This window comes from Beta vulgaris, chromosome 7 (assembly GCF_026745355.1).
Source record: "Beta vulgaris subsp. vulgaris cultivar EL10 chromosome 7, EL10.2, whole genome shotgun sequence".
Taxonomy (NCBI): Eukaryota; Viridiplantae; Streptophyta; class Magnoliopsida; order Caryophyllales; family Amaranthaceae; genus Beta; species Beta vulgaris.
Genome location: NC_079208.1, coordinates 8982162 through 9054250, shown reverse-complemented (window position 1 = coordinate 9054250; position 72089 = coordinate 8982162). Strand labels below are relative to the sequence as shown.

The 72089-nt window shown below is 34.5% G+C and overlaps 3 protein-coding genes and 1 long non-coding RNA gene across 4 annotated transcripts; 3 read left to right on the top strand and 1 right to left on the bottom strand.

Annotated features, from left to right (window-relative positions):
- The first annotated feature begins 1641 nt into the window (after positions 1-1641).
- Positions 1642-22904, top strand: LOC104908842 (carbonic anhydrase Nec1). Its single transcript, XM_010698006.3, has 8 exons — positions 1642-1736; positions 14884-14963; positions 15069-15286; positions 17873-17979; positions 19076-19178; positions 19293-19466; positions 22411-22464; positions 22582-22904. The coding sequence occupies exons 1-8, from the start codon at positions 1642-1644 to the stop codon at positions 22699-22701; spliced, it is 951 nt and encodes a 316-aa protein (XP_010696308.2). The 3' UTR covers positions 22702-22904.
- Positions 22905-47152: 24248 nt separating this feature from the next.
- Positions 47153-47799, top strand: LOC109133564 (uncharacterized). The gene is made up of 2 exons (XR_002038686.3): positions 47153-47273; positions 47546-47799. It is a non-coding gene; the product is annotated as an uncharacterized LOC109133564 (long non-coding RNA).
- Positions 47800-48018: 219 nt separating this feature from the next.
- Positions 48019-48807, bottom strand: LOC125491712 (uncharacterized). Its single transcript, XM_048633805.1, has one exon. The coding sequence runs from the start codon at positions 48805-48807 to the stop codon at positions 48019-48021; it is 789 nt and encodes a 262-aa protein (XP_048489762.1).
- A 2657-nt stretch (positions 48808-51464) lies between these two features.
- On the top strand, positions 51465-69633 carry LOC125499628 (alpha carbonic anhydrase 7-like). Its single transcript, XM_057396311.1, has 5 exons — positions 51465-51656; positions 51749-51966; positions 65671-65777; positions 68805-68907; positions 69022-69633. The coding sequence occupies exons 1-5, from the start codon at positions 51557-51559 to the stop codon at positions 69259-69261; spliced, it is 768 nt and encodes a 255-aa protein (XP_057252294.1). The 5' UTR covers positions 51465-51556; the 3' UTR covers positions 69262-69633.
- Positions 69634-72089: the final 2456 nt, after the last annotated feature.

Here is a 72089-nt window from a genome sequence, read left to right as displayed (position 1 = left end):
TTATTTTATGAATTTAATGGCAAAATGCAAAAAAAAATAAAAAAATTTTGCATACACATGTACCTATTGCTGCGGTTTTGGCTAGGAACCGCAGCAATATACCTATTTTTTATTATTAAATACATTATATTGCTGTGGTTTTCTCTAGGAACCGCAGCAATATACTGTTTTTAATAATAAATAAATAGGTATATTGCTGCGGTTTTATTCAAAAACTGCAGCAATATATTCAAATATTGTTGCGGTTTAAAACCGCAGCAATATATTAATTACCTATTGCTGCCCCCTTAATTGCTGCGCGTCCAAAACCGCAGCAATAGACCACTTTTTTACCGCAGCAAATATCATTTATTCTACTAGTGTGAGTCACTATATAGCAACAAAAAGAGTTAAAAGATGAGTTGAATTAAAGAATTAGAAATTAAGAAATGAAAATATGAGATTAGAATATTAGATATAATAAGTTAATAATATGTAGAGTTGAAGACTAAAGTATGATCGTACGAAGATGGAGACATGAAGTGATGAAGTTATTATGTTGTCATTAATATCTTTTTAGGTTGACATCAGTGAAAACATCATAATTATAAATTTGTTCGACTTTCATCGTTCATGGAACAAGTAACAATGATCAACGTTAATCGGATATGAAGATGATAACTGTGATCAAGATGATACATAATCATATCAGTAGAGGATGAAAAAATGAAAGTAGATCATAGTTAATACCAATCATATCAGTGGAAGATCAAGATTGTTGATGTTTCAGTTGTTAATCTTAAAAGATAGTAACATACTAGCATAGGAGGCGATCTTATTAAACTGTCCATATTTGGAAAGCCACGTTACAGTTATTTATCTTACAAAATAGGGCTCGATGTCATTACACTATGAGCAGTAACCGAAGCATCATTAGATTAGATTGATCGACTTTCGTTAAGTTAAGGTTCACATAAATTAAATAATCATTTATTGTCTTTGACATTAATCAAAACCATCAAACCCTAGAGAGATTTGAGAGAAGAACCCTAGAGAGAGAAACCATAAATACCAATGGACTACTGTCCATCGCTGGAAAACCAAAAACCACCACAGCCAAGCATCACGAACATGTTTCGTCAACCATCTAGCCATCTCCATTACCATTCCAGACAGCCAAAATCTTTAGAATCCATGGCTCCATAGCCAACATCTTCATCCCGGTAACACAGAAGCACCGCAATCATAAGTTTGCTTTTGTGCAATAAATGTACTCATAATCTCTTGTTACATCCATTAGAGATGAGAATGGCAGAATGATTAGAAACTCCAGAATTTCCGTCTATCCAACGAAATATGATAAGGATCCAGTGCCATTCAATTCCCATAATATGACCCAACATCGTCTTCTCAGCCAACCTCGGAAAATAATCACCACCAAACCTGCTCCAAAGATAAACAATATTCGAAATAGCAGACCATACAAGGATGTTGCAAACCACAGAAGTAATGCTAAACCACCAAACACAAAAAAAAAAAAAACAACCTCAACATGTAATCACAGAAAGGGAAGCAGAAAAGGCGGCTCAAAATACAATACCCAATCATGAACCCATACCAAACAATAACCTATCTAAGCCAAACCCAACAAAGGAATGCATTATGAGCTCCAAGGTCCTTGAAGAAGACACAGAAAAAATCCAAAATGCTTTGAGCGAAATTGACATTGACAGTGATATTGCTGCAGCAATCACGGGGTATAAGTCTGAGGAGCAAAGATTGGGGTCCGAAACCGTCTAGGTTCAACAATTGTTGGCTCACATATCCAATGTGCTTAAAAACAGTTCGAGAAACATGATTGAAATTGATAAATCTTTTAGTAGTAGAAAAACTTCGAGAGGTCAAAATCAAGCTCAAAGAGTGGAATCGCAATGACTTCGGTAACATAGACACCAACATCAAACGTCTTAAAACTTTGATAGCAAACCTAGATGATTTAAAGAACTAGAGAGACCTTGATGATGACGAGCTTTACAGGAGGAAAAGCGCCCATGCTGATTTATGCATGTGGATGAAGAGAAAGGAAATCTACTGGGCCCAAAACTCTCAAATCACTTGGTTAAAAGAAGGTGATAGAAATCCAAAATTCTTTCACGGTGTCGCTACCAACAAAAGAAGAAAGAAGATAATAACAAGCATTGAAGTCGGTGGTCATGCTGTGAATGATCCTTATCAAATTAGAAATGAGGCCAAAACTTTCTTCAAGAAAATCTTTCGAGAAGAATATGCTAACAGGCCAATTCTGGAAAACCTGCAATTCAATCAATTGTCTCAAGCTCAAGAAGACAGTCTCATCATTCCTTTTTCCAAGGATGAAATTGATTCAGCTGTAGCCTCATGTGACTCAGACAAGGCCCTGGGGCCTGATAGGTTCAATTTCAAATTCATGAAGAATGCATGGGAGATCATAAAAAATGACATTTATGAGACCGTGAATGAATTTTGGGCCTCATCTCGCCTTCCTCGTGGTTGCAACACGCCATATATCACTCTTATTTCAAAGATTGATCACCCCCCACCATGCTTCAAAGATTATCGTCCCATCAGCATGGTAGGATGCTGAATCTATAAAATTGTTGCAAATTTGATGGCTAAGAGACTTCGAATGGTCATTAGCACTCTCATAGGCCCATTTCAATCTTCATATATTGAAGGAAGGAAAATTCTCAATGGGGCATTGTAGCTAGTGAAATCATTGAATCTTGTAAAAGATAAAATATTAAAGCAACTCTTCTCAAGTTGGATTTTCACACGGCATATGATAGTGTCTCATGGAGCTTTTTTCAGTGGATACTCCAATAAACGAACTTTCCTTCACAGTGGTTCGAATGGGTAATGACATGTGTTTCAATAGCCTCAACATCAATTCTCATCAACGGGTCTCCTAGCACACCTTTCAAATTGTAGCGTGGCTTAAGGCAAGGGGATCCATTACCCCCTTCCTCTTCGTTCTTATTGTTGAAGCATTCAATCAAATCATCAAAAGGGCAACTTTTATAAACTTATGGAAAGGTGTTGAAATTTCCAAAAATGGCTTAGAAATAACCCGTTTGCAATATATATGCAGATGACACTCTCATGTTTTATGATGCAAATATTGAGTCTCTCAAGAACATTCAAAAACCTCTCATTATTTTTCAACTATCTTCCGGCCGCTAAGTGAACTTTTAAGTGAACTTTCATAAAAGTTCACTAATTGGAATAAACACGCCATCTTCATGGCTTCATCAAGCGGCAAGTGCTCTTTCATGTAGAATAAGACGCATCCCATTCACCTACTTGGGCTTGTCCATCGGTGGAAATCCTTCTCGAATACATGTTTAGGACTCCGTCATTGAAAAATTATCAAAGAAGCTTGCATCGTGGAAAGGAAAAATGCTCTTGATATGGGGTAGATTGACTCTCATCAAGTCATCATTGTCGAATATCCCTCTTTAATTCATGTCTATCTTCCCTATTCTGAACGGTGTAATTGAAAAAATAAACAAAATCACTCGTGCCTTTTTATGGTGTGGCGGAATGGAAAAAAAGGGATTACCTTTAGTCTCATGGTGCACAAGTCTACTCCCTAAATCAATGGGGGGTCTAAGTATCGAGAATATTTTGCACAAAATCCTTGCTCTACTCTTCAAGTGGATATGGAGGTTTTTTTAGTGACCCCTCACTACTTTGGTGTAATTTCATACGAGCCAAATACAAATACTCTGCAACCCTAACCATTTCGGATCTCACATTTCCAAAAATTGGTGGGCCGTCGAAGATGATTTGTGCAACCATTTTCCATCACGCTGAAGTAAAGTCCTTCGTGATTAGTGGAGTTCAAAAGATGATTGAAAACGGTACAAATTTATTGTTCTGGTATGATCCTTGGCTATGCAACTCCCCTTTGAAGGCAATATATCCAAGACTATTCTTCATAGCAATTAACAAGATGCTCATGTTGCTTCCTACGACTTTTGGGAGGGTTTCAACTGGATATGGAGTTTTTCTTGGAAAAGAGAACTGCGACCCCAAGATGCTATTGAAAAATCAAGCCTAGATGTGCTGTTATAGCAGATATGCATAGACCATGATGCAACGGACATGCTCATCTGGTCCCATAACAAGTTGGGCTGATTATCCACCAAATCCTTCACTCAAGAGTTGGACAAACTCAGCCCGCCTGCCCATAGCGACGTAATCAGAGGCGTGTGGAAAGGCCTTGTACCCCACCTTATTGAGGTTATGTATGGATTGCCCTTCTTGGTAAGATAAATACAAGGAGCAAGCTTGCATCCATATGTATTATTCCAATTGATCAAGATATCGTCCTTCTTTGCCTTTAAAACTCCAAATCAAGTAATCATCTCTTACTCCATTGTGTCGAATCTAGGCAAATACGAGAGTGGTGGTTGAACTTATGGGATTACAAATGGGTATTTCCAAAAGGTCTAAATGAGGCTTTCACTCAATGGAAATTTATGAAAAGGAAGAGCCCGTTCTTTCACAAAGTATGGGTTGCGTCCTTCTTCATTATTGTCTGGACCATATGGAAGGAGAGAAATCTCAGAATTGTCGGTGACTCATCCTCAACCATTAAAGATCTTCATGATATGGTGCTTCTAAGAATCGGATGGTGGATTAGTGGCTGGAATGATGGCTTTCCTTACTCTCCAACTTATGTGCAAAGAAATCCCCAATGTTTGGATTCGAATGGTTGCACCGTCGCCTCAGGTAATACTTCGCTTAAACCATCATATATCCCATGGTCTCCTCCAAGCATGAATATCCTCAAGTGGAATGTCGATGCACCAGTCATTCCATTCAATTCATGTGCTGCAATTAATGGAGTTTTACGAAATCATCTTGGGGAATTTATGTGCCTATTCTCAACTCCCATCCCATTCATTGAGATCAATTGTGCCGAAATCCTTGCTATTTAGAGAGCAATTCAATCTCTCTCCATAGTGACATCACAAAAAGTGCTTGTCTCCTCTTAGAATCTAATTGGGCAAATGCAGTATTGTGGTGCAATAGTGAAAGTGGAAGGCCCTAGAATATGAACTATCATCTAAATTTCATATGAAATGCAAGGAAAAAACCATTGAGTATATCGACAACTCATAAGGGAAGAAGCTCCAATTTTGTGGCTGATTCGCTTGCAAAGCAAGGATTACGCCGCCAAGATGAATTCATTGCGTGGCTTTAGATGTTTAGATGGATGGATGTTTTGATGAACAATTCATGTTTTTTGTTTCTTAATAGGTAATCAGATTAGAATGAATGTAGGTGCCTACGTGCACTATTTACTTGGGCTGATTGTTTAATTGTGATGTGGGTCGTTAGACCTTGTAATTCTTGAGTCTGATAGCATCCTCATCTCTGGAGGGATACCTACTTTGGGTTGAGGTTATCTTACTCCATTGAGTCTAATGAAAATACAATTTATCAAAAAAAAAAAAATCAAAACCATCAAAATCGTCTTTCATACTTTATGTTACGGGGTTCTTTATACAAGATAAGGCTCGACTTTCATCGTTGATGTTTCATTAGATTGATTGACTTTCATCGTTGATGTTTCAGTTGTGGATCTTAAAAGATACTAAGATAGTAACATAGGACTTAGGAGTCACGAGTTATTTGATTCTCCGTCTCTTTAAGTTTTCGTACGTCCTATCGTATCGGTATTACGGGAATTATGCTATTTAAACAATTAAACTTCATTCATAATCATCTTTACATGAATCAACTTGTTTAAAATTAAAAATACTAATCAAACTTCTAAAGTTAATAATTTTTATTAATTTATACTATTAATAACAGTTTAGGAATTTAAGTAGATTACTAGTTAGTAAAGTCTAAACAAATCAATACTAGAGTAGAAGTCTAGAAGACTAGAATCATAAATTCAAAAATTAGAAAATAGAAAACTCAACTTACCTTAACCTTAACCTTAACCATTGATTTGAGAAAGACAAAAATTCAACCATTGATATTTTGAAATCCATGTGCTTGGTCACTTTTAGTGTTCGTTGGTAAAAAAAAAAAATCAAGGATCATGAATTGAGACCATTGATTAGCCAATATCAAATACAGCCCTTCAAAAAAATAGAACTCTCTCGAGTCTTCACTATAAAATCTCAACCATTCACTCTAAAACCAACTGTTGAAATTAAGTGATTAACCCTAAAATTCCATACTATATAAACTCCCTTTTTCTAAACCCCCCCCCCTCTCATTTTGCCACTTTTGAAACAGAACCATAATCACTCGTCTTTCATTCTCTCATTCTCTCTCAGTCTCACCTCACTCCTCACTAGTCACTCCTCAGATCTCTCTCATTTTCTGATCAAAATCCTAAAAAACCCTAAAATTCTCAACCCTTCTATTTTTTCGATCAAAACACTAAGATTCCCAGTCTATCTCTCAAATTTTCCGATCAAAACCCTAAAATTCTCGATTGCTCTCTCATTTTTACCATCTAAACGACAAAACCCTAGTATTTTCAGCCCATATTTCTCTTGAATTCTCACACTCTCTCAAAAACTTAAAATCTGAAGCAAATGTTAATTTTTTGAATCTCTCTCATTTGCGAGTTGTAGTGTTAGAATACGCTAGTATTTGTGAAAATCTGAAGAAAGTTGAGGTTTGTGGGGAAAATCTGAGAAAAAAGGCAAGAAACTGATGAAAGAGGCGACGCTCTAAAGAAAAAAGGCATGGATCTGGACAAAAAAAGGTAAAAAATTGAAGATCTGGGAAAAAAAGAAAAAAAACAAATTTTTAATTTTTAAAAACGCAACGTCACAACGAGGTAAGTCTTCTACTTTTTTTTTTAGAAATAGGTGAAGGTCTGGTTGATTGTGATTGTGGGTTATGTGTTGGTCCAAATTTGTAGATCAGATGGAATTTCATGTTTAAATTTTTAATTTTTTTGTCATAAGTCAGATCTGGAATTTGCATGTTTATGCTAAAAAATTTATGAATGAGTTATTTAATTTTTTGATTTTAATATATGTTTATTTTACGATATGAAATTACTTATTCGTTATAATTATGTTTATTTTGCAATTTGAAATTATGTGTTTATTTTTAATTATCTTGTATATAATTATTTTTTATATTAGGTTTTAATAATTTAATTATGAAACTAAGAAACTGAGGTAGACAATAATTATTAGTTCTGAAATTATGTCCTGATTATTTATGTTTATTTCGAGATCTAAATTATATCTTAATTATTAGGACTATATTGCTGTTTGTTCATGTTTGTGTTTAAGCTCATTTTGTGTCTAGGTTGGTATTTGGGTTCTGTGTCTGGGTTTTGTTTCTGGGTTTGTGCTCGGGTTATATTCGTTGTTAGGGTTTTATTTGTAGTATCAGGACTTGCATTTGGGTTTCCGTTTCTGGTTTTTGTTTATGGATTTGTGTTTTTGGGTTTGTATTTCTGGATTTGTTTTCTAGGCTTATGTTCTGGGTTTGTGTTTTGGGTTTGTGTTATGGGTTTCTGTGGATTTGTGTTTTGGGTCTAGGGCTTAAGGTTACTGTATAGGATTTTTGTTTAGGATTCAACCCTAAACCCTAAACCCTAAACCCTAAATCCTAAGCCTAAACCCTAAACCTTAAACCCTAAACCCTAAACTCTAAACCCTAACCCTAACCCTAACCCTAACCTTAAACCTGACCTTGACTCTAACCATGATTGTAACACATCCCGAATTTTCGCTCCTAAGTTTTTTGCGCTTATTTAATTTTCCCTTAAATTGATCTTTTTTTTTTGCTAAAACTTGAGTATTTTATTCTAAAACAATTATACCGTATAAAATATATTTTGTGAAGTTGTCAATAATTTTATCTATTTAGTACTCCCTCCATCCCATAATACTCTTGACACTTATATTATCAAGGCACGTAGTTTTGGATGATAAGTTGTTTGGTTATCAATTATTATTTTATTGAAAAGTAGATGTGCTAGGAGTTAATAGTTAATAAAAGTAGTATTATTTTATTTTAAGAAGAGAGAATATGAGTCATGGTTAGAGTTAGGGCCTGTTCTCCCCAACTTATTTTCAGTTCAGTTCAGTTCAGTTCAGTTCTGTTCAGCTCTAATAAGTTCAGTTCAGTTCAGTTCAGCTCCAATAAGTTCAGTTCAGTTCAGTTCAGCTCCAATAAGTTCAGTTCAGTTCAGATCAGTTCAGTTCAGTTCAGTTCAGCTCTATTCTTTTATAACCATTTTGTTAAATATTATTATTATTATGTTGGTATAATTTATTTACTAATTACTATTATTATTATTATTATTAAATATATATCATTACTATTAAGTATTATTATTATTATTATTATTATTATTATTGTTGTTGTTGTTGTTTCTATATATTTTTTTTATTATAGCTTTACTAATTATTATTACTATTATTATTAGGAGGAACATGGTTTAGATCAAAGCACAAATAAACCCACTTTTTTTAGCCCATAAACCAATCAAATCGCGTCAAGACGGTTTATGATGTAATTTTCGCGGTCCAACCCAATCATTATTTTTATTACTAAATATTTTTAAATTATTAAATCTAATTATTAAAATAGTAATATTAATTTACTTCTTAGATATTATTGTTATTATATATCATCGTCAAGTATTAATAATTAATACAAATAATATAAAATAATTATTATTAATTATCATTACTATCATTAATTATTATTATTATTATTAATTTATGATTATTAATATTATTTATTTATAACTATCATTTAAAGATATTCAAAATACTACTATTATTATTATTCATTATTATTACTTATCATTATAATTATTATTAATATTCATATTATTATTGTTTAAAATATTATTATATATTTATTACATTCAATTTATTTCAATGTAATATAATTCAATTCAATTTAACTCAATTCAGTTCAGTTCAGTTCAGTTCACTTCAGTTCAGTTCACTTCAGTTCAGTTCAGCTCTGATAAGTTCAGTTCAGCTCCGATAAGTTCAGTTCAGTTCAGTTCAGCTTTGATAAGTTCAGTTCAGTTCAGCTGTTTTATGTCGAAGAGAACAGACCCTTAGTAGATAATGAGAGTGGTATGATAAAAAATACATTTGTTTCATTTGAAAATATAATTAAAGAACTTCAAAACTACCAATTTTAACATTTTAATTAATGTTCGTTCAATATTTTTAGATTAGGTTACATTATTTTATGACTTTTTTTTTTTTGGAGATTGTAATGTGTTGTGGCTGAAGATTGAAGTTATCTTTGTAAGTTGGCTATTAAATTTGTGACTCTTGGTTATATGAGAAGATCAATGGTTGGCATATAAGTACATAAAATTAATGATCTATAACGAAATTGGGTGAGATTGCTTGGATTGTATAATTTCAAAAAGCAAAGGCAAATTATGGAAAAATGTGAAACTAAATTTAGAAACCAACAATTATATTTTGGGAGACCTAAAATGGAAACATGAACTATATTTTGGGACGGATGAAGTAGTAGTTAAATAAGTTATGTTATACTCATTTTTAAAAGTTATCTCATTTATTTTATGGATTTTAAAAGTTTTCCATGCATATATTATCATTAATTTTGATTCAAAAAGCAATAATGGTCTGATGGAGTAATAGTTGGATCTCTTTCTTTCATACTTGATGTTGTGGGTTTGAATCTTCATGCAACAATTCAATTTTTTTTAAGAATTATATGAGAAAGACGTAAATAGAATGTTTCAATGAGGGATGGTGACATGTGACACATATACGTTTTTAGGAACGCCTTTTAATATATTCGCATACATAAATATACAAAATTTACTATAAAAAATATTGAAATTACCATTAACGGAGTGCTTGGTTACATACATTCACCCTTTTCAACATAACATGTAATGATGTAAATAATACTCCCTTCGTCCCATAATATAGTGCTTGTATTCCTTTTTGGGTATTGTGCCTATTTCTTTTTTATCAATTTGTTTGGACTAAATTATCCTTCATCTCTATATAAAACTTTCCAAAATACTCTTATTTTCTTTTAAAATATGTGCCCCTATTTATTGGTTTACACCATTCCAAGGAATATTTATTGCTCTTTCATTTTATTTTAAAGGAAAAAACTAGTTCCAAGACAAAAATACCCAATAAACATTTACTTAAATATATATTTTTGTGAAATCCTAAAACTTCTTTCATTTTCCTTAATTCTTGTGAAAAATGAGAAGTGAGCACTATATTATGGGACGGAGGGAGTATCATTGACTGATTGCGACTTGTCAAACGTTTCATATATAGCAAACAAATTATAGTTATTGCACATGAGCAAAAATGTCAAAACGTTTAAACGAGCATAAAAAGAAAATCAAGGTCAATGAATTCGATGCAGATATTAATATGTGTTTGATTTTTTTCGTGCTAATTAATACTGTGTTTGTGATATAACGTTTTACTTGTACATAATAACAATTCACAAACGCCCACATACCACGACTAATTAGTAGTACTCCCTTTGATTTTATTAGTTTATTCATTTTTGTTTTGGTTGTCCTTTATTCCCTCCATTTCTTTTTAATAGTTACACTTTATATTTTTACGTTTGTCGATATAAACGTTTGAACATTAATATCTCTACATTTGCATTAGTAAAAATTATAAAAAATTGATATTACAAAAGTACATATCGAGACGAATCATATATCTTACATGACTACATTTTTTCTTAACCACTAATCACATATAATAGTCAATCATAAATTTGTAAATAATGTCAAATTTCAAATGTAACAATTAAAAAGAAACAAATGGAGTATTTATTTACCATTTTTTCTTTTTGTTTTTGAAATAGCCCCGCCAGCTATTTATTATTATTTTACCTTTTTATTATATTTTTTTAGTCCACAACATTAACCTCAATACACTATGTCAATAAATAATACTTTCTCTTTTTTTATATGGCCAACATACAACTTTGAAAGTGGGTAAAATAATAAAAACTCGAGGGAATATTAATCCCTCTCTTTTTATTTTTCATTCTCACTTAAAATCTTGACACTATTCATACTTAGAGAGAATCTTCTCAATTTTTTTCAATATAGAAGATAAATATAGTCATGTGAGATCTTGTTTGATTCGTCTCAATTAGTACATTATTAATATTCAATCGTTATAATGTTTACTAATATATAAGGAAAGATATTAAAATTCAAAGATGTGCATTGGGAGATGTGCATAGAAAGGTGAGAAAGATAAAAAACAGAGAGGTACTCCCTCTGTTTTTTTTTATCATTCTCACTTTCTCTATGCGCATCTCCCAATGCACTTCTTTGGAAAAAATATCTTTCATTATATATTAGTAAAAATTATAACGATTGAGTATTTATAATGTATTAATTGAGACGAATCAAACAAGACCCCACATGACTATATTTTTTCTTATAGTTTGAAAACAATTGAGAAGATTCTCACTAAGTATTAATAGTACCAAGATTCTAAGTGAAAAAGATAAAAAAAAAAAAACATAGGGAGTACTTCCTAAGGTTGATTATAACCATCCAAATATTTGAAATAAAAATATATGATTGAATCTTCCATTTGAGCAGCAAGTATTGGTTAAAAAGAGTTTATAATAGTTTATTGTGAACTCAAACTAACTATATATGATCACACAAAATCGACTAGAACAAATAAAAATAACTACATATATCTCATATGAAAAATTAATTATTATATTATACAAAAACTGACTTTATAAAATATGATTGTGTCATACCAGAATTGACTATATCAAATAAGAACTTATTATATATATGATACCTGGTCCACAATAAGTTATTGTGCACTTAATACATTCAATTTTGTTTTTACTGAGATACTACCCCCGTTTCATTTTAATCTACACACTTTGACATTTTACACTATTCACAAATTTCACTTGACCATCATTTGTGATTGATAAGCAGATGAAAATATAGTCATGTGGGATCTTGTTAGATTCATCATAACATCTATTTTATTAATATGTACTTTTTGTAATTTTTACAAATATAAACTAAAGATATATGTACTCAAAGTTTTACATTGACATGCATGAAAAGTATAAATGTGTCGATTAAAATGAAAAGGAGAGATTATAAGGTATTGGAATCGTTTATTTTAATTTATCAGTTGATGTACTCGATACGAAATATTGGAGCCTTTTGAAATTTGTGGATATCTGATACTCCTTTTCTTCCTTTTCTCTTGAAAAAAATTATTTTTAGACCGTAGTTAAGTTTTCTTAGTAATTAATTAATTATAAATCTTGAACATATTCTAAATTTGTGTTGGAACTTATTAAATCATGAGTATGTGATAAGGCTATTAGTAACTAATATTGGATGAAGTTTTACTAAATTTAGTTATTGGAGGTTAATGAATGAGGGTGCCCATAAATTTTTTATACATTAACTTATCAGATATATAAATGGTTATTGATAATTAGGGTATGTTTGGAAACACATTTAAGTCACCTTAAATGAGTAGGAGCTAAAAGTTTAAGTCACTGAAAATAATTAGTCGTGTTCGGTATAAGAGTTTAAATAAAATTTAAGCTCAAAAATTGACCGAAATTGAGTTGCTATCAAATATAACATCTCAATTAAGGTGCTGAAATATTAAACTACCGTATCAGCTCAGCTTCTTTAAGCTCTTTTATCATTTTCAACTCTATTTCAGCTTATGCTCCCAACATAGCCTTACGGTCCGTTTGGTAGTCGTTAATAAATTGTGGTAATGGAAATGAATTTTAAGTGTAATTTTATTAGGGAAGCACCCTAAAAAGCTTCATGGGAAGGCATTTTTTCTCCATGAACAAGCAATCTCACCTCTAAACTTATGTTTTTATCTCCAAGGGGAAGCCATTTTCATTACCACTCATTACCACCTACAAGGTGGTATTGGATGAGAATGAAAATTCAAGAAGGAAAGTGGACACTTTAGGATAAATTAGCATTACCATGGGAATGGACAATGATATTTTTCACAAATTTACACACAAATTCATTCCCATTACCATCATTTATGACCAACTACCAAATGGACCGTTAGTGTTATGAAGTATTAGCTTTCCGATTCGATATGGACATTGGTTTAGGTTCCTAACCTATGTTCAGTCCTAAAATTTCTGGGTTTTTCAATTTCAGAATAATTTGAGTCGGGCACTGGTTATAAAAGTGACAAGTCTATATGAATCACATAGGGGGGCTTTTGTGAATTTACTAGTGTAATGCGCAAGTAGTTTCATAAAAAATGAGGTTTTCTGTAATTTAGAAAAACATGCTCCTAACAACTTGTATTCAAACTTAAACCCCCTTACTTTTCCTAAATGTATTAGAAATGCACTTTAATTTGTACCATTTGCAAACTTGCAAAACTAATATGAGTTATATGACCCATGATTCGATTTCGATTTTACGAAAAAGAATTGAAGTTGACCCGAAATCCGAAATGATATATTCTTATCCATATCCAACCCCGATTATTCTCAAAACTCAAAAGCAACCCGACTTAAAATAGACCCAAATATTATTCTTTGAATGTGCACGTATATACATATAGTGGTCAAACCCAATAAATTCAAAATTGAAAACTAAATATCTTTAAAAATTGACTAAATTTAATACTCAATCAAACTTAAATTTAACCTGATTTGAAAATCATATACCCAAATCAAACTTGACTAGAAGTCGAACTAAATGGAGAGACTTGACCATAGATATCGTGACCCAAAATGAAAAGCCCAAATTAGCTATGTTTAGTTCACCTTATTCGTATTTATCTGCTGGTTTAATATGAGCTTATTTTTTCTGATATGATCTTATCTGATATGATCTAGTCTAATCTATGTACTTATCTTTTATAAAACATATCATTACTAATATTATTATTATTTTGTATTTCATTACTAGTATTACTATTACTACTCCTTCCGTTTCATTTTAATTGTTACACTTTGATATTTTACTCTATTCACAAATTTTACTTTGACCATCGTCTGTGATTTATACGCGGATGAAAATATAGTCATGTGGGATCTTGTTAAATTCATCATAACATGTATTTTATTAATATGTACTTTTATAATTTTTACAAATACAAAACTAAAGATCTACGTCCTCAAAGTTTTGCATTGGCATGCCTGATAAATGTAAGTGTGTAGATTAAAATGAAACGGAGGGAGTATTAATTTATAATATCAGATTTTTAAATAATAACAACAACAAGAACAACAAGAACAGCAACAACCAATAATAATACTAACAATAATAATATTAATAATAATAATAATAACAATAATAATAATAATAACAATAATAATAATAATAATAATAATAATAATAATAATAATAATAATAATAACAACAACAACAACAACAACAATGATAATAATAGTTATTATAATTGTTGTTGTTGTTGTTGTCATCGTCATAATAGCATTCGTAATACTAATAATCATTATAACAATAATGATACCAATAACAATAATAACAACAGTAGTAATAACACTAACAATAAGTTTCTAGATATAAGCATGATTTGAGCTGACCTGATCTAAATTTAATTTTGCTGATCTGATCTGAAGTAAGTAAAAATAAGGTGAATTATAACCGGTCCAGTTACCACCTCTAACTATTTGCTTAAAACTATTCAAAAAAAAAAAAAAAAACTATTTGCTTAAAAGATAATGATAAATTAAGTGTCATTCATCTATACAGTGCCAAATATTTACTTGAAGGTGATGAGAACAAGTGTGCAAAACTTGCCTATAAAAAGAAATTTAATTTATATCATTTTCAAGCTCAAGAAATCCTACAATATAGATATGAAGAAATCACATATCCTCAAGTCCTCTAAGCTGGTATTGTCTTCTCTTGTCACTTGGAACGTCAATTGTAGCTCAAGAAGCTGGTAAGTAAGTCACACACTTATATAATTATAAAAAGTAGTTAAATAATTATACTTTGTTAGTTTGTTATATGCATTTTTACTAAAGTGTTGGTGAAAATGGAACAGAGGATGAATCAGAATTTAACTATATTCAAGGGGATGAAATTGGGCCAGAGAACTGGGGAAATATCAAACCAGAATGGGCCACATGTAACACCGGAAGAAAGCAATCTCCCATCAATCTACTTGCTTCGAATCCGCAAAGAGTCCCTAGCTCGGAGAGAATTACAAGGTTTTATAAGCCTGGCCAAACAATTATCAAAAATAGAGGCCACGATATAAAGGTTAGCTAATCTCCAACCATTTTCAGAAAGGACAAATGGACAATAGTTCACATAACTGTAGCACCACAGGAGAATAATATAATACTACCTTCGGGAAAAAAAATACTTGTGTTTTTTTTTAAGTTGAACACTTTGGTTTTTGCAATATTATTTTTTTTTTGAATAGTAAAATTAATTCATTAATAAAAAGTCATACGACATCTACATAAGCAATCGAATCAAACAAATACATAAGTTGAATCAAACAAAAATTTCCTTCATAAAAACTACGATCGTCAAACAAATCTTGCAATGTGGAACATCTCCCGCTTATATCGCTGGAAAATACAGCCTTGTTGGAGAGACAATCTAACGATCCCTTGTAGTCGTGAGGATGATTTCCGTCGGATTCATCTGACCGTATTCGAAAAATTGATAACCTTTGAGATCCCGCATAATTCTTCACCAACAAAATAATTTCACGGCAATCCATTAGATCTAGTATCCCGGATTGTAACCTGTAGAAATTCCCCCTCTAAAAGAGGAGAAAAACCCTGTCTTTCGAAGGAGGTCGAAAAACCTTGTCTTTCGAAGGAGATCGAAAAACCTTTTCTTACGAAGGAGATCGAAAACCCTGTCTTTCGAGGGAGAAATTGTTATTGGAAACCTAAAAACAAATAAAAAAGCAAAGGTGGGGGCTTTCCAACGGTAAAAACCGATGGAAGCCCTTTTAAAAATCAACAATGGAGGCTAGGGTTTTTGAAAGTAGAGAGGAGATAGGGGAGAGAGGGGAGAGAGAAAAAAAGGGTATCTGGTTTTTGCAATATTAACTAGTCGTACTTTGATTGCATTTTTTAGATTAATATATTAAAACAAAAATGAACAAAAATGATCAGATAAAATATTGTTGGATTTGTTTCAATAAATATTTTCATAATATATCATTTTATAACTTTTACATATACATAATATTAGAGATTTTAATGGTCAAAGTTGTGCATTCATGATCAAAGTTATGCACTAATAAGCCTAAAATCAAATTGTTGCATTTGTTTAGAAACAGATTTTAGTATATATATTTACAGGGTTGATTTTGGTCATTTCATTGAAGAGCATAAAAGTTACTCCTTCATACTATACGCGATTTGATTGGTTTTTTTTTTTTTTTTTGAGGGGCGATTTGATTGGTTTATGAGCTTAAAAACGTGAGTTTATTTGTGCTTTTGACCTAAACCATGTTCCTTCATTCTTTTTGTACATGATAATCATAATATAAATTAGATATCAATTAGATTTGAATTATGAGAAAAATCGTATATATATCCTCCATTTTTTTAGGTAGGTATTCTAATTACAATTTTTCTAACCTACTCCCTCCGTTTCTTAAAGATCTTCCCTCTTTCCGTTTAAGGGTGTTTCCAAAAGATCTCCCCTCTTTTGCTTTATTCCTTATTTGGCAAAACAAATTTCCCTATTTACCCTCTCATGTCACTATCATAAGGTCCACCATTACATTATTAATTCAATTTTACTCCCTTTCTCTCTCCTACTTTAACCCATTTTTATTTGTTTATTTATCTTAACCCATTTCTCTCTCCTACTTTACTCACACCATGCCCCACACAACTTGATTTTCCTTGGTATCTATAGGAACAGTAAGTGAGAAGATCTTTAGGAAACGGAGGGAGTATGCACCTATTGCATATCGGTCACTTTTGTACTGCTTAATTTCCAATCAATAAAATCAAACACAAATTATCAAAAAAAAAAATGCACCTATTGCATATGTTTAGCTATATTATTTTTAGCCTTTTCAACAAAATTGATAAATATAGCAGATTAATTAAAGATATTATTATCATAATTCAAGCAAATTATTATCATAGCTATTACGAGAATAATATATTTACTTAACTATGTTAAATTTATCAAATTTTTTTAATAAAGTTATAAACAAAAAGCTAAACATATACTCCCTCTGTTTTTTTTATCATTCCTACTTTGACTTTGCACGTTTGCCAATGCACGTTTTAAAACTTAAATATCTTTCATTATATATTAGTAAAAATTATAACGATTGAATATTAATAAAGTACTAATTGAGACGAATCAAACAAGACCCCACATGACTATGTTTTTTCTTATAAATTGAGAACATTTGAGAAGATTCTCTCTATGCATGAATAGTGTCAAGATTCTAAGTGAGAAAGATAAAAAAAAACAGAGGGAGTACACTAAGTGCATAAGATTAGAAAAATCCAACTTTATATTATGGGATATCATGGGAAATTGATTGGCGGATCGAGTTAAGTCTATATATATATGAATAAGTTTTACATAAGAATACTTTTTATATGACAATGCAACAATGAAATTGTAATAGATTTTATTGAAAATCTAATCCATTTTTAACATATTACATGATAATCAGTCTGGAAGATTGGCCACGTAAGGAATAAAATAAATGGTTATAATGTAGCCAAAATAAATTAGATTTTCGTTAAAAAAATAATAGCACAGTGTTCTCGTCTTCTATTATAGTATAACCTTCAATTTATGTTTTAAGGATTTGTTTAATGACCCACCGTTTTGGTTCTTTACTCGCAGCTTGAATGGACAGAAGGAAGCAGCAGAATTCAAATTAATGGCGTTGATTATATCCTTCGCCAATGCCACTGGCACTCTCCCTCGGAGCACACAATAAATGGCAAAAGGTTAGTGCAGTATATACTCCTTCCGGTTCTTAAATATTTTCCCATTTTAACATTTTTACACTATTCAGTAATTTAAATTTCACCATTATTTGTAATTTATTCACAAGAAAAAAAAATAGTTTTGTAGAATCTTCCCACTTTGATATTTCTTCTCAAAGTTTTGCTTTGACATGCATAAAAAATGAAAGAGGAAGAATTTCTAAGAAATGGAGGAAGTACTTCCTCTATTTTATATTTTCTAATAGTTGCAATATTTTGATTTTTATATTTGTTAATACGCAACTTTGACTCTCAATCTCCCATTCTAATTATATATTATATTTTGTGAAAATTTTTTTTAAAAAAGTTGAAATCTTGTAAATATATATCGATTTTAAGCGAACTACATGCTAAAGTTTATATTATATATTAGTCACAGATTTCCTATCAAAGAACATGAATAGTGTTAAAGTCAAAAGGTTGCAATTATTAAAAAACCAAGAAAGTAGCTAGTTAGCATGCATTAATACAATGGTTAAAATAAATAAAATAAACGAAAAATTATATTAAATATTTGGAAGTATTAATTAACAATACATGCAAAATATCATGGTTTGCATCCAATATTATGAACTTTGCATATCTATATCTATATCTAAAATTCAAGACAATTAAATGTCATTCTGCCAAATGTATTCTCCCCTCTTTCACACAATCAAATGAGACATTAAATTATAAAATTAGATTAAACATTTAGAAGTATTAATTAACAATACATGCAAAATATCATGCTTTGCATCCGATATTATGAACTTTGCATATCTATATCTATATCTAAAATCCAAGACAAATAAATGTCATGTTGCCAAATGTACTCTCCCTTCCTTCACACAATCAAATGAGACTGAACTGGACTGAATTATTGTAAATTGAAATGGACGGAATTTATTTGAACTAAATTTTTATTAATTCAATCCAAAAAAGAATAGCCTTTTAATCTTGCATTTTCTTGATTAGAATTATATCTATAGGGCTCCCTCCACTACAGTCCTGAATCCCTGATATATTTTTGTGTGATATATTTTTGTGTGATGTGTGGTTCATTGTAACAACTTAGGTATGCTTTGGAAGCGCACTTGACACATGAAAGTGTAGACAACAAGGTGGCAGTGATTGGTTTTCTTTACCAATATGGCAGTCCTGATCCTTTCCTTTCTTCGGTAATATATTTTTGGATCACTTAACATTAATATACTCCTAGTTTGATTAATAATTCTAAAATAACCAACTAATTGCTCTGTTGATGGATATTGATGCATGAAATGAATTTGCAGATAGAAGATAAAATAAGATCGATTGCAAACAATGCGTCAGCACATCAAGATGTAATGGCTGGTAGAATTAGTCCATCACAAGTGCAGATGGAAGGATTCCAATATTACAGTTACATTGGGTCACTCACCACCCCTGCTTGTGATGAAGGTGTTATATGGATCGTCGAAAATAAGGTAATTTCACCAACCAGATCCTGTTAAGAAAAGGGAGGCTAGATGTGTTTAGGAGAATATAATTATGTTATATCATTATCATTTAGAGCAATATATAACACTAAACAAAACCCTAAAGCAACTATCTTTTCTAAAAACATGCTAGGAAAGATATACAACAATATTCCTAAGAGATAATAACAAACTAGGAAGATATATAAACAATGTTTCCTTAATACCCCTTCAAATTGGAGTATAAAGATCTCTAATGTGGAACTTGCGTAGGAGAAAACTGAACTGAGTACTCCCGAAAGCTTTTGTAAGAATGTCAACTAACTAATGACCAGTAGGAACATAACAGGTAGATAAATTGTTAGCTAATAACTCATTCCGAACAAAATGGCAATCAACCTCGATATGCTTCCTACGATCGTGAAACATAGGATTTTTAGCAATATGCAGGACCGATTGATATCACAAAATACACATGGGTGTATAATGAAGTACACCAAGAGAAGATAACAAGGATTTCAACCACTTCAACTCACAAGTGGCAACTACCATAGAACGATATTCCGCTTCAACAGAGGAACGAAAAACCGTTCGTTGGTTGTTTCTTGGTTTTCCAAGAGACTAAAGAACAACCAAGAAAAAGCACATAACCAGAAAACGATCAGCGTGTCATAGAGCAAGCAGCCCAGTCACTATCACAATAAGCGGAAAGACATGGATCATAGGGAGAACGAAGAATACCTTACCCTGGACTCCCTTTAAGATAACGAAGGACAAGAAGAGCAGCTACCCAGTGAGGGACCATAAAAGCAATCAAAAACTAAGCAAGAGTATAAAATACATAACTTAGTTTCGGCCGAGTCACAGAAAGATACACAAGCCAACCAACCAAACAACGATAATGATTCGGATAAGGCATAGGCACATCTTTAACCAAGGCTTTTTCCTCCATCGGTGTGTCAATAAGCTTACAACCCAACATACCTGACTCACTCAAACCATCCAACGCATACTTGCGTTGAGTGAGAAAAATACCCTCAGAACTCCAAGCCGCCTCAATACCAAGAAAATACTTAAGAACACCAAGATCTTTCATATGAAAATGAGAACAAAGATATTGTGTAAAACGTAAAACAAGATCAGGTGAAGAACCAGCAATAATAAGATCATTAACATACACCAAAACATGAAGAGAAATCGGGCCCTTAGTATAACAAAACAGAGAATAATCAGCATAAGAACGCTGAAAACCATAATAAAACAAAACAGTCTACAATTAGCAAACCATTGTCGAGGAGCCTGCTTTAACCCATAAAGAGACTTGTGCAATCGGCAAACCTTAGTAGGAGAAGAACATTTATAAACAGGAGTAAGTGTCATATATACCTCTTCTTCCAAATCATCGTGAGGAAAGGCATTATGGACATCGATTTAGTGCAATTGCCAGTTTCGAGCAGCAGCAACAGCTAAGGGAAGACGAACAATGTCCATTTTAGTAACGGGAGAAAAAATTTCATTACAATCAATGCCAGCTGTACCACTTGTTGATTTCCATGAACAACCAAATGACCCTTAAGTGGTTCCACAACACCATTACTAGTATATTTGATTTTATAAACCCAACCACTACTAATAGCACGTTTACCACCATGTAAGTCTTCTAAGGTCCACATGCCATTGCGCTCGAGAGCACTAATCTCTTCTTTCACAGCTTGATGCCACCCGGGATCTAAAACAAATTTCCAATAACTCATAGGCTCAACACCCTTAGCGACAATCATTAGCAGAAAGAATCAAATGATTTTGTTGAGACATTCGAGTAATTAAACGCTTTACAATCAGTAAACTGTATTTATTGTCACCGATGTTTGGCAGAAAAATTATCATAATTAACACAACAAGCTATGTCAAAAGGCTTACTAGACAAACCAAAAGGAGAAGACGGAAGAGCAATCGTAGGAAGGGTGGTTTATATGATCTTGAACAAGAACCGTATTAGTAACATAATCCCAGAGCTAGACTAGATAAGTTTTAACATAATCCCGGGGCTATGTCAAAAGGCAGTGTGTTTTACAATGTCCACGACCCATCATATCACTAGTCGGAACAATAGAAGTATCACACTTGATGGTTCCAATATGAAGTTAAGAAGGCGAAGGTTTATCAGACATGCACTGCTCAGTAGCACGAGTAGGAGTGCTTTATTTATAGGTCAGACGTGTCAGATGCAACAAGAGGGCGAGGCTCATGAGCAATAGGGTATGAAATAGAGGACAACTACTTTGTAAGTTTTCAATAATTACATAACACTCATCACTATTTACCATAAACATTACACTCTTAAGTTAGTTTTTTTAACACTTTTTGATGTTACTATTAACATTAATATACTATCGCACGCATCGTGTATATAGTGCTAGTATTTTCTTTACAGATCCATGTTGTCGAAAACAAGACAATCCAATATATCTATATGTACCGACTATCGATAGGTAATTTATGAAAAATAAGTTATACAAATACTACTTTGTAAGTTTTCAATAGTTTTGATCTTTAATTCATATTAGAAAAAGTTAGGAAAAGATGACAATTTGGAAATACAAACAAAAATTAAGTTTGACAAGGAACATTTGGGAGTTCAAGTGGTAAAAGCTCCCACCTCTTAAACATGAGGATTTCACTTTTTGGTAAAATTCAGAGATTCTAGTCTAAACGATTAGATATTTCTTGTGAGTTGGGATTCCCTTACCCTCCCGCCTTAAAAAGATTGTGCCAGTTTTGAGATCGGTATAATTCCTATAAAAATTTGCACTTGACATGATTCCACTTTACATATATATAAGTTGGGAATTAAGGAATGCAAAAAACCTAATTAGAAAAAAGTAATTGAAAAAAAAGTGGTTTGGAACATATGCTAACTTTCTTCTACATCTATTTTCTACTTATAACACAGCTTGGAACTGTTTCAAAAGAACAAGTGAAATTGCTGAGGGATGCAGTTGATGATGTAAGTTCAAACCCTTTGCGGATTATATTGCTCTAAAGAAAATTATAAGGATCTCAATCCTCCATTTTCAATCAAGAGACATAATTGTATGAAACTGCATTATTTCAACTTTTATAGGGTTCGAGGACAAATGCAAGACCATTGCAGCCAGTGAATGGAAGATGTGTGAACCTCTATGATACAAGATTACGCGCGAAAGATGAAACTCTCCACACACCAATTACAGCATATACATAAATAGATTTGGACATCACGGAACAAAAATGTTCTAAATAAAAGAGCCTACGTATCTTAGCTATTTCATATAAATAACTTAGGCATTACTTTGTCTAAGAAACGCTATGCCAGATGATCAATAAGTCAATGAGAAGAGACTTTCTTCATTATGTAACATGACATCTATCTATATTAATCTAAATTCGAAATTCGTAGTGACTCAACTAACCATGAAGTCATGTCATCTGGTGACTTCTGACCCTGCTTCAAGGGTATTCGTAGTTTAGTCACACTATACCGAAACTACTCGAAATAAGTTGAGCTCTTAAACTCTTAACATGCTCCAGATCAAGTTGGAGTGTTTCCTACAAGATGCGTTTTTTAGGTACGATGACATCTGAAGCCATCATGATAACTTTGGGGCGAGTTAGATTGATGAACTTCGCCCCACTAACAAATCCGAAGATCCAACTTCACAATCCCAAACTTATAAGAACGACTCACAACAAATTTGAATTGAGAATCTACTCTCATCTTAACCAACCCTCGAATTCCTAAACCGACATAAATCTAGGGCCAACTCTAGGATCATTGGCTCTATTCACCAGGTTTCCTAAATTTTCCTTTGCTATAGGAAACCAAGAGCCTTGTACTGCCCATCGATCACCACTAACAAACACCCAAGCACATACATACACAAAAAGGCAAGGGCTATTGGACCTGGAACAAACAAACATTAAACAAAAATAAAATAAAAAACCATCACTAGATTCATCATACCACAACCTAGACTAGAAAATTCGAATATGAATTGGGGAAGGGGAAGGGCTAGACACAAACACTAAACAGGGGTGGGGAAGGGGAAGGGGAAGGGGGAGACATAAACAATAAAAACGGGTGGGGAAGGGGAAGGGGAAGGGGAAGGGGAAGGGGGGAGACACAAACACTAAAACGGGGAGGGAGAAACTCCAGCACGAAATAGGGGACTCAACGAAAACAGGGTAGGGGGACAAGGGACGTGAGGCAACAAAAATTGAAGGGGGGAGGGAGACAAGACGGACAAACGTGATCATGGAGGGGAAAAGAGAGGCCCATGACAGCAAAAAAGGGGTGGGAGGAAAAATGAATAATGACGCACGTAACAAGGGAAGGAAAAGAGAAAGGGGAGGGGGAGACACGCAACAAGGGAGGGGGGAGGTCATCGAACTAATAGGGGAGGGGGCGGAACCAGGAAAGGAAATCGACAACAAAGAAAAAAACCATGGAAAAACAACAAGAAGCACTAAGGAATGGGGACTAGGAAACTATGGCGACGAAGAAGAAGCAGGCTTGCAGACGACCACGTGGCCACCAGCGAGCCAGCGGCAAATGAGCTTGGAGTGTTTTAGGGTACCTTTTTTGGGGGTAGAGAGAGACTTTAGGGTTTTCTATCCCTAAAATTCTATCAAAACGTGTACATAACACCTTAATGGGTTAATATGTATGAGTATTTTTCATCTTGTTTTAAATGTTGAACATTAAGGGCATGTTCTCTTCGGCAAAAAACAACTGAATTGAACTGAACTAAACTAAACTGAACTGAACTGAACTGAATTGAACTGAACTAAACTGAATTAAACTGAACTGAATTGAACTGAATAAAAATGAATTGAACTGAACTGAACTGAAATGAATAGTGATATGTGAGAGTAAAAGTATTGTCAAGAGCTGGACTGAATTAAACTGAACTAAATTGAACTGAACTGAACTGAGTTGAACTGAACTGAACTGAATTGAACTGAACTGCACTGAAAATAAGTTGGGGAGAACATGCCTTAAGTTATATCATGAAATACTAAACAATCCTAAATTACAAGTACAAAACATTTCTAACTTATAAGTTATAAGGGTATACATTGAAATCTATAAAAATAATTAAATAAAAATGATACATTGTTAGAAAATATGCTTCAAAGTTGGCTTAACTATCTTCCTTTGTTTTAGGAATAAATGTTAGTGATTTATTAGTTACTTAAATTAGATTATGGAGCAGTATTACTTAGAGTTTGTTAGGAGTAATGCATGAACATGGACCACTTCTACCCACTTTTCTTCTAATATGTCATTGACCAAGTGAAGTAGTTAGGTTGTAAGCCTTTAAATAGGCATTTAACTTTGCTCTGATACCATGTTGTAATTAATAAAAGAGATGAGATAGTGGAAATATTAAGATAGAAGACGTGATATCTTGTTTTACTTCAAAGCAAATGAACTACATCAATGCCAATTAAGTAGGCTATAACCAAAACAACTAATGATAAAATAAAGCCATGTACAAATTAAAAGAACATAAAAGAAGAGGATAGGATAGTGCAGCAAATAAAATTTGCATTTGCGAACAGCATTCTACTATCTTAAACAAACCAAAGCTAAGGGCCTATTTAAAGGCTTATAGCCTAACTACTTCACTTGGTCAATGGCATATTATTAGGAGAAAACTGGGTAAACATGGCCCGCGTTCATGCACTAATCTATAATCTAATTTAATTAACTAGTAATAAATCACTAACATTTATTTCTAAAATAAAGGAAGATGATTAAGCTAATTGTTACATATTTTCCAACACACTCCTTTGCTTCAAAGTTTCAAAACATAAACGAAGCATATCTCATCATCATTAATTTTTTTGTGTTCTGAATTAATCTTCATGGAGCACTTCTCTCCATTAACATGGAATCACTTCTCTTCCTTATATAATGCACTTCTCATTACCATCTTTCAATTTATTGATGCACATTATCATCAATATTCATTCAATGAAGCACTTCTCTTCATAAACTCATTCTGAAGTTGTCTTGCAAATTGACTACGTCCACTTCAACTTTGGAATGTCTCTGTATTCAATACGACCTTCACTATGTTGAAATTGCCAATTATCTTATTTTACTTGTGAAGACTACCCCTTCACCTCAAAATGACTTGTCTCTCTCTTTTTATAGTAACCAAAATTCATATTTTCATAGGCTAAAAGGGAACATATCCACACATGCATCTTATAGAAAAAACTATTACTGGCATAGTTAATCACACATTTTTTATATATTTTTTTGGTCCTATAATTTCTCTCCTAGCCTTTAATTTTTGAAATTTATTTGGAACACTCTTTCTCTCCTTCTCTGGTTTTTTTCCCTTCTTCATTGCCATCTATTTCTTCTTGAGGATCTAACCTGATGCTCTTGATGCCATGTAGAAATTAAAAGCACATAAAAAAAGAGGAGAGGATAATGCAGCAAATAAAATTTGCATTTACGAACTGCATTATATATACTATTTTAAATCAAGCAAAGCTAACTGCCTATTTAAAGGCTTCCAATCAAACTACTTCACTTGGTTAATGGCATATTAGAAGAAAAGTGGATAGACATGGCCCACGTTCATGCACTACTCCTAACAAACTTTAAGTATTACTGCTCCATCATCTAATTTAATTAACTAGTAGTAAATCACTAACATTTATTAACTAAAATACAGGAAGGTAGCTAAGCCAACTTTTTCCTTCACTTGGAGCCGGAAAAACAATGGAGTTTACACAGCAAGATCGGGTTACTGGTATCTCATCAATAATAATAACCAACAACTTCCAAGAAATAGACCTGATAGTTTCCCCTATCACATCTGGCACCTCAATGTTTTCCCCAAATGGAGAATGTTTTTGTGGAAGATTATGAACAGGATTATCCCGACAGCAGAAAATCTCTCCAAAAGAAAAAATTTAGTTCCTACAGAATGTCATCTCTGTGGTTCTAGCTATGAAATAATGGAGCATCTCTTCAGAGATTGTCAATTCTCCAGCAAAATATGGTTCACAAGTATGGGTATAAGACCAACAAGCAATCCTTGTATCCCTCTAGACATCTGGGTAAAATTTTTTATGAGATTACTGAAGGAAAGGGATAAGGAAGAAGATGTTCAAGACTATATCCCAGGTACTAGCAAGTTCATTGCTACATTGTGGGCTATCTGGCTCCACATGAATGAAATTCTCTTCAGAATTACAACTCCGGATATCAACTTTTAATCCTTCTATACAAAGAATCTATGAACAGACTGCACATCTTTCAACATACAAAAATCAAAGATCGTAAGCATGGTAAGGCAGAAAATAACATCTCTTGGACAAAAGGAACAATCAAATCGAAAAGCATCACTTGTGTTCAAGTCGACGGAGCCTGGAAGAAGGATAAGGATCACAGTACATGGGAAGCAGCAATAGCATGGGTTGAGGAAGGTAACAATCCAACATTTGAAGCCCACAAGGTTCTCTCATCATCCCCTATTCAAACAGAAGCTAAAGCTCTTTATGAATGCCTCAAATTTTGGTCGGATAAAACAAATGCAATCTCTATAAAGGTGGACTGTAGAGATCTGGTCAAGGACTTAATTTCTGGAAAAGGAGAAAATATAGAAATCAGCAACATTGTGTCGGAGATTAAGAAGATTGCAGACAACTTCGACTTTATTTCTTGTAATTACGTTAGTAGAAATGAAGTGACTAATGCGCATAACCTAGCCACAAAAGCTAGGAAGGGCAAATAGGCCTTCATACTCCTTTGTCAAAAAAAAAAAAAAAAAAGCTAAGCCAACTTTGATGCATATTTTCCAACAGTAGAATGCACTATCTTCACAATCTGGAAAACCTAGGTTTTTGGGCCCAATAGTCATTGGACTCCTAGGTCGAAGTGAATTTACTAAATTAGCTTCGTTGGTAGTGAATGAATAGCTCCTGATCTGGACACTCTCTCTATTCACGTCCCTCACTAGATTTAATTCTTGGACATATATATACTTAAGCCTTGGAGGGCCTACTATAAAAACCCTCCTGAGTAATCCAACTGTTTTTTTTTAATTCTTAGAACATCCCGAGCTGCCTCTGGCAAGATATATTCTACCAAATATCCATAAGATTCCTACATGAAAGTTTCACCTGAAACACCAAGCAACGTAAATTATCTCCCCATATATCAACATGTTCGAGTTATTATAAAAATAAATATTAGCATATTCAGATCCTAACTCAACCCAAGCATGCTTTTTGTTAATTTGAGCTCATCAATCCCATAGTTCTTTCATATGGTTGGAGACCCCAATATAGTCTATGGTTGACCTCCGGCCCATTTTCTTTAGGCCACTAATTAATCCATTTAGCACCCAAAGTAAGCAAACTAAACCCAACTCAGAAGTTGATGCTTTTTGGCTGAAAGAAAGGCCTATCTAGAATCCCCTTGACCACAGATTTCTTTGGTCCATCCCCATCGTATTTGGAAATAGAGGTTATCATCAACCTTCTTCCCTCCTCCATATTCACATTTGACACGTGATCATCACCTTTAAACGAAATTCCTACCGAAAATCACTTATCTATAACTCAAACTTAATACTTAATGTTTCCCCTTATAGTGTTTTTGTTAATCATTCAAATATTGCATGTTTGTCTGTATAAAAAAGTGAAACAAGGAGTATCTAATAGGACTCAATAATATAGAACATACCCCGGGCTTCACTTAAACCAAGCAAAAAAAACCTCTATTTCCAAAAAAAAAACCTCCGGTGGCCAGGGCTTTTGCTCAGGTATCTCCGGCCGTTGACGAGCTTCTGCTCCCTCTCCGTCAAAGTACAGTTTGTTTTGATGAAAATAGTTGGTTTGGAATTGGGATTAAAGAGGGCTATGTTTAGGTGTTATTAAATTCTTGGTTGTGTTGTGTTAGAATTTTTGGGTTAAGGTTTTGGTGTATAAGAGTGGAATGTTTTGTTTATAAAAGGAAGAGAGAGGATAAGTGGAACATTATACATTGTTGTATTTCTTATTTGATGTGCAAACTTCACAACTCACATAAATATGCATGATAGAGTCGGCGCTTTTCTTCCACCGACATTGACATGATAATCTCTATGAATCCTCTAGATGCTCCTAAGCTATTCTTCATATTTCTATTCCTATGTCAACATCTCACTTCCTTTTATTTTTCTCTAACACTCTAGATAATACTAGGCTAGAATTATCTAGGATTTTCTATTTAGATTATGCTAGTTCACTTTTCATCAATTTTACTAGATTTTTCTAGATTAGTTTTCAACACCCCTCCTAATCTGAAAAATCTTGTACTCCGAGTTATCTTCTGAACTAGATGAACTTCTCTGTTGTAATTGCTTTAGTGAATTTGCCGCTAGCTGCTCCTCCGTCTTGCAAAATTGTAGCTCGATCTTGTGTTTGTCAACTAACTCTCGGATGAAATGATGTTGTATCTCGATGTGCTTCATGCGTCTATGAAATACCGGATTCTTCATGGATATTGTTAACATGTTGTCACATTAGATAGTTGTTGGTTCTTCTATATTTTTTTTGTAGATCTTCGAGAATTCTTTGAAGTCATACCCCTTCACATGCTGGACTTGTTGCTGATACGTACTCTGATCCTGTTGATGACATAGCTATTGTTGCTTGTTTCTTTGATGACCAAGATGTGGCCTTGGTTCCCAGTTGAAACATAGCCACTCATACTTTTCCAGTCATCAATACTTCGTGGCCAGTCGTTGTCTGTATATCCTGTAAGCTTGTGATTCTCCTTTGTCTCGTATAACTTTTTGTTTCCTTGACATACTTGAGAATCCTTTTTGTTGCTGCCAAGTGAGCTTTACTTGACTCACTTATAAACCTTGATACAATGCTTAATTATAACATGAACTATATCGAACCTCGTGTGTGTGTGAAATAGATGAGAGAGCCGATCAAACTTCGATATATTGATGCATCGACCTTCTCTTTCCATCTTTATTTGATAGCCTTTCGTTAAGTGCCATTGGGTGTAGGCAATGGCTTCATTCACTCATGTTAAACTTTTTGAGTAGGTGGTCTGCATAGTTCTCTTGTGAGAGAATATTCTTCCTGGGCTTTACTTGACTTGCATGCCAAGGAAGTACTTCATGGCTCCAAGGTCGGTCATCTCGTATTAGGACATCATTGCCTTATTAAATTCCTTAATCATTTTTTATTAGTGCCAGTGTAGATTAGAACCTCTACATAGCGGCACAGTATGAGAACATCTTGTGATCATTGGGCCTTGACATATAGTGATGACTCACTTAGGCTTTTTGTGAAGCCAATTTGGACAAGATAGCCATCAATTTTGCTATTCCAAGCTCGGGGAGCTTGTGTTTACCCCATAAAGAGCTTTCCGAAGGCGATATACTTTATCTTCTTGGCCTTCGATGATATAACCTTAAGTTAGCTCAACATATACTTCTTCTTTGAGCTATCTGTTCAAAAATGCGGATTTAACATCTAATAGAAAAACTGGTAACTTGAGTTGTGCAACAAGTGCAAGGACTAACTTGATTGTCTCCATGCGAACTACTAGAGCATATGTCTCGTTGAAGTCAATTCTTTGTTGTTGATAGTAATCTTTTGCAACGAAACGTGCCTTGTATCTTTGGATGGAGCCATCTTCATTTTACTTGACTTTGTAAATCCATTTGAGGTCGGTAATATCCTTTTTCTTAAGGTTTGTCAACTAGCTCCCATGTGTTATTTTTCTCGATCATTTTGATCTCTTCATTCATGGCTTCAACCTATTCATGTTCTCGTACTACTTCTTGAAAGCTTTGTGGTTCGCTTTTGAAAAGAGCCATGATAGCTTGATTGCACTAAAAATATTCCAAGTAGCTTGGTGGTCGTCGATCCCTATGTGATCGTCGAACTAGAGCTGGGCTATGAGAGCTAGACTGTGTTGTTGGACTCACCAATCTCCAGGAAGTTGTTGGAGATCTTAGCGATGATGGGCTGGAAGCTGGTTACGTTGCTGGAGGAGTCGGACATTCATCTTCACTTGGACTTGGTGGAAAATTTTTTTTTTCAAGTGGTTGAGATTCCTTTTCTGTCCACGTCCATTGAGCTCATTCATCGAAGATGACATCTCTTGAGATTATTAACTTCTTATATTCAAGCTGATAGAGACGATATCCTTTAGACTCATCCCTGTATCCAATGAAGATACATTTTTCTCCTTTTTCATCGAGTTTTTCCCAATTTTCTTTTTGGGTGTGGGCATATGCGATGCACCTGAATACTTTGAGGTGCTCCACTCTTGGCTTTTCTCTTATGCCAAGCTTCACCGGGTGTCCTACCCTTTACTGCTTTTGTGGGAGACCTATTGCGAACATACACAGTTCTATGGATAGCTTCAGCCCAAAACTATTTTGGCAAATTCTTTGCATGCATCATACTATGTGTCATTTCAGCAATAGTTCTATTTTTCTTTTCCGCAACACCATTTTGTTGAGGTGTGTATCATACTGTTAATTTTCTTTTAGTTACATGCTCCTTACAGAAGCTGTTGAATTCTTTACTTGTAAATTCTCCCCCACGACATGTTCTAAGAATTTTTATTGGATGCCCACATTGTTTTTTTTTAGTAAGGGCTTTAAATTGCATGAAGTTGGAAAATGCTTCTGATGAAAATATAGAGCCACATCATGCGAGTGATATCATCGACAAATAATAGAAAATATCTTTTTTTTTCTCCAAGAGATGGATTTCAGTTCGGGCCCCATATATCTGCGTGAACGAGATCTAATGGAGCTAGCCCTACAAGATTAAGTAGGAAATGGCAATCTATGCATATATACAACCCTCAAAAAAATTTCTTTTATTAGTTATAGGTGGGAGCCCAATCATCATTTCTTTTTGTTTTAACAATTTTAAACTGTTGAAATTTAGATGCCCGAATCTTAAATGCCACAATGTGGACTCGTCAACTATAGAACTCAGAGCAACATTATGCTCCAATCGCATTCTTAATGGGAATACATTATTAGGTGTCATTTGAGTAGTGGTAATTAATTACCCTTTTTCTTATCAAATATAAGGCATTGATTATCATCAAATTTCACCATGTAGCCTCTTTTGATAAGTTGACCTACACTTAACAAATTTTTCTGCAAGCCTGGGGACACAAAAAACATCATAATTAAAATTTAGATTAGCCGTTTAAATTCTAACAACTATTGTTCCCTTGCCAATAAACTCTTCTTGCCTCCATCACCAAGAGTAATTTGAGTTTTTATGTTTTCATGTAGACTGACAAATGAATTTTTATTTCCAGTCATGTGGTTAGAACAACCATTGTCGATATACCATATATCATTCGACTCTTGGTGAGCATTTAAAGATGTATAAAAGAATTGATCTGTAGGCTCCTTATTTTCATTGAAATTGGTCTCGTCCTTTTGTCAGAACCAACAATCTTTTTCAAAGTAGGTGTCTTTTGCGTCTCTTGCACTTATACTGGTTGTGAATTATGACCATTTTTCTTATATAAATTACAATAGGAGCCAGATTGATTCTTTTCTCAAGTTTCTTATTTTATAACTTCCTCTCCCTCGGCCACGGTTATATGTTCCTCCTTTTTGGAGATTTTTACCGTAGCCATTTTTATTTTACTTTCTCCTTTATTAGAGAATTTTAATTTAGCCTGAAATGCTTGTTCTAGTGGCTGTAAATCTTCATATTCTATCTTCATGTGCTAGAAGGAAGCCCGTTAATTCAATTAAACTTAATTTTGATAAATCTTTATTAGACTCCTCTATAGCAGCCACTAAATGATCATAATTTTTGGGGAGACTTCTTAATATTTTCCGAATTATTTGAACATCTTCAACTTTATCTCTGATCAATAAGTTCAAATTTGATTTATAATATTTGTTTCCCGAATAAAAAACTTTTGAATTGTTTCATTTGTCACTAATAAATTATCAAAATCTCTCCCTAAAGTAAGAGTTTAAAGAGTACTACTATCTCGAAGCCCCTACATTTTGTCTCCAAGATACTCAAAGCCTCATTGGTCGTTGTAGCAGCCATAATAATAGGAATGATTGTTTCATGTACTCCCCGATATATTAAAGATAGGGTATAATTATCCCTTATCCGATTTTATTTATATTGCTTTCGTCGTGTTTCATCCCAAGTAGCTTTTTGCATTAAATCATTTGGTTGTTCATAATCATTTTGTACTAACTCCCACAAATCTTGTGAGATTAATACAAATTTTATTTGGATAGACCATTGTTGATACTTTTCTCTTTTAAACGTGGGTACCCAAATTACTTGGGGATAGTTAAATGTGTTTGAGTTTGAAGTGTTTCGGGAAGTCACTTTAATTTTTGTGGTGTCTGATTTTTATTCAAAGAAGTTGGTATCATTTTGTGTTTGGTGTATAAGTTTTATGGAGAGTATGATAATTTTGTATAATATAGTGGAGATTTAGATTTAAATAGCTCGGATATCACTGTTAGAAATTTTGGGCTTAAGGTTTTGGTGTATAAAAGTGGAATATTTTGTTTAAAAAAGGAAGAGAGAGGATTAGTGGAACATTACAAATAGTTGCATTTCTACATTGACTTGCAAACTTCACAACATACATATATATATACATGATAGAGTTTGTGCTTATCTTCCACCCACATTGAGATGATAATCTCTATGCATCCTCTAGATGCTCCAAAAGCTATTTTTCATAGTCCTATTCCTATGTCAGCATCTCACTTCCTTTTATTTTTTCTCTAACACTCTAGATAATACCAAGCTAGAATTATCTATTTAGATTATGCTAGTTTACTTTTCATCAATTTTACTAGGTTTTTTTAGATTAGTTTTCAACATGTTGTTGGTTTGTCTTTCTAGTAGTAGTTTTACGACTGTAAGTTACTTCTAGTTTTAACGGTTCATTTGGAGGGAATGGAGGAGGATCCTAGTTCAGTTTATTCCTGTTGCACCACCCGGATTTCTTGTACGAGGATGATAGAGTTCTTGAGGATTTGTTTGCGAACACTACTAGACCTAACGAGACCATTCAGTATGTGACCTCATTGGAGGAGACTGGTAATTCAATTTTTAAAGAGAGTGAATTCTTCAAAGCTTATGAGACATATAATAAGGCTATGAAGTGCCTTTGTGTTACCATTTCTACTACCTGTCATTGTTGTATCACTGCTATAACTATAAGCACTCACAACTCACAAGTCACACCCTAACAACATTTATGTATGACAGTATGATAGTGAAAAAGACCGTTACTTGGGATTTCAATCCAGAGGACCTAATACCAAGATATCCCCACTAATAACGTAGAGAAAGTGATGGAATAGAGGTTTGAGAGGTGGATACAGTCGTAACATCTTTGTAAGACCTTCCATCCATGGAAGATTTTTCAGAGGAATGTTGGTGGCTTTGGGGCCATTGTGAGGGAGTTGTAGACTAGCTTTAGTTGTATTTGTAATCACCAAAATTGAAGTCACAAACAAACACCATATTTATGACCCATGAAACTCCCCTCAGTCAGGCTGCTCATTTGCGTTCAATCAGATTGACAAGGTGGTGTGAAAATTTTATTATGATGATGATGGAACGAGAGATGGAGATTTATGGGGTTGATATATTCAACATTTATTTACTAGTACAGCTCAATCTACATTAACTGTATAGACTTTCAAGTAGAATAGACTTCCAATTGAATCCATATATTAATTTTCATAATTCAAATTGACTATAATGAATTTCAGAGAAAAAACGGAGACATGAAAACATGATAATTTTTACTTGGCATTTCATCGAACAAGTAGTGGGCACTATCAAAATTGCAGCTTAAAGCCTTGAAAATTAAACAAAAGAGTACACCATATATTTGAATCAGAATTCAGAATCAGAGATTGGAGAGAGAAAGTTGAAAGAGGAACACCAAATTTACCAGCAATTAAAACGATTTTATTTTTGTCTGATGAAATGCAAGGAGTTTTTTAGTCCAGAACGATAAGGCTTTTGGGGTTTCTAGTTTTTGGGGAAGTAAGGGCCTCTTCTCTTCGGCATAAAACAGGTGAACTGAACTGAACTGAATTGAATTGAACTGAATTGAACTGAACTGGTCTGAATTGAACTGAACTGAACTGAACGGAATTGAATTGAACTGAACTGAACTGAAATGAATAGTGATATGTGAGAGTAAAAGTATTGTCAAGAGCTGAACTGAACTGAACTGATCTGAACTGAATTGAACTGAATTGAACTGAACTGAACTGAATTGAACTGAACTGAACTGAATTGAATTGAACTGAACTGAACTGAACTGAAAATAAGCTGGGGAGAACATGCCCTAAGCCAGTAAGGGGAGGCCGGAGGGGATGATTTACGACAGAAGTGCCCTTTTTTTTTATGGGAGAAGTGCCCCTTTTTTTATGGGAGAAGTGTCCCTTTTAATTTGGGGTATTTTGTTCATTGCTTAGTAAAGTTAGTTCACATTTACAAATACTTTTGCACATGATAAAAAGTTAAAAATGTTTAAGGACAATTAAAATGCTAAAATCATGTTTTTTAACAAGGATGATTTCACGTTTGTACATTTACGCATGGCTAATTGGCGGTTACCATATGTCCACATACACTATATGTACCATTATGGACTTATGGTATGTAGTAAGCAGGCCCGTCCTTGGGGCTGAACAGGAGGGGTGCTTGTCCAGAGTCCAAGGAAAGAGAGTCGAAATTAATTAAAAAAAAAATGATGAAACTTGCTGTTGAAAGGAAAGAGACACGTGCGTGTGTACTCATTATCTTCTTCAACCTTCCTTAATAACACCCCCATTCAATTCTCTACTCCTCAAAACTTTCAAAGCCATTCCATCTTCTCCAAATTATGGAAAATTTCCAAGATTAAAATAAATTCTTGAACTCAATCTTCTTCTTTTTTTCACTTTTCCATATTCTGAAAATCTCAAAGTCTTTAATATTTTTGTTCCTAATTTCCATCCTCAGTGAATTACTCAATCTCTAATTGAACTTCACAATTGAAGATAATTTCCCCCATAAACAACTATTTTGTATTGAAATTTCTATCGGGCTCAATATTGCATATAAATAAAGCTCCTTCCATGAACTCAACATCTCACCAATTTCCATTTTCTTCTTCCTTTTTTTTCACAATTATTGGGTTCAAAATTTTGATAATTGGTGCAAATTTTTGGTGTTTCTCTATTCGAATTTCACTCCCCTGTCCCCTGGCAAAGTTCTACTTTGGGCAGACAAAGAATCAAATGGGTAAAAAATCTGGAATTCTAATGTTTGGATACTTCATATACAGGGTTTTTCTGTTTTTGCTAAATTTCGTATTTTTAGATTAATTTATTCTAAAATAAATGATAGTTATATATGTAATTTTTTTTTCCATATTTTCATCTCTACCGTTGATGCTGAAATTTAATTTCGAACCTCTTTCATTGTTTTACATCATAATAAACATGTGACATAGTTTTATATTCTCTACTCCCTCTTCATATGACGTTACCAAAAAAAACAACTATCTAGCTATGAAAAAAAGAAAAAAAACGATGAATATGTTGGAAAACATTGATCTTGATGTAATTATAACTGACTTTGCATCACAAAATGCTGCAAGAAGCAACTTTGTATATGATTTTTAGGAAGGAGATAAATTTGAAAAAAAAAAAATTAGAAGTTCTTTTTACGTAGTAAGGCATGTTATGTTGAATAAATTATTTTTGGTCTTCTATTGAAATATATTCACATATATATAAAAACAGTTCAGGGGCCCATTTTCCCGCTTCGCCAGGGTTCATAAAAAGTCAGAAACGGAGCTGGTAATGAGTTGTTTTTATGAATTGAAAATGAGGCAGTTAGGGTCATTTTATTTTAAACCCAAATGCGTGTTCTACTCATAATGAAATGTTTAAGGTAAGAAGAAAAGAATTGTTGTTGATAGATTGTGCTAATAATTCTAGGCATCCAACCTTTGATCATTATGTGTACTTAGTTTAACGAATGCTTCATATCAATTTTCTTTTACGGGTGTGTTTTTATTGAAGAGAAGATGCATGTGGATCAAAATTGAGAACGTATGCTAAATATAAAATGAGTTTTCACCTTTAAGAGTAAACTTTTTTTTTTAAAAAAAAAAAGTCTAAGTAAGTTAGCTAATAATACGATGGAATTCGGAATTAATTAATGATTCAATTAATTACTATGTATTTTACTTGATGGTTAAGATAATGGAGCTTACACTTACTAAACAATGCACATAATAGTACATGATCGAGAACTAAATTTCCTTTTTATTTGATAGTTATATTACGATATTGGCTAAGAAGTTAGAATCAACCAATATAATTTGATTTAAGTTGATTGGTATACATAGATTAATTCAATTATTCAATAAAAGTGGATTAATTTCGGCTTTTGTTTAATGAAATAACTATTATATATTTGTATTAATTAATTAAGGCTCCTGAGCATTGAGGAAGGCTTGATTGTGATTGCAATGTAGTTTAAATTTTGATTGTGAATTATTTATCAACCAACAGTTACAACCAAAACCAATTCAAAGAGAGGCAAACCAACTAGATTGGATCCCTTCACCTTTAGATCAGAGAACAAACAAAGCTTCTGATTACAAATTTAGCCTAAAGCGTGCTACTCAAAGGCTACAAAACCAATTGAAATCTACTCGAGATATTTTTTGAGCCATTACAACATGAATTATAGCTTCCATAAAACTCCTCAATTGATTACATCTGAACACTATGTTTCTAGAAGACTTGGTTTCTTGTTTTAATCAGTGCTGAAACTCCTGCTAATACAACTTGTTTACGGAATTTAGATCTCCTACTATTCTGAACATACCTGACCAATTGTTGCATATCTTCAATAACTGCATTGCATCCAAGCCAAGCTTTGAGATGCATCAGGCAAGCAATGCTAAAATAGCATCTGAGAAATAAGTGCTGATGTGTTTCACTAGCATTAGCACACAATAAGCACATATCATTTGTGGCAATGCCCATTTGCATGAGTCCAACTATTCTAAGTTTTGCTTGAATAGCAAGCTAGAAGATGAACCTGTGTTGTAGATTCAACCTATTTCATACTGTTGTACCCCAATATACCCTGGATTGCTCTGCTTTCATCTTCTCATATACAACCTTAACTGTATAATGGTGCATATTGTCAAATTCAGCTTGAGTGTAAACTTGCTTGATTTGTTCTTTAACTTGGCACAATTTCTTCCGGTACCAACTAGCCCCTGAGTTAGGGTTGTAATTCCACCAATCAGTCCCTCTAAGATAAACTGCATTGATCCACTTCAACTAGACTCTGTCTTGTTTGGTTGAATAACCCAAACATATTTTCCAAGATTGGCAATATTCCAAGCAACCACATTTCTGAACCGTAGTCCTCCTACATTTTTAGGAGCACACAATCTTTCCCAAGTAACAAAACTAGATTTGTGGGTAAAATATTGTCCACTCCACAAGAATGCTTGACAAATTCTGCTTATTTCATGCAATACCTTCTTAGGTAGAATGAACACTTGATCCCAATATTGATGCAGGCTAAGTAGGATTGAGTTTCTAAGTTGAGTCCTAGCAGTGTATGAAAAATTCCTGAAGCTCCAGATTAATTCACGTGATGATGACTCCGCTCAAGATAGAGGACGTATGGAGCTTAGGGGAAGCTCAGAATTGGAAGGAGTAGGATAAGCACTTCCCTTAGGCAACATCATATAAGGCGTTTGATGAGACGCATGTCCTTCTTCCTGATTTAAATTTTAAGATTTTGATGTGGAACTTGTGTGGTGCAAGTAGCAGCGAGTTTCTCTCCCATGCATGGGAAGATGTACTCACAAACCGGCGATTTCATTGTCGTTGAAACGAAGAGCGATGAAGCTCGTGCAAATAGGGTGTCCAGGTTTTTGAGCTTTCATAACTTTAAAGTTGCTAATCTGTTGGGTAAAAGAGGGCGTATGTGGCTCTTTTGGAAAAATGAATTGGAGATGATGTATTATACTGAAGGGACATCCAACTATTTCCATTCCCTCTTTAAGCTTAAGCCTAACCAGCCAGAGGTGCTTATTACCGGTGTGCATGCGCCGAGTGTTACCGGGTATAGACACCAATTTTGGAACTCTCTGCAAACATATCTTCCTCCCCATAATTTTCCTTGGATGATCCTTGGTGACATGAATGAAGTCACAAATCAGTCTGAGAAGATGGGAGGGAGAGTTTTTAACCCTAATAAGTGTGCGGATTTTAATAAGTTCACTAACGAGACTTGCATGGTTGATTTAGGGTTTCATGGTAACCCATACAATTGGAATAACGCTAGGGAGGGTTTAAGTCTAATTAGAGAGCGGTTGGATAGAATATTGGCGAAACCGAGTTGGTTAAACACATATCCCGCAACTCAGGTATTCTATTTACCTAAAACTTATTCTGATCATTGTCCTATATTAGTTACTCTTTCTAATGATGATTATTGTGGTGTTTTCCCCTTTTGTTGTCAAGAAACTTGGTTGTTAAATAATTCATTTTCCTCGTTTTCGTTAATAATTGGGTGGATAAGTCTTTGGTTGAAGGGAAAAGATTGTTCAAATCAACCATTGATAACTAGAGAAATAACTTTCAAGATTTTAATATTTATAAAACGAAAAATATTATTCCCCGTATTAATGGTATTCAAATATTTCTTGTTAAACGTCATTCTTCCTTCCTGGCTTCTCTTGACAAATCCTTACTCTTAGAGCTTAATCAAATTTATCATAGTGAAAGGATTTTTTGGGCTCAAAAGGCGGGGTTAGAGTACAGAAAATTTTCTAATTGGAATACTAAGTATTCTCATCTTAGAGCTAAAATTAGAAACTTTGAAAAATCCTTACTCTTAGAGCTTAATCAAATTTATCATAGTGAGAGGATTTTTTGGGCCCAAAAGGCGGGGTTAGAGTGGAGCAAATTTTCTGATTGGAATACTAAGTATCCTCATCTTAGAGCTAAAATTAGAAACTTTAGAGGGAAAATTATTATGCTTCAAAGTGGGGATGGTGAGTGGATACATGACCCATGACCCGATCGTTTTGAAAGACTTGACTCGTTCTTTTTCTGTAAACCTTTTTACTTCTTCCCGAACCGCTTCTATTTGGACCCCGAATATTAGAGCTCCATCTATTTCTCTTGAGTCTCTTTCCTTGCTGGGCCTTAGTCCAAGTGAAGAAGAGGTCATAGAGGTGCTTTTCCTTATGGCCCCTATGAAAAGCTCTGGTCGAGACGAGATTCAACCCTTATTCTGGCAGCAGCGTTGGGATCACCTTAAATTACATATTGTGGACTTCGTGGGCCAATGCTTCGGTTTGGGATCCTTTCCTAAGGAGGATAATTATTCCTTCCCGTGTTTGATTCCAAAGATTTTGGGGCCAATCTCTCTAAAAGACTTTAGACCTATTAGACTTTGTAACTCTAACTACAAACTTGTTATTGAAATTATAGCTCATAGGCTGAGATCCTTTCCCCTTAATTGGTTTACTCCTCTCCAATTCAGTTTTATTATTGATAGATCTATTGAAGCTAATATTGTCATAATCAAAGAAATTGCCCATTTCTTTAATAAAGCCCCTAAATCTATAAATGTTAGGGCCCTCAAAATTGACATCTCTAAGTCTTTTGACTCTTTAGAGTGGAGCTTCATAAAAGATACTTTGTGTAAGTTAAGATTGCCTAACAATTTAATTAACCCGATAATGAGTTGTATTACTAAGGTCTCAATCTCTATCCTCTGGAACTGAGAAATAATTACTGAGACTTTCCTTCCTTCTAGGGAAATCCGACAAGGTGACCCCTTATCCCCTTATATTTTTGTCCTTTATCTGGAAAGGCTTTCTTGTATATGGATGATGTTTTCCTTTTTGGTCAAGCATCCACTGCTAATCTAGACTGCATTAATGGAGTCCTTGATGATTTGTATAGATTATCATAACTTAAGATTAATGTGCATAAATCTTCAATCATTTTCCCTAGGCGCATGAACCACAACATTAGGAATAACTTAGCTTCTCATTATCAAATGACTCAATCTTCTTCATTTGGTAGATAATATCTAAGTATAAACATCTTCCCTCCTCATTCTTGCAAAATAGATTTCCTTGACATTCTTGACAAAACTAAGGACATAATTCGAAGTTGGCAAGCTAAATTACTTGATATAGCCGGAAGAAATACTCTTATAAAACTTGTACTAATTACCTACCCCATGTATGATATGCAAACTAGCTACCTTTCTTCATGTCTCTCTAACTACTGAAATTGAGAGAGCTTGTAAAACGTTTTTGTGGAATAGGTCGAAGCTACAACATATTTACCCATAACTTGTTGGGGTAATGTTTGCAAACCCATTTGTAAAGGTGGGTTGGGCTTTAGAAACCTTAGGAATTGGAAACTTGCTTTCATGTCTAAGTTAGGTTGGAAGTTACTCACTCAACCTAATAAAATCTAGGTCAAGTCCTAACTCTTAGGCACATTAAAGGAACTAACTTTCTGGACTGTTTTCCAAAACCAATTGACTCTCCCCTATGGAAGGACATCCTTGAAGGGAGGGAGGTTCTCAATAAGGGGCTAAAAGTTGGATTCGGGAATGGGAAAAATACGTTGATTTGTTACAGTCATTGGGTAATTACGGGAAAAATCCTCTTTATCTTGTTGATGATTGTAACATTCCTAGGCCTCTTGCTCACCTCAAAGTGAGAGATTTAGTTGGGCCGAATGGATGGAATCTAGCAAGAATTGAGAACCTAGTCCCTTCTAACATCCTTGCTAATATCAGAGCCATCTCCCTCTCTACTGACCCTAACATAGAGGACTATTGGACATGGACTCTAACACCACATGGAGAGTTTTCTATAAAATATGCTTACCTTTCCTTAGAGGTCCAAATCAATGATAACTCTCCTTTCAATTGGAGGAAGTTGCAGAAAATTAGAATTCCTTACAAATGTAGAATTTTGTTGTAGAATATGTGTCATGAAATTCATCTTGTTGGGACTTGGTTATCGGCTAAAATTGTCTCCTCTAATGATACATGTGCTAGATGTAATGTTGAGAAATAAGATCACACTCACTTGTTTAGAGACTGTATCTCTTCCGGTATCATTTGAAAAAACAATCCATGTTCTTAAAGCCACTGCCCCCATGGATGATCACTCCTTTTACTCTTTGAACACGGAGGAATTGCTTCTGTTGGAATCAAGGCTTGAAAAGCCTTAGCTTCTTTTATTAAAATGTCTCACATTGCTTATGGGAGGGAATACTTCCTTGTTTTTATATTCCCTCCCTCATTTCTATTATTGAGTTGGTACTTGAGATGCTTTTGTGGTTGGATGTCATGTTTGGTTTGGGCTTACTATCACACACGCGCGCGCGCCGCCTGGACCGGGCCAAGGCCATGGGCCTTGGGCTTTGGGAATAAACTTAACTTAACTAACTTTTGTTAACCTTGGGGAGCTTTCTGGCCAGATCGATTACCACTTTTTTGTTAACTAACTTTTGTTAACCTTGGGGAGCTTTCTTGCCACATCTAGACCTCTATTAGAAACTTGGCTACCTTTGTATTTAAGATGCTCCCTATTTCCTCTCATTTCAACAAGTTGATTTAGGATAATATGTTTTGTAAGAATGTTTTACAGCCATCAGTTCTATCTAAGCAACAGGAGGACAAGTCTGTTGCGAGTACTTGGTACCCACCTAGTAGAGGCGTTCTTAAGCTAACTAGAAATGGCAGCTGGTTGGCAATGAACAAGGCAGGAGGAGGACGAGTTTTTAGAAGAGATAATGGCACTTGGGTGATGGGCTTTTCTATAAAGATTGATGCCATTAACCCTGTAGCGGCCGACCTGTTAGCAATCAGAAATGATTGAACATGGCCACAGAAATGCAGTGGAATACTTTGGAGTTGGAGATTGACGCTGAATGCATTAAGAGAATGCTCCAGAATGCAATTAACTATGTTAACCATGAATTCGCTGCGCTCATTAATGAAGTTGTAGCTGTAGGAACTAAAACCGCTAACAATATAAATTTAACTTATCTGGAAAACCGTGGCGTGAAGAATTCACTGCCCTAAAGTTGAATTTGCCCCGCTACAACACACGGCCTCTTAGCAATCAACCTCCAGGGGTACACGGTCTCTGAGTTTCCAGTGTAGATGGAAAAACAGATTGAGAACGATCTTGAATATTGCCCAGAAAGATATTTTCGAGAGAGGAAGAAGAAGGTGTTTCTGATTTTCTGTGTGTTAATGAGAACAGTAACCTCGTATTTATAAAAGAATAAGGGTTAAAACGTGGTTACCAGCCGACTTAGTGGGAGGAGATAATGGCACGTAATTAGGAAATAACGGCTCATTAAGGGAGGAAATCCGGGAAAAAACGGTAACCTAATTACTGGCTTAAAACAACAGATTTTTGACCCAAAACTTTAGTTAAGTTAAGTTTATTCCCCAAAGCCCAAAGCCCAAGCCCGGCCAAAGCCCATGGCTCGCACCGGGCGGGCGCGCGCGTGTGGTGACTCCACTCACCACATGCCCACTAAAAGTCCTTTTGTCACACAACTCAATGGGTATAGAAAGTGTAATGAATATAAACCCCTAACACTACCTATTATTCTATCAATGTGGGACTCTTCACATTCTCTTTTGAAGCAACTCTTGAGTTACCTTTAAAAGCATTTATTATAAACTCCAACAATCCCCCACATGATTCAAAAGAGAAAACAGGAAAAACAGGGCTGAAAACAGATGATCTGGGCAATAGATACTGAGTTTTGAAGTATCAATGTCTTATGGACTTGAATTGACACTCAGTGCATACAAATATGTCTTACTGTCATAAGAGGTAGATTTCTCTTTGAACCTTTCATGATGTTAGCAAAACATAGTTGCGCACTCAACCTTTTTCAAATCAAGATACGTTCTCGCAAATATAATATAGATGCCACCAATTAGCCTGGATTCTCGTGAATGCTCTAGAGAGCCTAAGCCTTTGGACTCTCATAGGGGATTGGGCGTAACCCCCACATTCACATAGGTAAGTTCATCAAGTTTGTACTGTCACAAACCACCTCAAATAAGGTTATGAACTTATTAAGAGCTTATGCCTTCTCTTTTACATACTCGAGTGACAACACATTTTCTCTAATTAGATTTCTAACTATGGCATGCCTTAAGCGAATATGCCTTCTCTTTCCATTATAGGCTTGATTATTCACTACCCCAATTGCTGCTTGCGAGTCACACCGCATAGAAACTGATGGAGCTGGCTTCCCCCACAATGGAATATCAGCAAGCAAACTCCTTATCCATTCAGCTTCTTGACCTGCCAATTCTAAAGCAATAAACTCATATTCCATTGTAGATTTGGCAATACATGTTTGTTTTGATGATTTCCATGATATAGCTCCTCCAGCAAGAGTGAAAACATAACCACTAGTAGATTGTATCTCATCATTATCCGACACCCAATTAGCATCACAAAATCCTTCAAGAACACAAGGTGTCCTTTGATAATGTAGACCCCAATTGGTAGTGCCTTTTAGATACTTCAACAATCTAATCAAGGCAATCCAGTGCTCCCGATTAGGATTGTGAGTATACCTGCTCAATCTACTAACAGCATAAGCTATATCAGGTCTAGTATAATTCATCAAGAACATTACACTTCCAATTATTTTTGCATATTGTTCTTGTGATATACTATCACCTTTATTCTTTTTCAAATGAATACTATAATCATATGGGGTTTTCACAGGAACACAATCAAATTGATCAAACTTCTTTAATATTTTTTCAATATAATGATATTGATTTAAAGATATCCCATATGAAGTTCTAGTAATCTTTATTCCAAGAATAACATCAGCCTCTCCTAAATCCTTCATCTCAAAGCAAGAATTTAGGAAACACTTAGTTGTATTTACTAGTCTATATTGGTCCCAAAGATCAACATATCATCCACATATAGACATATGAAAACACAACCAAGTTCATCAATTTTGGAATAAAACAAGCATCGAATCATTTACCAAAAAACCATTTGAAGTAATAGTTTGATGGAATTTATCATACCATTGTTTTGGTGCTTGTTTTAAACCATACAAAGATCTAATAAGCTTGCATACCTTGTCCTCTTGACCAAAACCTCACATCCTTCAGGTTGCTTCATATAGATCTCCTCATTCAACTCACCATTTAAAAATGCAGTTTTCACATCCATTTGATGCACAATTAAATCATGATATAGATGCAAGTGCAATTAAAGCTCTAATGGTGGCTACCTTGGTCACCGGAGAATAAGTATCAAAGAGTCTAACCTTGTTTTTGGCGATGCCCTCCAACTACAAGTCTAGCCTTATACTTATCTAAAGATCCATCAGGCTTGCATTTCTTTTAGAAAATCCACCACTGACTTAAGGCCTTACAACCTCTAGGAAGGTCTGTCAAAACCCAAGTGTTATTACTCATAATAGACTCTATTTCACTGTTTAATAGCCTCTAACCAAAAACTTGAGTCTACCGATCTCATGGCCTCAGCATAGGTTCTCGGGTTCTCTTCTAACACAAAAGCATTGATATCTTGCTCATCTAAGCACTCTTTTTCAGCTAGAAAGGTAGTAATAAAATCAGGTCCGAAACTAGACTCAATTCTAGCTCTCTTACTCCTTCTAGGTTCTAAGGTCTCACTAGATGATGCAAAGTCACGATGCAAAACAGAAGAAGATTCAGCAGGCAAGCATGATTGCAAACTAACTTTCATAGGAAATATATGCTCAAAAAATTCAACATCTCTTGACTCTCTAATAGGACCAAAACCAGATGCATCCTTAAGAATGAGTCTATATGCAGCACTGTTAGACGCATAACCAATAAAAATACCATCTACAGTCTTAGGTCCAATTTTACTCCTTTGAAATCAGGAAGTCCTATCTTTCCCAAACACCCCCACACTTTGAGGTATCCCAAATTCGGTTGAAGCCTTTCCACAATTCATAGGGAGTTTTATCTAACTTCTTATGGGGAACTCGATTAAGGACATAACAAGCAGAAAGGATAGCTTCACCCCACATATTAGTAGGCATACCTGAACTAATAAGCATAGCATTCATCATATCTTTAAGAGTTCTATTTTTCCGCTCAGCTATTCCATTCTGTTCTGGGGTATAAGGGCTGTAACCTCATGAATAATCCCATTAGACTCACAAAATTTCTTAAGGGAAGTACCATCATATTCTCCACCCCTATCTGATCTCACCCTTTTAATCTTAAGGTCCAATTGGTTCTCTACTTCGGCTTTATAAATAAGAAATTTTTCTTCTGCCTCATACTTAGAACTCAATAAATAAACCTTAGTATAACGAGAAAAGTCATCAACAAAAGTAATATAGTATTTCTCTCCTCCCCTACTCATGGAATTCTTAAAGTCACCTAAGTGACTATGCACTAACTCTAATAAAGTAGAGGAACGGGACACATTTTTGTTGAATGCTTTCTTAGGGTGCTTAGCTTCTACACACACTTCACATTTATCAAAAGAAGTATTGCTAAAGTCAGAAATAAGACTAAGTTGTTTTAGCCTTTTAATAGAGGCAACATTCACATGACCTAGTCTAGAATGCCATAAAGAAACAGACTCAGCAATATAAACAGAAGCAGTAGAGTTTTTATTATCAATAACAACATCCAAAACAAAAAGTCCAGCATTAAAAAAGCCTTTACCCACAAAAATACCATTTCTGGTTAATACAAGTTTATCAGATTCAAAAGATAACTTAATCCCAGCTTTGTTTAAAAGTGAACCAGAAATGAGATTTCTGCGGATATCAGGAGCATGCAGGACATTCTGCAAAGCAATGGTTTTCCCGGATGTTAATTTCAGGAAAACCTTTCCTTTGCCTAAAACACTCACAGTGCTTGAGTTTCCCATGAAGATGCACTCTGATTCTGGAACTTTCTGGTATTCCTGGAATGCTTCGTTGTTGGCACAGATATGACGGGTTGCACCAGTATCCACGATCCATTCTGAAACATTGCTTACCAGATTTACCTCGGACACCACAGCAGCAATGACATCATCATCTTCAGCAAGGTTGGCTTGAGGTTTGCCATCTTTGGATTTGACTGGGGTTTCCTTCCTTTGACGGCACTCCTTGGCAGCATGCCCATACTTACCACACACAAAGCAGTTACTAGGGCTGGCAAAAACTGACCCAACCTGACAACCCGACCTGAAACTGACCTGAAAATTCCGGGTTTGGGTTGAGATTTTCGACCTGAAAAAAAATGGGTCGACCCAACCCGACCTGAAAATATAATGGGTTAGGTTCAGGTTGACATTTCCAACCTGAAAATAACCCGAAATGACCTGATTTTAAAATAACTTAAATTAAGTTAGGGCCTTAGACTAAGTTAGCCGGTTAGGTTATAACTTATAATATTGGGCCAAGCCCAATAATTCTAAAATACTAAATACCTCCACGGCATTTTTTACTCTGCCACTGTGCTATATTACAATCAAAAGATTTAAAACCCTAGAGAGTAGAGACCTCCTCTAAAAAAAAACCTGGAGACCCATTGAAGACTTGAAGTTCAATCAAAATCGGAAAACCCTAGAGTTCAAACTTCGAAATTCTTCGAATTTTCAACTCCTAACATTATGTTCTTCTTAATCTTCAACTCCTAACAGTAAGTTCTCTCTAGATCTAGTTATGTTCATTTCGTTTTTCGTTTTTCATCGTTCGTTTTTTTTTTTTACTTTTTTTTTACTTTCGTTTTTTTGCTGTTTCTTCTCTAAGTTTTGAGTGTTTAAACTGTATGCTGATTCTTCTCTAAGTTTCTAGTATGCATGTGCTCTGTGCTCACATGGTTTCATCACTTTCATGGTTTTGTTTTTAGTTTTAACTTTCATTGTTACTAGACATGTAGTGATGGTTTTTTTCTGTGTTTAATCTTATTAGATGGCTGACTCTCAATGTGAGCGACCCATTGAAGTTGGAAACGATTCAGATTCTAATGTCAGTCATGGCAAGTCAGTGAAGAAGAGCAATGCAATTACTGATTCTACCTCGAACAAAGATTTTAATTTTCAATGAATTGAACTATTTTATTTTAATTTTTGCAAGAAATAGTTAAATCTTGAATTTATGTTTTATAATCTGAAGTTGGTGGCCAATTTATGGTTTTGAATGTTGAAAGTTGAAACTTCAACTTTTACATCTACATGTCCTTTCTGAATTAAGCTGACAATATTTTATTTAGATTTTTATTTCAGGTCATTTTGGGTTGGTTTCGGGTCAACCCGAAACATATAAGGTCGGGTTTGGGTTGACGTTTTCGACCTGAAATATAAATCAGGTCGGGTTTGGGTTGAGGTTTTTGACCAGAAATATAAATCAGGTCGACCTGAAATTGACCCAACCCGACCTGATTGTCAGCCCCAGCAGTTACCCTTAAATTTACCTTTTCCCTTGAAGTTGTTGTTATTCTGCCTGGTACCATGAAACTGATTTTGACCTTTGCATTTCGGTCCTTTACCTGCAGCAATCTTAGTTTCCACAAGATTAGCAGAACTAGAAGAATGATCAACTGATTTTCCCTTTATTTGGATACGATTCTGCTCCTCAATTTTTATATGGGACACTAATTCTTGAAGGGTAAAATCTTTCTGCCTATGTTTTAAGGAATGAACAAAATTCTCCCAAGAAGCAGGCAATTTTTCTAGAAGGCAATTGGCTTGGAAAAGGTCAGGAATAGGCATACCCTCGGCAACAATATCAGCACATAAATGTTCATACTCATGAACTTGATCAAGGACAGGTTTCTCATCATTCATAGAAAATTTCAACCAACGACTACACGCATATTTCTTAGTCCCAAAATCATCAGTCCCATACTTCGCATTCAAACCATCCCAAATCTCCTTAGCATTTTTAGACTTACTATAAATCAGATAAAGGGAAGCAGTCATATAATGCAATAACATCCCACGACAGGTCTTATTATCTTTTACAAAATCCCTAACAGAATTTTCAGGAGCAACATCAACAGACAAACAATAATCAACACCAATCTGACCCAAGAAAAATTCCATTTTATCAGACCACATCCTATAGTTTTTCCCATCAAAAGGTTCTAACTTTGACATATCAGGGACAAAGGGATTGGTTATAGGAACAACATTTAAAATACGGGTACCTTCATTAGGAATATTAGCAGCCATAGTTCCGAAAAATAGAAAAAATATTTTGGAAAATTCAACTTTAGAATGTAGGAACTAAAATAGCTAACAATATAAATTTAACTTATCTGGAAAACCGTGGCGTGAAGAATTCACTGCCCTAAAGTTGAATTTGCCCCGCTACAACACACGGCCTCTTAGCAATCAACCTCCAGGGGTACACGGTCTCTGAGTTTCCAGTGTAGATGGAAAAACAGATTGAGAACGATCTTGAATATTGCCCAGAAAGATATTTTCGAGAGAGGAAGACGAAGGTGTTTCTGATTTTCTGTGTGTTAATGAGAACAGTAACCTCCGTATTTATAAAAGAATACTAGGGTTAAAACGTGGTTACCAGCCGACTTAATGGGAGGAGATAATGGCACGTAATTAGGAAATAACGGCTCATTAAGGGAGGAAATCCGGGAAAAAACGGTAACCTAATTACTGCCGATTCATTCTTTACACGAATTCATTTTTCCATGAATTGCTGAAAACAAAAAGAAGGTACCCGTATTTTAAATGCTGGCTTGGAATGTACTCCCTCCGTTTCATTTTAATTGTTACACTTTGATATTTTACACTATTCATAAATTTCACTTTGACTATCATTTGTGATTTATAGGCGGATGGAAATATATTCATATGGGATCTTGTTAGATTCATCATTACATGCATTTTATTAATATGTACTTTTTATAATTTTTACAAATACAAATCTAAAGATATATGTCCTCAAAATTTTGCATTGACATATGTGAAAAGTATAGGTGTATAGATTAAAATGAAATGGGGGAGTACTAAGGTTATTGCCGTATATGGCTTTGTCTGTAATGAATGCTTGAAAAACTTGATCTTTGATTTGAATTAATATAAAGTTCCTTCTGTTGCTAAAAAAAACGAGTACTCGACTTGTCAAACGTTTCATATATAGCAAACAAATTGTAGATGAGCGAAGATGTCAAAACGAGCATCAATAAAAATCAAAGTTCAATGAATTTGATGCAGAAAATTACACAATATAATTATTTGCTTGCTTTTTCTCGTGCTAATATGGATATGTGCTTGTGATATGTGATATCACGTGTTACTTGTACATAAAATATAATAGCAATGAGCAATTTACAAACGCCGACATAACACGACAACAGTAGTACTTTTCAAGGTTGAGTAAAACTATCCAAGTATTTGAAATCAAAAGATATGACCCAATCTTCCATTTGAGAAGCAAATTGTGTATCTATATCACATAAAAACGACTACAACAGATAAAATCGACAATATACATCATACAATAAAATTGGTTATATCATACAAAAATTGATTATAAAAATCTGATTATATTATCCAAGAACTCACTATATATATCAAATAAAAAATGATGATATCATTCAATACTTGGTGCACAATAAGTTATTATGCATCGGATTCATTCAGTATTTTTAGATAGATATAAGGTATTGGAATTATTTATTTTATCGTTCAGGTACTCAATAGGAAATATTGGATGTATAATTGGGTAACCCTTTGAAATTCGTGGAAAATTGGTACTCTTTTTCTTCCTTTTCTTTTGAAATTTTTTATTTTCTAAGCATCCAATTTTCTTAGTAATTAGTTTTAAATCTTGAACGTTTCCTAGATTATTGTTGGAACTTATATTATGAGTATGTGATAAGGCTAGTAACTAATATTGGATGATGTTTTACTAAATTTTAGTATTGGAGGACGGAGGTAAAAGAATGCGGGTTCCTGAGATTTCCTTAACCTGAACTTATCAATTATATAAATGATTATCGATATCTAGTGTTATGGAGTATTAGCTTTCCGATTCGATATGGACATTGATTTAGGTTCCCGACCTATATTCAGCACTAAAATTTTCGGGTTTTTCAGTTTCAAAATAATTTGGATGTGAGTACCAAACTTTTATTCAAAACCCACATATTCTGAATCGTATTTGAGTTGAGCGTAATTGTGTCAAAAATGTAAAAGTTTATATGAGACACATAGGGAAGCTTTTGTGAATTTAATATTGTCATGTGTAAGTTGTTTCATAAAACAATGAAATTTTTGTAATTTAGAAAAAAATACTTTATTTAAAATTCAAAGGGGTAGTTTAAGAACTTCAAAGAAAAGTTAAACCCCCTTACTTTTCCTAAATGTATTGAAAATCGACTTTTTGCATCATTTATAAACTAACAAAACCAATTTGACACCGTGATTGCGAATTTTTAATATGGAGAAAAGGGCCTGAAGTTGACCCCAAGCCCGAAAAGATTCGATCTTATCCAAATCCAACCGGTTATCAAAACTCAAAAGTAATCCGACCTAAAGTAGACCTAAACATTATTTTTTTAGTGTGCACATTTAACATGTAGTGGTCAAAAACCTGACTTAAGTTTAAAAATTAAAAACTAAAAGTTTTTTTATAAAATTAACTAAATCTAATATTAAATCAAACTTAAATTTGACCAGTTTTGAAAATCATATACCCCAATCAAACCCTATTAGTTAAAAAAGAGATTGGAACACAAATATGGTGACCCAAAATTACCAGCTTTAACCCGATTTAACCGGCCCAGTTACCACCCCATTTGCTTACAACAATGACAAAATTAACTCACTCATCTAGTCATCTATACACTACCAAATATTTACTTGTACCTGATAAGATGAAAATGTGCGAAACTTGCCTATAAAAAGAGAATTAAACGATATCATTTTCAAGCTCAAGAAATCCCACAATATAGATATGAAGATATCACATATCCTGAGGACCTCTAAGCTAAAGCTGGTATTCTCTTTTCTTCTTCTCTTGTCACTTGGAACGTCAATTGTAGCTCAAGAAGTTGGTAAGTCACACACTTATAGTTTATGAAATAGTTGAACAATTGTATACTTTATTATATGCTCTTTTACTAAAGTGTTGCTTAAAATTTGACAGAGGATGAATCAGAATTCAACTATATTCAAGGAGATGAAAGGGGGCCGGAAAACTGGGGAAATATTAAACCAGAATGGGCCACATGTAACACCGGAAGAAAGCAGTCTCCCATCAATCTATTTGCTCCGTTTCCAGAAAGAGTCCCTAACTATGTGCGAATTACAAGGTTATATCAGCCTGGCCAAACAACTATCAAAAATAGAGGCCACGATATAAAGGTTAGCTAATCTCCACACCAACCATTTCTAGAGCGGATAATATAACATAATCGTACCACCACATAAAAATATAATCTTCTTGCATTCGGGAAAAAAACATTAAAGTTACAACGATTTTAGGAGATATAGGTCATTAGTTAAGTTTAATTCCTCTTTTTAATTCAGCTTTTTTATATAGTTTAATTTTCTTAGTTCTATAATAATATTTGATTAGAAATTTATTAGAATTTTTTGGAATATGTTACATATAAGAATATGCCATTTTTGTTATTTTGTAGGTTAAATTTGCAATAAAAATTTCAAATTTTTTCATAACTTATTTAAGATCCAAATTTTGTTTATCAACAATGATTTAGGAAGATGATCAAAGATATTCAGTTGAAAGAAGATGGATTTATGTATAAAAGAACTTACATCCCTTGATAAAGAGAACTTTAAGTCTTTTAACAATAATTTAGATTCCCCTAAAAAAACAAATAATTTAGATGAAAAATTTATAAAATTTTTGGCATGTATGTGTTTTTTTGTTGCTTGTTTGTTATATTATTAGTAGTAAGTTAATAATTTGGAAAAAAATGATACAAAAGTAATTTCAAGTTTGGATCATCTTTCATCATTAATCCTAAGTTTCAATTATTTCATATCAATACTATCCCCATATCAAATTAGATGCTACATATGCACTTTTTATACTATTCACATATTTTATTTTAACCATAGTTTGTGATTTATACGTGAATAAAAATATAGTTATGTGTGATATTGTTGAATTTTTTAATATGTACTTCCTCCGTTTCTAAATAAGTGCAACATTTGCATAGTGTTTAATATTCAGTTTAAACTTTAATTAGCTTTGGTGATTTACATTTTAGGAAAAACATAGTCATGTGGGATCTTGTTAAATTCGTCTGGATGTGAATTTTTTTAATATCAACTTTTTAAAATTTTTACTAGTAAAGATATTAATGGTTAAAATAATACATTAACAAACATGAAAACAAGAAATGTTACACTTATTTAGAAACGAAGGAAGTACTATTTATAATTTTTATAAATATAAAATTAGAGACATATGTCATTAAAGTTTTGCAGCTGATACATGAAAAGTACAAATGTAATATCTATTTTAATACGTATGAGGGAAGCGAAAACACGTAGAAAATCTCATCCAAGTGTAGGGATGGCAACGGGTCGGACTTGGACCACATTATGCATAATCCGACTCCGACCCTGAAGGAAGTCGGATTTTAAATCTGAGTCCGACTCCAACTCCGACATCCGACTCCGAAAATCTGACTCCGACCCGACTTAAAATCTGGGCATCCGACCCCGACTCCGATCCGACTTAAAATTCGAACATCCGACTTAAAATCCGAACATCCGACTCCGAATCTGATCCGACTTATTTTTTGCCCATTTTTTTATAATAGAATAGTCCTATATAATACAATAATTTAATCATTACAATTTATTCTAATAATCATATGGAAATCTTATATAGTACAAATAATGTAAATATTACTATTATTTTTAACAATTATTTCTTCAATGGCAAAATCATATATAGTATAATTGGCTAAAAGTCGAAGTTAGTTTATACATAAATAATACAGTAATATAAAAAAAAAAAAGGATTGATTGACTAAAAGTCGGATTCGGATGTCGGATTATTTTTGAGATCCGACTCCGACCCTCCTCCGACTCGGAGTCGGACTTTTTAAACGAATTCGGAGTCAACTCGAATTTTTTCCTTTGAATCGAAGCGGACTTGGATCGGATTTAGACTGGATTGCCATTCCTATCCAAGTGTGACTTTTGAAAATGAAGTAGCATTCATAGTAGTTGAAATAATTGTACGTAGCGTCGAAAGAAAATCTTTTGTCCCACTCAAATGTACCATTATGACTTACGACTTACGAGACACCGTCACGGGCCAAATAAAAAAGCTGCAGGCCCCACTTTCATAGTTTTTTTTTAAAGTATGATTTATGTTTTCCGGTTTTAAAATGTGTCATTTAAATGGCTATTTTAGTTTCTTTTATCGACTCCCTCACCCTCTTTTTTGTTTCTTTCTCTGTTCTTCCCATCTTCGTCTGCCTTGTTTCCCCAAATAACCTCTCCTCTATTTCAAACAATTATCCCAACAAGCTGATCATCCAAGCGAGCACTTATGCAGAAGCATCAGAAAGGAACACCATTACAAATTAGAGAAAAGGAGCATGTAAAATTCACAAATTAGAGAAAAAGGGCATATAATATTACACATTCGCACTTGGCTCTTTTTTTTAGAAGTCAGGGACTTCATTATAAGGTCTAGCTTGCCAGCTTGGGCCTTCTATTAGTTGGTCACACCATTTGTTCAAGGTGTAGCCTGCCTTATACAAAAGTTTGTGAAAAAAAATTTATGTAACATGAGTCCCTGTAATCTTTAACTTGTTGAATAGGTGATAAACGGAGTGAGCTCAATAAGAGAACAGAACAATAATCAAACTTGGGATTAGTTTGAGATAAAAGAAACTTGGGGCTATTTTGGGATTATTTTTTACAAGTTTTCCTAATAAATTTTCATGATTTAAACCAAGTGCTTCATTGCTACAAGTCTATGTTTCATATGTTCTCTTTTAATTGCAAATAAGGGGAGACAAATGGTTTAAGGAGACTATATATATATGGAGAAAAGAAATTTTCGAGTGAGAATAAAAAAGAAATATAACGATTAAGAAAAGCAAAATCTCTATTCTATATGGGAAGAGGGGTAGGACACCAAAATATTAGAAACCCCATTTTACCCTCATAACATCTCTATTATAACTATTTCCTTTAATGAAAAAATAAAAAAGAAAACTACCTAATTAATTTAAAAAATAAAAAAATATTACAAAAAGAAAACCATCAAGAATTCAAATATTCCTAATTTATTAGAAATAATTAATAATTAATTTAATTTTTTTCATCTCCTAAAAAAATAATTTTGTACGTATGTTCGCACGCATCGCGTGCATATAAAAACTAGTCTATATAGAATCTAACATTCAAGGTAAAAAAAATATTATGTTGCCACATGTATCTCTCCTTTCTCACACAATCAATGAGATCTTCCTAATAAACAAGGAACGGTGCCATGTGGCGCTCTTCGTAAAGGCATTTTAGTCCATGTAATCTACCTACAATAAAAAAATAGAAATTGCATAATATAAGGTTCGATCCTACGACTTCAAGTTTACATACTAGAGTTTTAACCATTAGACCAAGTGATATGTATTATCATCATCTTAAGGTATATTATTAATAAATAAATTTTTCCTTACTCGAGGCATAATTTGAGCCTAAAAACTAGTTAAACAATAAAAAAATGTGTTTTAAGACTCAGACCCATAACCTCTCATTTAAGATAAAAATTTACTAACCAACTACTTTACAATCTCATGGTGGTCTTTATGGAAAAAAATAAAGACAAGATGATATTCTCTTCTTAAAAGAACTCAAAAGAATATATTAATACTTATTAATCTAATGCTAATAATAATAATGTGTCCTACCTTTAAGTAACCTTATATTAAAAAAAGCTCTTAAATTTTTTATAATACCTCTCTAACTAACAGTTTAACACCACTATAATATTTAATCTCATCGATTATATTCTTATACATTAACCTAAATTTCAAAAGAAGATTGCATTCTCCGTTTCATAAAGATCTTCCACCTTTCCATTTAAGTGCGTTTCCAAAAGATCTTCCCTCTTTTACTTTATTCCTTATTTGGAATTTTTTTCCCCTAATTACCCTGTCATGTCTTTATCATATGGTCCACCATTATATTATTAATTCTATTTTACTCCTTTTCTCTCTCCTACTTTAACCCCTTTTTATTTGTTTATTTATCTTAACCCCTTTCTCTCTCCTACTTTACCCACCCCATATCCCACACAAATGGATCCTCCTTGGTAACTTTAGGAACAGTAACAAGGAAGATCTTTAGAAAACGGAGGGAGTAGTCTTTATAATTAATTATAGATTTATAGATGTGTACTATCTTGAAATCGAACGTTGTATTGATAAATTATTTATATAATAATTTACTATGTAGAAAATTTAGTAGCAATTGGAGGATTAATTTACGAGCACAATCTAATGCTTATAACTTTTTTTCATTTCTCTCAAGTGTTTGATTCAACACTTTAAATTCACAATAGTAAATAATCCGAACATTGTCCGAATCAACAACTTAGTTACATTCTATATGAAATTCTTGAGGTTTTTTGTTTTGCTAATTAAGAAAGTAGATTAATGAAACCACAAATTTACAACCAAACCAAACCTAAAGATAGAGAGACAAACCAACTAGGCTAGACCCCCTCCCTTAAGGCAGGTAAAACAAGCCTACTTAGGCCACTAATTACAATGTTTGGAACCAATCATAGTCTTTACTAGAAATCTTTTTAGGTAACACTGTCCAAATTCGAGCTTTTGTAAGGGATTTCATTTGTTTAACCACACAACTAACACTAAGGATACATTATTGCCAGTATCTAGAGTTTCTACTACGCCATATCAGATATACTAAAGATGTAAGTCCAGCTAGTAGTACTTGCCTTTGAAAATTGGATCTTCTTCCATTCCGAATGCCCCTGATCAACTGTTGCAAATCTGTACAAGCTTATGAAATTCTAGTCCATTCTTTAAAGTGTTTCAAACATTCCTTACTGTATTAACAAGTGAAGAACAGATGGCCATGATCTTCCCTAGAATCTGCACAAATCAAGCACACATCTGTTTGACTTATCCCATATTGTGCTAGCTTTGCAGTAGTTTGAAGTTTTGACTATATGGCTAACCAAAGTATGAATTTATGTTTGGGAATAGATAATCTACTCCAAACAATTTTGTCCCAGGTGATAGCTTGTTGCTTCCCAATGAGTTTGTGGTATACAGTTTTTATGGAATAAAATGTCATACTACTAAGCTCATTTTGTGAAAGGATCTGCTTCAGCTGGTCTAATTTCACCATACAAAACCTCTTCCTATACCAGCTAGCCCCTGATGTAGGCTCATAAGTCCACCAATCTCTTCCTTTCAAATACACAGAGTCAACCCATTTAATCCATACACTGTCCTGCTTAGATGCAATAGCCCAAACATACTTGCCTAACCTGGCTGTGTTCCAAACAATGATGTTTCTAAAGCCAAGCCCCCCTGCATTCTTCCATTTGCACACTTGTTCCCATGCTATTACCCCTGATTTGGCACAATAATGCTTACCACTCCATAGAAAAGCTCTACAGGTCTTATTAATCTCAGTGAGCACCCTTTTGGGAAGTAGGAATACTTAGGCCCAATATACATGCAAGCTAAGTAATACTGAATTGATCAGTTGAACTCTAGCAGAGTAAGAAAGGTTTCTTGAGCTCCAAATTCGAATCCTTGCAATCATTTTGTCTATGAGAGCTTCACATTTCCCATCACTCACTTTATTTGCACAAATTGGGACCTGTAGATACCTAAATGGTAATGATTGCTGGGTGAAACCAGAAGCCATGGTAACTCTCTCTACATCTTCTTGTTGCATTCCACAAGTGTAAAAAGCTGATTTACTTATATTAGCTTTCAATCCAGAAGTGTTTGAAAAACGCTTAAAAGCCCTCAGCATAAGGTGAATAGATACATAGTCCCCTTTGCAGCACATGATCAAATCATTAGCAAAACACATGTGTGTGAGTTTCAACTCTTTGCATCTAGGATGGAACTGAAATTGTTCTACTTCTCCAAGCTTTATCAAAATCCTTGACAAATATACCATGCAGATAACAAAAAGAAGTGGGGATATGGGATCCCCCTGTCTCAATCCTCTGGAAGACTTAAAAAGCCTTTCATACTTCCATTATTCACCATCAAGGAAAACATGGGAATTGATACAATTCTGTAATGAGTGCAATAAATGATGGAGGGAAGTACAATGCTTGTATCATCTCATTAAGGAACTCCCAGTTTACTGTATCATATGCTTTTTGAAGATCTATCTTCATTAAGCAGCTAGGCTTCACCTGCTTCCTTCCATAGTGTTGTTTACCATGTCTTGAATGACCATGATGTTGTGAGCTATGTATCTGCCATGCACAAATCCCCCCTGATTTTCGATAATCAAATCAGGCAATACTTCTCTTAATCTGCCACATAATACCTTGGTAACACATTTATACAATGTGTTACAACAAGATATAGGCCTGAATTCTATCACATTTGTAGGGCACTTTGTCTTAGGTACTAAGGTGATTACAGTAGTATTCAATGTCTTTAGTACCTTTCCTCCTTGTAAGACATCTAAAACAGCATCAATAACTTCATTCCCCATAATAGACCAAGTGTCTCTATAGAAATATGTTCCAAAGCCATCAGTTCCTGGAGCTTTATCTCTAGGGATTGAAAATAGAGCTTTCTTCACCTCTTCCCTGGTATAAGGAGCTGTGAGTATAGCCTTATGTGCTTCAAGTACCATAGGGCCCTCTTGTATCAAAATTGTATTAACTTTCTTCCTGTTTTGACTATCAACACTGAACAGCTTCTCATAATACTCTAGGAAAGCATTAGTAACAGTTGTAGTTGAATCATGCCATCCACCATATTCATCATATATACTGTAGAGACTTGATTCTTCAATCTTCTAGCTTTGATACTTTGATGGAAGAGCTTAGTGTTATCATCTCCCTCCTATAACCCATGCCAATTTAGCCTTCTGAGCTAAAAATTCCAAGTAACCAGTATGCTTTAAATGATATTCTTTTACTGCTTCTATTACAGCTGCTGCATATACTTCTTCCCCTAGATGTTCATGCATCAGGGTTTGTGCATTCAACATTCTCTAATGTGCTTGAAGTTTAGTTGTTTTTATATCAGAAAAACCTTCCTTGTTTAGCTCCTTTAAAGCTATCTTCACCCTCTTCAGCTTCTGCACCACTTTATACATTTTGGTGCCTTTTTTTTTTTTGCTAAGTAAAATCATATAAACACCAAAACACAAGTACAACCTAAGCAAACTAAGCCAAGAGCAGCCCAACTAGGTTGGCCCCCTCTTGAAATAGCCGTTACAAAACGCTAAACAACATATTCATTCATTCAAGATTCTTTCTAACCATTGTTTCTCCCTAGAAGAGACTTTCTGAGGCATGACTAGCTTTATTATGAGTTGCACAAAATTCTTCATTCGTTTGAACAATGTCTCAGGCCTCCAGACTACTTGATTCCACACAGCTTCATTTCTTGCCCACCATATACTATATACCAAACCAGAGAAGACAACAACTATTACTCTCTTCTGTAAGCCAGTTCTCCTACTTTTCTGTAGGATGAACCACTGTCTTTGTAGCAGAACTTGTGCGGAAGAAAGGTGCAGCCAACTCTTAACCAGCTCAAGGCACTAAACTGAGTAAGAGCATTGAAAAAACAAGTGATTGTGAGACTCCTCACCATCAGCACCTAACAGGCACTTATTTTCCTCCAATACTCCTAACATAACCAATAGGTCTAAGGTTCTCAGCCTTTGGTGCATAACCAGCCAACATATCATTCTATACTTAGGAATAGATAACCTATTCCAAACCAGTTGATCCCAATGAACCACATTACTTAGTCCAATCATCCTCTGGTATGTACTACTAATGCTCATTCTAGGCATATTCTTAAGTAACTGCTCACTGTAGTACCTCTTTAGTTCAGTCTTAACTTTGCATACTTGCTTCCAGTACCAACAACAATTTGGTGCCTTGTATATTACTATTCCAAGTACCACTCACTGAAATTCTTGAGGTTCCATGGTTTTCTAAAGTTTGAAACATCCATTGCATCATAGATAAGTCTATAACCCCTCATCACCTTCCTCGTCCCCTAGGTACGGTTCAAAGTGAAGATCTGGTAGGAATTGTGAGATGTTCCTATACAAAATGATTTATGCTATCCATAGCCTTATACACGCGACGCATGTGTTTATTGCTTGTGTGTGTTCTTAAATTTTTCTAATATCATTTTGAAAGTGTAATTTATAAACATTATAGCATAGACTAATGTAATTTTTAAAGTGTAGAAATTGTCATGAACACTTAGATGTAAAGTCTTATAGTCAAACTAAACTTGTGAAATTTTTTAATTGAGAAACCATTTTTCTCATTATATCAAGTTACTTTGTTAATGCTTATTTAGTTTATTATTATTATTAGAATTTTAAGGAGACACCGATACACACCATGACCCCATCTTTAAATTTGGAAAGGATATAATTGTAGAAAATCTAAGAATATACAATTATATATTTAACTAAAGATAACAAATAAAGACATTTCATGGGGACACCATAACTCCCGCGTAGCTTAAACTAAGCTACTCATACAAAATTTAAATGTGTTATATTAACCTTACATCAAGGGTGTTTAAAAAATCCGATTCAACCGATCCAATCCGCAATCCGATCGATCCGATCCGAAAACAGATATTTGATCCGATTTTTTAAGTTTTGGATTTCTCGTATCGGATACCAGAAAAAACGGATCAGATACTAATCGAAATATATTAGTTCGGATATTTGAAAATCGAAACTTTTAAATGTATTAAAATTTTCTTTCAATAATGTTAACCTAACTTTCAGATTTACTTCCTTACTTGCAGCCCACTTCCCCATTTTTTCAGTCTCAACTCTCATATAAAAGCTCTGCTAAATTACAATATGATGATATTATATTTGGGAGCATTGTTTAAGAGTAAGAGATCAATGCACCCCCAGTCCGTTAATTGCATCAACCAAAAGTTTTGTGGGATACCAATTTAGGACTATTCATTTAAATATTACTAGAAATGGTTTTCACTTTTTGACCAATTGTCATTATACGTTTCCTTTTACCTAAATACAGGGCTCCGCCTGGTTGATGGAAAGTAGGATGTTCATGCAATGCTTGACGACCAGTTGACTATAAACCTTAAAGAACTATAATCAGAATACCTACCTAAAAAATAAAATGAGGGATTATTCTTTTTAGAGAAGCATTTTAGTTACCTAAAATAATAAGGTTCTAACATATTTTAGCTACTAAAATTATTAGTAGTGTTTGGAGAGTAGACATCGTCATAGGCCAGGTGGGGTCGGTTCGTAGTCGGGCCGGTTCAACTAGGTGTGAAACTGAACTGGACTGGTTAGCTGACCGGTCGGTCAGATTCAGGTTAAGGGTTGGATTTTCTCAAGATGGAACTAGTTCGGCCCTAGTTCAAGGCTCGAGCTAGGCCGGTTCAGGATTGGTCCACCGGTTTGGTGTTTTCTTTTCTAATTGAAAGAAAATGCGTTTTGATTTTCAAATTGTAATCGTATATGCATTGCATTTATAATCTACCTCCGTTCCAACTTCCACTATATAAGTCTTGATTCTATTTTTGGGAAATAAGTTAAGTGGAATCTTATTTTATTTGGATAAGTAGAGCCATTTTTATTGGGAAACACTTATATTAATTTTTTCTTTTTAACAAAAAAAGAAACACTAAATGTTGCACAGTGTAACATGTAGAGAAGTTCAATGGGGTAAAAGATTTCATTTTATCATTAATAATGGTACATTGGGAGCTGAAATTATGAGGATATTTTGGAAATTAAAATTTTCATGTGGATTTTCTGGGCATAATTATTGATTGACAATAGAAATAGAACTTACATTTTCGGACACCTTATAAGGAAATAAGACTTATATTATGGGACAGAGAGAGTATATGATTTTCGATACATTTTCTCGACTGGTTTGACTGACCGTTTCAGGTTTAGTACGGTTTAAGATCCGGTTCAGGATTGAGTGCGGTTCACGGTCCGGTTCAAGTCTTGGGTTCACTAGACACATTTGGTTGTCCTGTTCCGGGTCGGTTTAGGCCATCTGGTGGTTTGGGTCAGGCCGATCTTTTAACGATTCGGTTCAAGGCCGAGTCTGGTTAGACCCGCCCAATAGCCACCTTTATTAGAGAGCAGCTGAAATAAAATTTCATATGGTTAAGATGACTTAGATGATAAGTTAAAATTTTCACCTTTTCCAAATCAGGTGATTGAAATTATGAAAATCCTTTATAGATTTTGATATCAACTAATTTTGCTAAAATAATTTATCAACTAAAGCAACTACTTTTGTCAAACACTTAAGCTTTAAGCTACCTTATTATCACTTCCAACACCTTATTAATTTCAGCTTTATCTTATCAGTTTTAATTTATTTTCAACTACTATTGCCAAATAGAGCCATTATGAAATATATATATATATATATATATATATATATATTATGGGATCTTGACTATTGGATCGAGTTAAGTCTATATATATGAATAAAGTTCACATGATTGTACTTATTACTACTCCTTCCGTTTCCTAAAGATCTTCCCTCTTTCCGTTTAAGTGCGTTTCCATAAGATCTTCCCTCTTTTACTTTATTCCTTATTTGAAATTTTTTTCCCTTTTTACCCTCTTATGTCCCTATCATATGGTCCACCATTACATTATTAATTCAATTTTACTCCCTTTCTCTCTCCTATTTTAACCTCTTTTATTTGTTTATTTTTCTTAACCCTTTCTCTCTCCTACTTTACCCACCTCACACCCCACATAAGTGGATCCTCCTTGATATCTGTAGGAATAGTAACAAGGAAGATCTTTAGGAAACGAATGGAGTATATGACAACAATGAAATTGTAATACGGTACATTTTAGTGAAAATTTAATCCATTTTAAGATATTACATGATAATATTTCAAAGATTGGTCCCGTAAGAAATAAAATATTATAATTTAGCCAAAATAAATTACATATTGGCTGAAAAAGATAATAACATAGTGTTCTCATGTTATATTTACATGAGAACTTTTTATGAGAACAACAAAAATATATTATACTTTAGTAAAAAAATAAATTTGACATATTACATCATAATCCTTTTTCCTAAAAATTGAAATTCATTTGGAAAATTAACTCCGTAAGACAAAAAAGTTTTAATATAGCTAAAATAGAATATATATTGGTTAAATTGAAATTATAACAAAGTGCGCTCACTAAAAAATTATTTTCATGGATCTATATATATATATAAAGGGACAAAATCACATGAGAATGCTCCTTACATAAGAAATGAGAATGAATCTCAACCACACGAGAGCAAAGTATAACTATTCTTGCCTCTCTAGCGAAAGTAATGTAACATGAGAGGCAAGGGTAGTCATAGTTTCCTATACTCTATTGACAATAACATAATACAAACAAAAGAAATTGGGTTCAAAAGAAAGTTAATTCCCTTGCAACCAAATAAAGAAAAATTAATTAGAATTGAGTTTTCTTGTGGAAAATGATTTTCATGTAAAATCACTTTTCGTGAAAATTTTTCCATCCAACCAAATACACCCTTATGTTTTCTATAGTAGAATATGTTAACGAATTGGAGATTATCTAGCACCTGTGGCTTCTTCTTGTATAATTTTTCTCAAATTTCATTTTCTGCTAAAATCAAGGATGGAGCTTGTCGGATGCTCAACTTTCTTAAATTGGGGTTAATCATGATGATGACAAACTTTTTTCAATTTCTTGTTTGAATTCGTGTTTCTAGCAGTGAAGATGATAAAATTCTTTATATTTCTCGTTCGAATTCAAGAAAAAATTCTCTTCTACTATATATTCCAAAAAAAGTTTTTCCTTTTATCATTTTTAGATGGGTAAGCTATAGATAATTTGCATGTGGGAAGAAAAGATAGAGGTTGTTGATGACTTGATGGGTAATACTCAAGTTCCATTTCGTTGTTGTTGTAAGAGACAAAGTTTGGAGAAAAAAGAAAGATGAAGAAGGTGGCACTATTGGGAAAATATTTTTTTTAGCCTCCTTCTAGAAACTCTTTTGTTAAGAAGAATGTTCATCTTATTTCTCTTGTACAGGGTCACTCACTCAAAGGTCCAACAAGTACTTCAATCCCTTCCACCCCTAATATTGAAACTTACTTCCACTAATATTTAAACCTTAGTCTCCCATGTGTAAAATAGAAAATTATACAATCAGACACAATGTGAAAAACTTCATTGAGCCTAACGCAAACCCATGTAGCAGGATAGTTTGACCACATACAAGATTGACAGAATTTTATCCTAAAACCAATTGGTATAGGTGGAGTAACCCACTAATCAATATGTTAGTCATTCTCTCTTTAATTTTTCAATGTGTGATAAACAATATCTATCTCACTCGTATTATACTCTTAACACTTCCCCTCATATGTGAGCCACCTTTAATCTTGCAATTTCGATAGGTCAAAACATCCTCGCTGGGCCTTCTTTAGACTTCCAACATAAGGTCAACCGAGTTCCTTTTTATGGAATTTATCACTTTACTTCCAACAGGTCAACTGGGTCCCTTTTTATGGAATTTATCACTTTTCATCTTGCATTTCATAACGGATTAGGACCGTTCGCTCTGGTGCCATGATAAATTTCATTGGACTTGATACAAGCCCATGCAGCAGGAGAGTTTGACCAAATACAAGTTCCCAGGGTTCTATTCTATAAAACTGATTGACGATAGGTGTTGTGACACACCAATCAATATGTTAGTCATTCTCTCTTTAGTTTTTCAACGTGGGACAAACTATTCCTAACTCACATGTGAGTTATACTATTAACAAGAGTCCTTGGTAGTATTGGGAAAATATATCACCACCTGAAGTTACTCTTATAGTTCCTCTATTTATTTTTAGAGGCTACACTTTTGGAATTATGGACTCCTATGTAATTTTTAGAGAGGAGAGAGATAAAGAGAAAGAAAATTAGAGGACCCGTGTGATAGGAGAGAGATAGAGAGGATTTATTTCTCGAAAAAGAAAGTGATGCATATAATTTGAATTATTTTTAAAAAATGTAGCATCGAAAATTAAATGGATGAAGTACTAGTCAAAGTTACTCTTAAAAAAATTTACTTCAAGTTATCCTTAAATAATAAAGTATGCTAAAGGTGGTAAAGTTACTCTTACAAAATAAATTAGCCCTTGAGATATAATAAAGTTATCCAAAACTACTAAAAGTTATCCTTGTATTCAGTTTTCAACATAATACTTATTTTTATTAGAGCATATTACTACCTATATTCTCTATTTTCAAATAGTTGAATTAGAATCCATTTTGAAAAGAAAAAAAAAATCCTTTTTGACATATTACATCTTAATTCTTTTTCCTGGATATATAATTTTTTTTTTAAAATGTTACATAAGGAAGAAAAGATTATAGTTTAGCCAATTGATTATATATTGGTTAAAACGAGTCATAACGAGATGTTCTCATGTTGTCATATGTAATTTATGTATGTGTATGTATATATGTGTATAAATTGTATGTATATATGTATGTGTATTTTTTTTATTATTGGGAAATTAAGTCAGCCCAAGGGCTAACCCCTACCAAGGCTACTAGCCTTGTAGTAACTACCAGCACATTGGCTGGTAAAGCATGCAAAGCATGTTAAGGAAATACCCCAACATAATGATGGGGGTAAGGATCGAACCCCTGACCTCAAGGATCAGAGGGGAGTGCTCTACCACATGAGTTAGCTCCTCATCCTTTATGTATGTATGTGTATGTATGTATGTATATGTATGTATGTGTATGTATGTATGTATATGTATCTATGTGTATGTATGGCCCACTATTTTGGTTATTTGCATGCAGCTTGAATGGACGGAAGGAAGCAGCAGCATTCAAATCAATGGCGTTGATTATATCCTTCGCCAATGCCACTGGCACTCTCCCTCAGAGCACGCAATAAATGGCAGAAGGTATGTGCATGATATACTACCTCTATTCTCTATTTTCTTATAGAGTTATAGATGTAATATTTTGATTTTTATATTTGTTAATATATAAGTTTAATTATCGATCTCCAGTCTCCGACATATCCCTCTCTAAGGGCCTGTTCTCTTGGCTTAAAACAGCTGAAATGAACTGAACTGAACTTATCAGAGCTGAACTGAACTGAATGGAATTGAATTGAATTAAATTAAACTAAATGTAATAAATATATAAATAATATTTTAAACAAGAATAATATGAATATTAAATCATGAATATAATGATAAGTAATATAATGAAAATAATATATATTTTGGATATTTTTAAATGATAGTTATAAATAAATAATATTAATAATCATAAATTAATAATAATAATAATAATAATTAATGATAATAATGATAATTAATAATAATTAATAATAATTATTTTATATTATTTGTATTAATATATTAATACTTGATGATGATATATAATAACAATAATATCTAAGAAGTAATTAATATTACTATTTTAATAATTAGATTTAATAATATAAAAATATTTAGTAATAAAAATAATGATTGGGTTGGACCGCAAAGAGTACATCATAAACCGTCTTGACGCGATTTGATTGGTTTATGGGCTAAAAAAAGTGGGTTTATTTGTGCTTTGACCTAAATCATGTTCCTCCTAATAATAATAGTAATAATAATGAGTAAATCTATAATAAACAAAATAATATATAGAAACAACAACAACAACAACAACAACAATAATAATAATAATAATAATACTTAATAGTAATGATATATATTTAAATAATAATAATAATAAATGATAATAATGATAATAATAATAATAATAATATTTAACAAAATGGTTATAAAAGAATGGAGCTGAACTTAACTGAACTGATCTGAACTGAACTGAACTGAAGAGAGCTGAACTGAACTGAACTGAACTGAAGAGAGCTGAACTGAACTGAAAATAAGCTGGGGAGAACAGGCCCTAATTATCTATTATTCTACTCGTCTTTTTCTAATTGCTACATTCTACTGGTGTGTACTATTCACATGCTAATTTTGACCTTCTTTAAGTTCATATACACAAAGAATTACATAGTCATACGGGATCTTGTTTGATTCTCCCCAATTTGTACATTCCGAAAATATAATTTTTATAATTTTCTCTTATACATAACTCAACATATTAAGGTTTAAAGTTGTATACTTGTATTATCTCATACTCCTTACAACATTTGCATTTAACTACTATTCATCTACCAATTTTATCTCATATTCTCTTAAAAAAAAAAAAAAAAAACTAGTTAAGTGGAATCTTATTTGATTTGTGTTAATACTTTCATAATTTTTAACTTTTTGTAATTGTTACTTATACAAAATTAAAGATATCAACAAACAACATATGGTGCATTGGATTGAGTGTACAAGGCATTTGTTGCATCCTTTAAAGAACATAAGACTAAAGGGTTATGATTTTTTGGCTTTTAAAAGTGATGTTTATTAAGGGCCTGTTCTCTTCGGCATAAAACAGCTGAACTGAACTGAACTGAAGAGAGCTGAACTGAACTGAACTGAACTGAACTGAACTGAATTGAACTGAATTGAATTAAATTGAATTGAATTAATTTAATGTAATAAATATTTAAACAATAATAATATGAATATTAAATAATGATTAATTATAATAATAATAAGTAATAATAATGAATAATAATAATACTAGTATTTTGGATATTTTGAAATGAGAGTTATAAATAAATAATATTTATAATCATAAATTATTAATAATAATTATTATTTTATATTATTTGTATTAATATATTAATACTTGATGATGATTATATAATAACAATAATATCTAAGAAGTAAATTAATATTACTATTTTAATAATATAATAATATTTAGTAATTAAAATAATGATTGGATTGGACCGCGAAAATTGCATCATAAACCGTTTTGACGCGATTTGATTGGTTTATGGGCTAAAAAACGTGGGTTATTTGCGCTTTGACCTAAACCATGTTTCTCCTAATAATAATACTAATAATAATGAGTACGCTATAATAAACAAAATAATATCTAGAAATAATAATAATAATAATAATACTTAGTAATGATATAAAAATAAATAAATAATAATAATAAGAGTAATTAGTAAAATAAAGTATACCGACATAATAATATTATTTAACAAAATGGTTATAAAAGAATGGAGCTGAACTGAACTGAACTGAATTGAACTGAAGAGAGCTGAACTGAACTGAAAATAAGCTGGGGAGAACAGGCCCTAAATCTTGTGACCAATTTCTATGTTTCACTTATTATGGAATGGAGGAAGTATTACCTAATATAGGTATTTTATCAGCTTATGTATAGTTTTCGTCAGTTTATGTTTTTGAATGTCATTAACTTATAGGCATTTTCTATCATTAGTTTTTAGTTCTTTTTTGTATTGTATTAGCTTATCGACAAACCTTATTAGTGTATGAGCTGTGAGTAAGGGATGCAAATTCGGACCGCAATCCGGTTCCTTTTAAAAATTTACTTTTATGAAAAAAAATTAATTATGTATATTATTAATATTAAGTTATAATGTGTCTCATACAATATTAAATTTTACAATGTGTTTGTATTACGTAATATATATATATATATACAATTTAATTTAAATAAACAATTTCAAAAATTAATTCTTAAATGTAAATCACGAAGCGGTCTAAAATCGGACCAGACTTGATATTTTTCGAGTCCAGTCCAGTCTCTAGTCCAAGGAAACCTTGGGTTCAAGTTTGCCGGTTCAACCGGTCTCGGTACAACACATCCTTAGACTACCTATGAGCATAACTTTTTTATTTTTTTGAGGGAATTTCATGAGCATAACTTTTAGTTCTGAAATTGCATTAGTCTTGCATTTTCTAGATTCAACTTTATCTATATGGCTCCCTACACTACAATCCTCAATCCCTATTATATTTTTGTGTGATCTGTGGCTTATCGTGACAACTTAGGTATGCATTGGAAGCGCACTTCGTACATCAAAGCCTAGACAACAAGGTGGCAGTAATTGGTTTTCTTTACCACTATGGCAATCCTGATCCTTTCCTTTCTTCGGTAATGAATTTATGGATCATATAATATTAATATACTCCTAGTTTGATTGGTAGTTCTAAAATAACCAACTCATTTCTCTGTTGATGGAATTTGATGAATGAAATGAATTTGCAGATAGAAGATAAAATAAGATCGATTTCAAACAATGCATCAACAGACGCTGGGGTAATTAGTCCATCACAAGTGCGGATGGAAGGATCGCAATATTACAGATATAGTGGGTCACTCACCACCCCTCCTTGTGATGAAGGTGTCATATGGACAGTCGAAAATATGGTAATTTCAACAACCCCGATCTCCCAATATATATGTTGTTTCTGTCTAGAAATTAAGGGTACTGATTCCTTTGCTTAGGGAATACCGGGTCAGATTCGAATGTCCTGAGTCCAAAGTCCGTACGCCGGAATCCTGCAAAAGTAATGGTTAGACTGCCCCGGGGGTTGTTCCGGGATCGCCTCTCCGACGCTCAAGTCAGTGATCAAGCTTAGAGAGATAAAGTCTAGAGAGAGATGCTCTGGTTTGTTAGGTAGGAATTCAATACTTTCTCATTGATGAGGGGGTTGAGTATTTATAGTGCTTGGGATATCCCAACTGTAAGCCAGCTGGAGGGCACTGACAGCTGGGAGGCACTATCACAGGTGGGGCCCTTTGGAGGTTTGAGGCTCTATTGGGTTTAATTGTCTCTGGCTGGCTTAGCCCAGGAAGCTGGCTTAGCCCAGGAAATAAGCCCAAACAATTAGCCCCACGCGCAGAATGGAAACATCGAGGCCTTGCTGAAGTGTCTCCCGTTCGTGGAACCTAGACAGCCTGAGCCCAGGCTGACCTGGTCTCCTGGGGAGGGAGGCACGTGCGACCCAGTCTCCTTGAGGAGAGGGAGGGCATGTGCCGACCGGTCTCCTCAAGGAGTGGGGTGGCAAGTGCCGACCCAGTCTTCTTGAAGAGAAGGGCGGCATTGCCGACCCGGTCTCTTCAAGGAGAGGGTGGCATGTGCCGACCCGGTCTCTTCAAGGAGAGGGGTGGCGAGTGCCGACCCAGTTTCCTTGAAGAGAAGGGAGCATGTGCCGACTCGGTCTCTTCAAGGAGAGGGGTGGCATGTGCCGACCCAGTCTCTTTGAAGGGGGGGGAGGCATGTGCCGACCCGATCTCTTCAAGGAGAGGGGTGGCACGTGCCGACTCGGTCCCTTCGAGGAGAGGGGAGGAGAAAGGATGCGCCGACCCGGTCTCGTGGGAGAGAGGGGAAACGTGCGTACCGAGCTGGTCTCGTAGAAGAGAGGGGAAGCTTGCGTGCCGACCCGGTTTCATAGAGAAATGGAAGGGTATCATTCATACATGTCTCGGACCAGGGCCATTGAGCCCCATGTTTGTCCGAGCCGGTGCCTACTCTTGTTAAGCCAATCTGGAACTTAGGAGAATTCATCAACCAAAGAAGAGGGCCTCCTTGGTCGAGCTGGTTGGACGCGGCTCGGATGAGGGCCAATGAGCCCCATGCTTGTCCGAGCCGGTGCCTGCTCTCGCTAAGTCAATCGGGGACTTAGGAGACTTACTCAACCAAAGAGGAGAGCCTCCTTGGGCCGAGCTGGTTGGACGCGGCTCGGATGAGGGGCCAATGAGCCCCATGCTTGTCCGACCCGGTGCCTGCTCTCGCTAAGTCAATCTGGGACTTAGGAGACTTACTCAACCAAAGAGGAGAGCTCCTTGGGCCGAGCTGGTTGGACGCGGCTCGGATGAGGGGCATGAGCCCCATGCTTGTCCGAGCCATGCCTACTCTCGCTAAGTCAATCTGGGACTTAGGAGACTTACTCAACCAAAGAGGAGAGCCTCCTTGGGCCGAGCTGGTTGGACGCGGCTCGGATGAGGGGCCAATGAGCCCATGCTTGTCCGACCGGTGCCTGCTCTCGCTAAGTCAATCTGGGACTTAGGAGACTTACTCAACCAAAGAGGAGAGTCTCCTTGGGCCAGCTGGTTGGACGCGGCTCGGATGAGGGGCCAATGAGCCCCATGCTTGTCCGAGCCGGTGCCTGCTCTCGCTAATCAATCTGGGACTTAGGAGACTTACTCAACCAAAGGGAGAGCCTCCTTGGGCCGAGCTGGTTGGACGCGGCTCGGATGAGGGGCCAATGAGCCCCATGCTTGTCCGAGCCGATGCCTGCTCTCGCTAAGTCAATCTGGGACTTAGGAGACTTACTCAACCAAAGAGAGAGCCTCCTTGGGCCGAGCTGGTTGGACGCGACTCGGATGAGGGGCCAATGAGCCCATGCTTGTCCGAGCCGATGCTGCTCTCGCTAAGTCAATCTGGGACTTAGGGGACTTACTCAACCAAAGAGGAGAGCCTCCTTGGGCCGAGCTGGTTGGACGCGGCTCGGATGAGGGGCCAATGAGCCCATGCTTGTCCGAGCCGATGCCTACTCTCGCTAAGTTCTGGGACTTAGGAGACTTACTCAACCAAAGAGGAGAGCCTCCTTGGGCCGAGCTGGTTGGACGCGGCTCGGATGAGGGGCCAATGAGCCCCATGCTTGTCCGAGCCGGTGCCTGCTCTCGCTAAGTCAATCTGGGACTTAGGAGACTTACTCAACCAAAGAGGAGAGTCTCCTTGGGCGAGCTGGTTGGAGCGGCTCGGATGAGGGGCCAATGAGCCATGCTTGTCCGAGCCGGTGCCTGCTCTTGCTAAGTCAATCGGGGACTTAGGAGACTTACTCAACCAATGAGGAGAGCCTCCTTGGGCCGAGCTGGTTGGACACGGCTCGGATGAGGGGCCAATGAGCCCCATGCTTGTCCGAGCCGGTGCTGCTCTCGCTAAGTCAATCTGGGACTTAGGAGACTTACTCAACCAAAGAGGAGAGCCTCCTTGGGCCTAGCTGGTTGGACGCGGCTCGGATGAGGGGCCAATGAGCCCCATGCTTGTCCGAGCCGATGCCTGCTCTCGCTAAGTCAATCTGGGACTTAGGAGACTTACTCAACCAAAGAGGAGAGCCTCCTTGGGCCGAGCTGGTTGGACGCGACTCGGATGAGGGGCCAATGAGCCCCATGCTTGTCCGAGCCGATGCCTGCTCTCGCTAAGTCAATCTGGGACTTAGGAGACTTACTCAACAAAGAGGAGAGCCTCCTTGGGCCGAGCTGGTTGGACGCGGCTCGGATGAGGGGCCAATGAGCCCCATGCTTTTCCGAGCCGGTGCTTAAGATGT

What these genes read in the sequence shown, in the direction of transcription:
- LOC104908842 (XM_010698006.3), top strand. Translation starts at nt 1,642, where the DNA reads ATGAGCTCCAAGGTCCTTGAAGAAGACACAGAAAAAATCCAAAATGCT. An exon ending in ATAGAGGCCACGATATAAAG is followed by an intron (nt 15,287 to 17,872) that starts GTTAGCTAATCT and finishes CTTTACTCGCAG; the next exon opens with CTTGAATGGACAGAAGGAAG. An exon ending in TGAGGGATGCAGTTGATGAT is followed by an intron (nt 22,465 to 22,581) that starts GTAAGTTCAAAC and finishes CAACTTTTATAG; the next exon opens with GGTTCGAGGACAAATGCAAG.
- LOC125491712 (XM_048633805.1), bottom strand. Translation starts at nt 48,807, where the DNA reads ATGGCTGCTAATATTCCTAATGAAGGTACCCGTATTTTAAATGTTGTT.
- LOC125499628 (XM_057396311.1), top strand. Translation starts at nt 51,557, where the DNA reads ATGAAGATATCACATATCCTGAGGACCTCTAAGCTAAAGCTGGTATTC. An exon ending in AATTGTAGCTCAAGAAGTTG is followed by an intron (nt 51,657 to 51,748) that starts GTAAGTCACACA and finishes AAAATTTGACAG; the next exon opens with AGGATGAATCAGAATTCAAC. An exon ending in CTGATCCTTTCCTTTCTTCG is followed by an intron (nt 68,908 to 69,021) that starts GTAATGAATTTA and finishes ATGAATTTGCAG; the next exon opens with ATAGAAGATAAAATAAGATC.